The sequence below is a fragment of the Salmo salar genome, chromosome 07 (genome assembly GCF_965601325.2).
Source record: "Salmo salar chromosome 07, fSalSal1, whole genome shotgun sequence".
Lineage (NCBI taxonomy): Eukaryota > Metazoa > Chordata > Actinopteri > Salmoniformes > Salmonidae > Salmo > Salmo salar.
In genome coordinates this window covers 63,360,048-63,432,136 of record NC_138297.1, presented here as the reverse complement: position 1 = coordinate 63,432,136, position 72,089 = coordinate 63,360,048, and the positions used below count along the sequence as shown (strand labels likewise).

General features: G+C 45.2%; 2 protein-coding genes across 18 annotated transcripts in view; both read left to right on the top strand.

The window, feature by feature from the left end:
• Positions 1-18,390, top strand: part of LOC106598423 (neuronal cell adhesion molecule) — a 168,462-nt gene extending 150,072 nt beyond the window's left edge. For 5 of the 17 annotated variants that reach the window (XM_082977868.1, XM_082977866.1, XM_082977867.1 and 2 more), the window contains 13 exons: positions 41-111; positions 265-490; positions 1,062-1,177; positions 1,421-1,625; positions 2,080-2,202; positions 2,388-2,564; positions 3,193-3,228; positions 5,955-6,020; positions 6,402-6,527; positions 6,865-7,029; positions 7,805-7,939; positions 8,019-8,097; positions 14,581-18,390. In XM_082977868.1, the coding sequence (XP_082833994.1) occupies positions 41-111; positions 265-490; positions 1,062-1,177; positions 1,421-1,625; positions 2,080-2,202; positions 2,388-2,564; positions 3,193-3,228; positions 5,955-6,020; positions 6,402-6,527; positions 6,865-7,029; positions 7,805-7,939; positions 8,019-8,097; positions 14,581-14,815 (1,760 nt within the window). In that variant the 3' untranslated portion in view covers positions 14,816-18,390. Of the gene's footprint in view, positions 1-40; positions 112-264; positions 491-1,061; positions 1,178-1,420; positions 1,626-2,079; positions 2,203-2,387; positions 2,565-3,192; positions 3,229-5,954; positions 6,021-6,401; positions 6,528-6,864; positions 7,030-7,804; positions 7,940-8,018; positions 8,102-14,580 lie in introns of those variants that run through there. The other 12 variants (XM_082977879.1, XM_082977873.1, XM_082977878.1 and 9 more) reach the window with 8 other exon arrangements.
• A 7,392-nt stretch (positions 18,391-25,782) lies between these two features.
• On the top strand, positions 25,783-58,489 carry LOC106609732 (contactin-1). Its single transcript, XM_082977862.1, has 23 exons — positions 25,783-25,930; positions 35,920-36,031; positions 37,644-37,679; positions 37,892-38,018; positions 38,360-38,541; positions 38,846-38,941; positions 40,421-40,627; positions 41,264-41,363; positions 41,624-41,808; positions 41,999-42,123; positions 47,228-47,345; positions 47,745-47,895; positions 48,756-48,883; positions 49,140-49,312; positions 49,467-49,758; positions 49,990-50,139; positions 50,247-50,317; positions 50,715-50,967; positions 55,032-55,153; positions 56,314-56,503; positions 56,603-56,724; positions 56,954-57,110; positions 57,379-58,489. Exons 2-23 carry the CDS (start codon positions 35,977-35,979, stop codon positions 57,459-57,461), a joined length of 3,123 nt encoding a protein of 1,040 aa, XP_082833988.1. The 5' UTR covers positions 25,783-25,930; positions 35,920-35,976; the 3' UTR covers positions 57,462-58,489.
• The last annotated feature ends 13,600 nt before the right edge of the window (positions 58,490-72,089 follow it).

Sequence of the window (72,089 nt, the reverse complement as noted above, 5' to 3'; positions counted from 1 at the left end):
AGGTTTGGTCTGATCTGTGATCTGTTTGTGATTCTGTTAGCTCCAGATGTGAATCCAACAGATGTCCAAGGTGTTGGAACTGAACATAATAACTTAGTCATCTCATGGAAGGTAAGATCTGCTCCATCTAAAGTATAATCAGTATCATTAGTCTCTATTCAGCAGCCTACAGTGAGCATTCCTGACCCTATTCATGGTGTCACCATCTCACTATTATCCCAGTGATTCCAAGACCCCTCTTCCCCTGTAATATCTCTGCCATAGGAGCTGACAGGCCTCCAGTCCAACGGGCCAGGACTACAGTACAAGGTGAACTGGAGACAGAAGGATGTGGAGGAGGACTGGTCGTCTGAGACCGTGGCTAACGCCTCCAAGTATGTGGTGTCAGGCACGCCCACTTTCGTACCCTACGAGGTCAAAGTTCAGGCGGTGAACGACTACGGAAACGGACCAGCGCCTGAGGCGGTGGTGGGATACTCTGGAGAGGACGGTGAGTATTGTAGTATGTGTCTCTCTCTCTGTGTGTGTGTGTGTGTGTGTGTGTGTGTGTGTGTGTGTGTGTGTGTGTGTGTGTGTGTGTGTGTGTGTGTGTGTGTGTGTGTGTGTGTGTGTGTGTGTGTGTGTGTGTGTGTGTGTGTGTGTGTGTGTGTGTGTGTGTGTGTGTGTTTGTGTAGTCCCGTGTGGCTCAGTTGGTAGAGCATGGTGTTTAACGCCAGGGTTGTGGGTTCGATTCCCATGAAATGAAATGTATGCATTCACTACTGTAAGTCGCTCTGGATAAGAGCGTCTGCTAAATGACTAAAATGTAAAAAAAAATGTGTGTGTGTGTGTGTAGAGAGGACTGTGAGTACTACTACTGTACATGGGTAGGTCTATGTAACTGAGGAGGTTGTGAATGGACAGAGGAATGGTCATTTTCTAACTGAAAACTGTCACCATAAGTTCCAGTAACTTCTAGCTCCAATCATTTCTAGTTAGAATACAAATTAGAAGGTTGTTGTCAGGAAATATTTCATGCCAGTATGGAGTATAGTCTGTTGAAATCTTTGTCTGTCACTCAGTGCCCATGTCAGCCCCAGAGAGTGTCCAGGTGCTGGTTCAGAACGGGACACTAGCAGAGGTTCACTGGGAGCCTGTCCTCACCTCCATGGTCAGGGGACGACTCCAGGGCTACAAGGTACTGTATACAGCAACCAGAGATCCCTCACAATGTGGAGAAAGATTTATTATCACCACAATATATTGATACTTAAATACATACATCAGTTAGTTCGGGGGCAACATTCTGGTATGTTTGCCAAAATGCCCAGATCTTCCTGCAATCAGGAGGGAATAAGTAGGAAATCTGCCGATCATGGAACCAGGAAGAACCTGGTAATTTAGACCAGAATGTTTGTCTGATGTGTGTGTGGTCCTGCAGGTGTCCTACTGGCGTGAGCGTAGCCTCCACCAGGCAGAGGCACAGCAGGAGGAGCAGCAGGTGTTGGCCTTCAGTGGGAACAGGACTGACGGCAGACTACCAGGCCTCAAACCCTACAGCCTCTATACACTGAACATCAGGGTGGTCAACGGCAAGGGAGAGGGGCCCCTCAGCCCCAACCACAACTTTGAGACCCCAGAGGGAGGTAAGGGGCATCATTCAGACTCCTACTGTTGTTGGATAGATTCTCTGTGTTTAATCCATATACCAAAGGAGGCTGGTGAGGGGAGGATGGCTCATAATAATGAATGGAATGGATTAAATGGAATGGTAGACATGGAAACTAGATGTTTAATGTATTTGAGACCCTTCCATCCATTCCGCTCCAGCCATTACTATGAGCCCGTCCTCCCCATTTAAAGTTCCACCAGCCACCACTACCGTATACATATAGTCATGCATTGTGCTGTACTGTAGGAAGGGGCTGACTATGGGCTGGAAACAATGCTGACCATATCAGGTTAGAATGGTTTTGTCTGTACGTTACTGTATGGTTGTGTGCCTATGAATGATGGTTTTCTTTAGTTAATAAGTCATTTTGCATAATTGCATCCACACGTTATGACATTGTATTCATGTGTTTATCTGTGTGTGTTTAGTACCCGGTCCTCCTTCCTTCTTGCGTATAAAGAACACCAACATGGACTCTCTGACGCTGGAGTGGGGTCCTCCACAGGACAACAATGGTCGCCTCACCGGCTACACACTCAAATACCAGCCAGGTAAGTCTGCTGGGCAATTTGCTGCATTTTTATTGTTGCATCTGTGGCTGACCCTGGCTTCCAACCCTTCTGGGTGTGTATGTGTGTGTGCCTCACTGGATTGGTTTGAAATCAAAGGAAGCATTTCAATATCTTTATCCTTATGCATCTCTCTCTTGCTCTCTCCCCCCCTCCTCCTCTCTCAGTCAACAACTCCAATGAGCTTGGTCCCGTTGAGGAGATGACGTTCCCAGCCAATGAGACCACCATAACCCTGGCCGACCTCAAATACAGCACCCGCTATAAGTTCTACTTCAACGCTAAGACCATCAAGGGCTCCGGCCCAACCATCACAGAGGAGGCCATCACTATCATGGATGAAGGTGAGCTTTACGTAGAATGACATGTTATTGATTTATTTATTTAACCTTTCTTTAACTAAGCAAGTCAGTTAAGAACAAATTCTTATTTAGAATGACGGCCTACCCCGGCCAAACCAACGGGCAACACTAGAATGAAATACAACACTGAATGGCCATTGGCATGCCGGCAAGGTGATTGCACGACGGCCATCTTGGTCAAGGAATCTAATGTATCTCTATAGAGCTTTAGGTACTGTGAAAGCAAATTGTACAAAGTATTATGGGTGTGTTGAAGTTATTATTTGTCTCCACTCAACACTCTAAAGCTGCTGTCTATGAATTTGAGAGTGGTTTCTCTCAGATTGAGAGTCATTGTTTTCTCAGAGGTTAACACACTTTTCAGGTTGCATGGACTCTTTGACGTGTTCAAGTGTGGTAAAACTGTCACCCGTGTTGTTCGACCTGTATTGAATCATTCTGTTTTGCGTGAACTTGGTGAAATAAGACTTTGTCTTTAAAATGGGAACACGGTGGGATCTAGTTGACCTTTTTCCTTGCTCATCTACTTACATCACCTCTGCCTGTTTGTCTTCTCTTCTCTCTATCTCTCTTTATTCCTCTCTTTCTCTTTCTCCTCTTCTCTCTGAAGCCTTTATTCAGCAACCCATAGTAGATGTGGTCAAAGGTAAAATAAGTCTCTCAGCGGAAGCACCTGCATGTTCTACCAGTTACTAGACCCTGATAGACAGCTACTGTAGATCTGTCTGCATGTTCTACTGGTTACTAGACTCTGATAGATAGCTACTGTAGATCTGTCTGCATGTTCTACTGGTTACTAGACCCTGATAGATAGCTACTGTAGATCTGTCTGCATGTTCTACTGGTTACTAGACTCTGATAGATAGCTACTGTAGATCTGTCTGCATGTTCTACTGGTTACTAGACCCTGATAGATAGCTACTGTAGATCTGTCTGCATGTTCTACTAGGTAGAGAAACTAGACCCTGATAGATAGCTACTGTAGATCTGTCTGCATGTTCTACCATTCAGAGAAACTAGACCCTGATAGATAGCTACTGTAGATCTGTCTGCATGTTCTACCAGTTACTAGACCCTGATAGATAGCTACTGTATATCTGTCTGCATGTTCTACCAGTTACTAGACCCTGATAGATAGCTACTGAGGATCTGTCTGCATGTTCTACCAGTCAGAGAAACTAGACTCTGATAGATAGCTACTGTAATCTGTCTGCATGTGCCTTCCTCCATCATCAGTGAGCTGTAGCATGATGTACTACAGTACCCATAATGCTCTATGTTAGCTACTGTGGGAGTAGATGTTAACTCTAATGCTGCGTTCCAATAGCCAGTCTAGAATACTGCTTAGAATGCATGCCCCCAATGCATTTCCTCATTCTAAGTGGTAAAGTAAAGAAATCAGCCTGTTACTGCGTTCATTGCATCCGCAAGCACCAACCCTTATGTCCAATTCACCTTAAAAGACCTAAATGGATGAATAGCAATGTTGTAGGCTACTCATCTCTTTCATTCGCTCAGTCTTTCCCCTTCTTTTCTTGCCCTCGCTCATGAATTCATTCCATCACTGTACCATGTGTTTTATTAAGCCATCCTACATGATGTTAACTACTATAACTTCTATAACTACCTGTCCTATATGATGTTAACTACTATAACTACTATAACTACCTGTACTATATGATGTTAACTACTATAACTACCTGTCCTGTATGATGTTAACTACTATAACTATTATAACTACCTGTCCTGTATGACGTTAACTACTATAACTACCTGTCCTGTACGATGTTAACTACTATAACTACTATAACTGCCTGTCCTGTATGATGTTAACTACTATAACTACCTGTCCTGTACGATGTCAACTACTATAACTACTATAACTGCCTGTCCTGTATGATGTTAACTACTATAACTACAATAACTACTATAACTACCTGTCCTATATGATGTTAACTACTATAACTGCCTGTCCTGTATGATGTTAACTACTATAACTTCTATAACTACCTGTCCTGTATGATGTTAACTACTATAACTTCTATAACTACCTGTCCTGTATGATGTTAACTACTATAACTACTATAACTACCTGTCCTGTATGATGTTAACTACTATAACTACCTGTCCTGTATGATGTTAACTACTATAACTACTATAACTACCTGTCCTATATGATGTTAACTACTATAACTACTATAACTACCTGTCCTGTATGATAACTACTATAACTACCTGTCCTGTATGATGTTAACTACTATAACTACCTGTCCTGTATGATGTTAACTATTATAACTACTATAACTTCTATAACTACCTGCCCTATATGATGTGAACTACTATAACTACCTGTCCTGTATGATGTTAACTACTATAACTACCTGTCCTGTATGATGTTAACTACTATATCTACCTGTCCTATATGATGTTAACTACTATAACTCTATAACTGCCTGTCCTATATGATGTTAACTACTATAACTACTATAACTACTATAACTACCTGTCCTATATGATGTTAACTACTATAACTCTATAACTTCCTGTCCTATATGATGTTAACTACTATAACTTCTATAACTACCTGTCCTGTATGATGTTAACTACTATAACTTCTATAACTACCTGTCCTATATGATGTCAACTACTATAACTACTATAACTACCTGTCCTGTATGATGTTAACTACTATAACTACCTGTCCTGTATGATGTTAACTACTATAACTACTATAACTATCTGTCCTGTATGATGTTAACTACTATAACTACCTGTCCTGTATGATGTTAACTACTATAACTATTATAACTATCTGTCCTGTATGATGTTAACTACTATAACTACCTGTCCTGTATGATGTTAACTACTATAACTACTATAACTACCTGTCCTATATGATGTTAACTACTATAACTACTATAACTACTATAACTACCTGTCCTGTATGATGTTAACTACTATAACTACTATAACTACCTGTCCTGTATGATGTTAACTACTCTACCTCTAACTACTATAACTACTATAACTACCTGTCCTGTATGATGTTAACTACTATAACTACTATAACTACTATAACTACCTGTCCTGTATGATGTTAACTACTATAACTATTATAACTACCTGTCCTGTATGATGTTAACTACTATAACTACTATAACTACTATAACTACCTGTCCTGTATGATGTTAACTACTATAACTACTATAACTACTATAACTACCTGTCCTGTATGATGTTAACTACTATAACTACTATAACTACTCTATAGTATTGTGTTACTATTTGTTTGTCTGTCCTTGTGGTTGTGGTGTCTGTGGTGTCTGTGGTGTCTGTGGTGTCTTACTCTTCTCTGTGGTGTTGTTGTTTCAGGCTACACAGAACCCCATCTTCCAATCTCTCCCATCACTCAGTCTCTGCGCCCCCAGTTTTACAAGGGTACTACAGCCATTCCCGGAGTCCCTTACCTCTCTCTCCATAAAATCTCTAAAGAGGAACATGTTAACTCATTGTTTAGGGCAGTTGTGTGTCCTGTGTCTAGCTTGCATGTGACAAATGATTAGTTCTCAGGGAAATATGGTGGAAAATGCAGGAAAGGCAGAATATCTGTAGATATTTAGTTATAGGTGTGACTCATTTTCTGGAGAAAAAAACTACTTTATTAGATTACAAAGTCTACAGTTTGTATTTGAGTCTAAGTACCTTCCTCCGTGAGCGTCTGTAACATCCTACCTCTGAGACTTGTATTTTACTGGCAACGATTCCAACTTGTGTAGCTCAACAACTGTCCTGTATGTATGTTCTTCCCTGTGTGATCAGTGCATCCGATAGGCTCGGCGTTCACCAATGTAAACTCATCTGTGGTGGGAGAGGAGGGAGCAGTGATAAGTTGGGAATACTTTGGACCAGATAAGAATGTGTATGTGGAGTATATTGTAGAAAACAGTAAGCTATTCCTGCTTCTATACAATATCGTCTCATCGCATCACAAAGCAAATTGCATGCATATAAACACACAGTTAAGCATATAAACTGCCTGTCAAACATATAAACTTAATACGGTTAAAGTATCATTGTTAATTTATTTCAAAACCTGGATCATCAATTCCCATAAAAACATAGCTCATAGAATGAGGAAGTGGCATGCTCAACTCAAAAGTTTTCACTAATAAAATGTTTTTCAGTACATCTGTCATATCATCACCCAAATACTTGGCTTTTTCAATACATACCTTCCTTCTCTCTATGTTGACTTTCTCCCCAACGCCTGCATTCCCTCCAGGTAAAGAAGACTGGACTAAAGAGTTTGTAAACGGCAGTAGCGGGTCTCAGACCTATCTGATAAAGGGCTTAAAGCCGGGGACGTCCTATAGGGTTCGGGTGGTAGTTAAAGATCACTCTGAGGCTACCATACACAGTACAGAGGAGCTAGTGATAACGCTGCCAGGTGAGGCAGCATGTCCAGAGCGCTCTGCCTCAGTGTACTGCAGGGTTGGGGACAATTCCATTTCAAAATTAGTCAATTCAGGAAGTTAACTGTTCCAGTTACAATTGTATTTCCTCATTGCTTTTCAATTAATTGGAAGTGACTGAATTGAACTGGAATTGACCCCAACCCTGATGTACGGTAGATGATTGTTCCTTGTAGTTGCCTGCGTCCTCCTTCCATACCCTCTTCCCATGATAAGAGCTCCATCAGTCTGACCTGTAATAATCTGTGGTGTAGCTAGTGTAACAGCATGGTAAGAGCAAGGTTTAAAGCATGCCTCATGATGTCCCTACTTCACTTTAGGTATCCTGTCTCTTTTCAGTTTGTGTGCAGTGAAAGCTGGGTGAAACACACTGTATGTTCAGTAGAGGGTCATTGTCGTTGCATGTCTTCATTTAGAAAACAAGAATACATTTTTTTCATCCTGATTTTTTTGGGGGGGAAATTCCCTCCCGCTTCTTAATTTAATTTAACTGTGGTTTATACAGGTCCTTGCCTGCACCACTCCCCCTTCAGATGTTCACCTGTTAACAGAACTCTGACAACCTTTTCCATGTTTCTTCTTCCTGTGTGTGTGTGTGTGTGTGTGTGTGTGTGTGTGTGTGTGTGTGTGTGTGTGTGTGTGTGTGTGTGTGTGTGTGTGTGTGTGTGTGTGTGTGTGTGTGTGTGTGTGTGTGTGTGTGTGTGTGTGTGTGTGTGTGTGTGTGTGTGTGTGTGTGTGTGTGTGTGTCAGAAGCAATGAAAAGCAACCAGGTAGACCTAGCCACTCAGGGTTGGTTCATAGGGCTGATGTGTGCCATCGCTCTCCTCATCCTCGTCCTCCTCATCATCTGCTTCATCAAGAGGAACAAGGGAGGGAAATACCCAGGTACACACACACACACACACACACACACACACACACAACCCTAGACATTCAGCAACAATGATATGTATTCTATCCACAGTGAAAGAAAAAGAGGACGCTCATCAAGACCCAGAGATCCAGCCGATGAAGGATGATGATGGGACGTTTGGAGAGTACAGGTGAGAGAGAGACTCTGGAACACAACACACACACACACACATTCCCCTTGAAGACTACTGTACTTGTTCCATGTTGTTCTGATTGACATGTTGTTCTGATTGACATGTTGTTCTGATTGACATGTTTGGATGTGTAGAACATTTTACCAAGGAACAAGGAAACTCTCCCTTCCTGACTCGCTCGAGGCAAGACAGAATCTACACCTCTCTGTGTTTAATTAACAAGACAGAATCTACACCTCTCTGTGTTTAATTAACAAGACAGAATCTACACCTCTCTGTGTATAATTAACAAGACAGAATCTACACCAGTCTGTGTTTAATTAACAAGACAGAATCTACACCTCTCTGTGTTTAATTAACAAGACAGAATCTACACCTCTCTGTGTATAATTAACAAGACAGAATCTACACCTCTCTGTGTATAATTAACAAGACAGAATCTACACCAGTCTGTGTTTAATTAACAAGACAGAATCTACACCTGTCTGTGTATAATTAACAAGACAGAATCTACACCTCTCTGTGTTTAATTAACAAGACAGAATCTACACCTGTCTGTGTATAATTAACAAGACAGAATCTACACCTGTCTGTGTTTAATTAACAAGACATAATCTACACCTGTCTGTGTATAATTAACAAGACAGAATCTACACCTCTCTGTGCTTAATTAACAAGACAGAATCTACACCTTTCTGTGTTTAATTAACAAGACAGAATCTACACTTCTCTGTGTTTAATTAACAAGACAGAATCTACACTTCTCTGTGTTTAATTAACAAGACAGAATCTACACCTCTCTGTGTATAATTAACAAGACATAATCTACACCTGTCTGTGTTTAATTAACAAGACATAATCTACACTTGTCTGTGTATAATTAACAAGACATAATCTACACCTGTCTGTGTTTAATTAACACTGTAAATACTGTACTTACTTACAAATATGATTTCATAATATATCAAAGCAACTTGTATACATTAGTGTGTGTGTGTATGCAAATAGCGTATGTATTTTAATGTAACATTAAAAACAGCTGTCATGCTATCATTGTTGAGAAGTTGTATCAGACTTTACTGCTGAACGTGTCTCAATCTGCACTAACTTGTGATATCATCATCATACTTTGTGTGCCAAATCTTTTTGGGGGGGTTTTGTTTTTAGTTAGTATAGTAATAATAATAATTGTGGCGCTTCAAACGTGTTGACTGTTTGATATCAGGCTGCTACTGTAATACATGGGTTGACTGTTTGATATCAGGCTGCTACTGTAATACATGGGTTGACTGTTTGATATCAGGCTGCTACTGTAATACATGGGTTGACTGTTTGATAGCAGGCTGCTACTGTAATACATGGGTTGACTGTTTGATATCAGGCTGCTACTGTAATACATGGGTTGACTGTTTGATATCAGGCTGCTACTGTAATACATGGGTTGACTGTTTGATAGCAGGCTGCTACTGTAATACATGGGTTGACTGTTTGATATCAGGCTGCTTCTGTAATACATGGGTTGACTGTTTGATAGCAGGCTGCTACTGTAATACATGGGTTGACTGTTTGATATCAGGCTGCTACTGTAATACATGGGTTGACTGTTTGATATCAGGCTGCTACTGTAATACATGGGTTGACTGTTTGATATCAGGCTGCTACTGTAATACATGGATTGACTGTTTGATATCAGGCTGCTACTGTAATACATGGGTTGACTGTTTGATATCAGGCTGCTACTGTAATACATGGGTTGACTGTTTGATATCAGGCTGCTACTGTAATACATGGGTTGACTGTTTGATATCAGGCTGCTACTGTAATACATGGGTTGACTGTTTGATAGCAGGCTGCTACTGTAATACATGGGTTGACTGTTTGATATCAGGCTGCTACTGTAATACATGGGTTGACTGTTTGATATCAGGCTGCTACTGTAATACATGTGTTGACTGTTTGATATCAGGCTGCTACTGTAATAAATGGGTTGACTGTTTGATATCAGGCTGCTACTGTAATACATGGGTTGACTGTTTGATATCAGGCTGCTACTGTAATACATGGGTTGACTGTTTGATATCAGGCTGCTACTGTAATACATGGGTTGACTGTTTGATAGCAGGCTGCTACTGTAATACATGGGTTGACTGTTTGATATCAGGCTGCTACTGTAATACATGGGTTGACTGTTTGATATCAGGCTGCTACTGTAATACATGGGTTGACTTTTTGATATCAGGCTGCTACTGTAATAAAGCACATAGCAGAATGTATTTTCTCATCCACCACTCTTCATGTGTTCCTCCATTGTTCTCTGTCTTTGGGGTGTAGGTCCCTGGAAAGGTAAGGGGGTTAGCATTATGCTATTAGCATACAGCAAGCCTGGCATGCAACACATACCGTCTGATACAGGTCTGTGTGTGTGTCTAAACTGATGCTAAAGGAGACAGCTGGGCCTTGTCAAACCCAGCACAGATTATACTATGTCAGTTTAACTCACCTGTTTGTTGGCTAGCACCTGATTGTAATCCGGTTGTATTTATTTAACACTAACAGTCACTAAAATCAGAAGCTACTATTTGACTGCATATCCTGTTTGGCTTCATTTTCAGTTGCTTTCAATGTTTCCTTTTGGGTAGAAAAATGTCAAAATTCGGTTGTATTTATGAGTTGTGCCATTGTAATGTCAATCTAATATAATACACAGTGTACAAAACATTAACGACACCTTCCTAATATTGAGTTGCACCTTGTTTTGCCCTCAGAACAAGGTGCAATTCGTCGGGGCATGGACTCTACAAGGTGTCGAAAGTGTTCCACAGGGATGCTGGCCCATGTTGACTCCAATGCTTCCCACAGTTCTGTCAAGTTGGCTGGATGTCCTTTGGGTGGTCGACCAATATTGATATACACAGGGAACTGTTGAGTGTGAAAAACCCAGCAGCGTTGCAGTTCTTGACACAAACCAGTGTGCCTGGTACCTACTACCAGACCCTGTTCAAAGGCACTTCAATATTTTGTCTTGTCCATTCACCCTCTGAATGACACACATACACAATCCATGTCTCAATTGTCAAAACGCTTAAAAATCATTATTTAACCTGTCTTCCCCCCTTCATCAAGTCTGATTAAAGTGGATTTAACCAGTGACAAGGTTACCATGGGTTTCACCTGGATTCATCTGGTCATTCTGTCATGACAAGATAAAAGATAATACTTCACCTTATATAAACTTAAATGGGGTGCTATGTCATGGAAAGAGTAGGTGTCCTTAATGTTTTGTACACTCAGTGTTGTTATTTCTATACAGTATAAATGTATGCCATATTCTGGCATAGATGGAATACGAGCGGCGAGGAAACACTAAGGACAGCATTACTAAGTCCTATATACCTGTGTATTGTCACCGTGGTGTTAATGTTGAACAGGATATAGTGTCACCGTGGTGTTAATGTTGAACAGGATATAGTGTCACCGTGGTGTTAATGTTGAACAGGATATAGTGTCACCGTGGTGTTAATGTTGAACAGGATATAGTGTCACCGTGGTGTTAATGTTGAACAGGATATATTGTCACCGTGGTGTTAATGTTGAACAGGATATAGTGTCACCGTGGTGTTAATGTTGAACAGGATATAGTGTCACCGTGGTGTTAATGTTGAACAGGATATAGTGTCACCGTGGTGTTAATGTTGAACAGGATATATTGTCACCGTGGTGTTAATGTTGAACAGGATATATTGTCACCGTGGTGTTAATGTTGAACAGGATATAGTGTCACCGTGGTGTTAATGTTGAACAGGATATATTGTCACCGTAGTGTTAATGTTGAACAGGATATAGTGTCACCGTGGTGTTAATGTTGAACAGGATATAGTGTCACCGTGGTGTTAATGTTGAACAGGATATAGTGTCACCGTGGTGTTAATGTTGAACAGGATATAGTGTCACCGTAGTGTTAATGTTGAACAGGATATAGTGTCACCGTGGTGTTAATGTTGAACAGGATATAGTGTCACCGTGGTGTTAATGTTGAACAGGATATATTGTCACCGTGGTGTTAATGTTGAACAGGATATAGTGTCACCGTGGTGTTAATGTTGAACAGGATATATTGTCACCGTGGTGTTAATGTTGAACAGGATATATTGTCACCGTGGTGTTAATGTTGAACAGGATATAGTGTCACCGTGGTGTTAATGTTGAACAGGATATAGTGTCACCGTGGTGTTAATGTTGAACAGGATATATTGTCACCGTGGTGTTAATGTTGAACAGGATATAGTGTCACCGTGGTGTTAATGTTGAACAGGATATAGTGTCACCGTGGTGTTAATGTTGAACAGGATATAGTGTCACCGTGGTGTTAATGTTGAACAGGATATAGTGTCACCGTGGTGTTAATGTTGAACAGGATATAGTGTCACCGTGGTGTTAATGTTGAACAGGATATAGTGTCACCGTGGTGTTAATGTTGAACAGGATATAGTGTCACCGTGGTGTTAATGTTGAACAGGATATATTGTCACCGTGGTGTTAATGTTGAACAGGATATAGTGTCACCGTGGTGTTAATGTTGAACAGGATATAGTGTCACCGTGGTGTTAATGTTGAACAGGATATAGTGTCACCGTGGTGTTAATGTTGAACAGGATATAGTGTCACCGTGGTGTTAATGTTGAACAGGATATAGTGTCACCGTGGTGTTAATGTTGAACAGGATATATTGTCACCGTGGTGTTAATGTTGAACAGGATATAGTGTCACCGTGGTGTTAATGTTGAACAGGATATAGTGTCACCGTGGTGTTAATGTTGAACAGGATATAGTGTCACCGTGGTGTTAATGTTGAACAGGATATAGTGTCACCGTGGTGTTAATGTTGAACAGGATATAGTGTCACCGTGGTGTTAATGTTGAACAGGATATAGTGTCACCGTGGTGTTAATGTTGAACAGGATATAGTGTCACCGTGGTGTTAATGTTGAACAGGATATAGTGTCACCGTGGTGTTAATGTTGAACAGGATATATTGTCACCGTGGTGTTAATGTTGAACAGGATATAGTGTCACCGTGGTGTTAATGTTGAACAGGATATAGTGTCACCGTGGTGTTAATGTTGAACAGGATATAGTGTCACCGTGGTGTTAATGTTGAACAGGATATAGTGTCACCGTGGTGTTAATGTTGAACAGGATATATTGTCACCGTGGTGTTAATGTTGAACAGGATATAGTGTCACCGTGGTGTTAATGTTGAACAGGATATAGTGTCACCGTGGTGTTAATGTTGAACAGGATATAGTGTCACCGTGGTGTTAATGTTGAACAGGATATAGTGTCACCGTGGTGTTAATGTTGAACAGGATATAGTGTCACCGTGGTGTTAATGTTGAACAGGATATAGTGTCACCGTGGTGTTAATGTTGAACAGGATATAGTGTCACCGTGGTGTTAATGTTGAACAGGATATAGTGTCACCGTGGTGTTAATGTTGAACAGGATATATTGTCACCGTGGTGTTAATGTTGAACAGGATATAGTGTCACCGTGGTGTTAATGTTGAACAGGATATAGTGTCACCGTGGTGTTAATGTTGAACAGGATATAGTGTCACCGTGGTGTTAATGTTGAACAGGATATAGTGTCACCGTGGTGTTAATGTTGAACAGGATATAGTGTCACCGTGGTGTTAATGTTGAACAGGATATAGTGTCACCGTGGTGTTAATGTTGAACAGGATATAGTGTCACCGTGGTGTTAATGTTGAACAGGATATAGTGTCACCGTGGTGTTAATGTTGAACAGGATATAGTGTCACCGTGGTGTTAATGTTGAACAGGATATAGTGTCACCGTGGTGTTAATGTTGAACAGGATATAGTGTCACCGTGGTGTTAATGTTGAACAGGATATAGTGTCACCGTGGTGTTAATGTTGAACAGGATATAGTGTCACCGTGGTGTTAATGTTGAACAGGATATAGTGTGCTGCACTTCTACTGGTAGATTGATCCACCAGAATCAGTTCAGTTTGTAATTTCAATAAAAGGGTTTTTGTACGAATCAGCCCCTCGACCCCAAGACCATTAAGACCCCTATGCATTTTGGACAGATCTGTTATTTGAATCCCTCTGAGTCTTTAATGCATGTAGATTTAATGGATAGCACATGGTCTGATGTCTGATGTCTGCCTAGTATGTGCGTTATGTTGAGAAGCACGCCTTATTGATTGAAATGGAATCATGTAAAAGTTTTCGTCACCAAGTCCAGTCCCACAGAACTAGGTGTTCCAGGCTTTTGCTCCAGCCAAGCTTGAACACATCCTAAACAAGACCTTGGTCAGGTGAATTAGGTGCATCAATGCCAGGCTGGAACAAAACCCTGCACCCCCTATATCTCTCCAGGACCAAACTTAGCCACCACTATCTGACCTAAAGTAAACCGTTTCTCTGCCTCTCCCTCTCCCTCCTAACCCTTAGTGACACGGAGGACCACAAGCCTCTGAAGGGCAGCCGGACGCCGTCCAACGGAACGGTGAAGAGGGACGACAGTGATGACAGCCTGGTGGACTACGGCGAGGGAGGGGATGGCCAGTTCAACGAGGATGGATCCTTCATCGGCCAGTACAGCGGCAAGAAGGAGAAAGACACGCACGAGGGCAACGAGAGCTCCGAGGCCCCGTCGCCGGTCAACGCTATGAACTCCTTCGTCTAGTTAGATAGACAGTCACCGCTAGCCGATGGCGATGCCATGACGACTGGCTGCCATGGGAACCGTCGCTATGGTGACCTGACCTGTCACCATGGAGATCTGCCACCATAAGGACGTGTCACCATGGAGACTCATCACCGTGGTGACCTGTCACCATGGCCACCCATCACCATGACTACTTCTGTCACACCCTGTCATCTCTCCACAGCCTGCCCCTCCTGCCTGCCAACTCCCCACCCCCCCATCACACTGTGACTACTCTCACCACCCTCACTATCACACGATGGGACAAACAACTAACCAACCAGAAGAGACATGAGAAGAAGAACCGTAGAACCATTTGAAAAAGTAGAAGGAGGGATGTAGGAGCCCAGAAACAGACAGAGAGAGATGGAGAGCTGGAGGAGAAGGCAACACTGACAAGCAGGAAGTGGAGGAATGTATTCCAGGAGTAGACTGGGTTGGTTCTCATCACCCAGACTGCTCCACAAAGTGCTGGAGAGGGCATGTGTGTGTTAGGGCCATTTTAGCTTTCACAAACGTATATATGATGACATATATAGATCATTGTCTTTTTGCAAACAATGATATCCATTAGAATATATATTTTCTCAACATCACCCAACATGGCAGTCAACAGTATACATACATTTCACCATTCTATACATTCATCTGCTTCTGATTAATATAGTGCATGGAATGAATGATATTCTAAACCATTACACACGGATTCATACTGGTGTCCAGCGTGGGAGCAGAGATGACGCGGTGCACACCTTAAACTACTGCTTATGCCTTTCATCATCTTACCTTTCTACTGTCAACAGTCTTATATTGGTATTATAATACGGGGAAAAACTATGGCGTCATCAATGTCTTTGTGGACATTGCTGTGAAAAGTGTGACTCAGTTTAATGCTATTGTGACATGTTATTTTTGCAAGACAGAAGGTGTTTGTATGTATACTGTAACAGCAGAACAAATCTATGTACTGGATGGTCAGGAATAACACATTTATAGTTTGTAGCCCTGAAGAGAAAACTAGTGATAATCAATACAGAATCACAGCGACACTCCACACCTCTCTCCAACCATCCCACACTCACACACAGACGTTGCTGTTTGTCTTGCTTTGGTTTTTCAAGGGATGTTGTTGTTTAGTTGTCTTCCTTTCCACCAGACACATGGTCTTGTTGCAGTGGCACTACTATCTAATATGGAGATTGGAACAGACCCATTGTTCATACAGCTTCACAGCTCCTGCCTTGGAGGGAGGGAGGGAGAGAGGGAGAGAGGGAAGTCAAGCGGTGCTATGTTGCAGTTCCCGGAGCAGACCTGTGTCAAAATAGTAAAATATTTGTTTTCTTGCAAACACTTTAGGTGTACTCTATTCTGCTTGTGGAACCAATATAATAGTACCATGACGAGAGATCCCCACCCACCTGGGTGAACTCTGCACAGCAGACAAGCTAAATCAAGCGCATCCTAAAGTAATGAAATCAAACTATTCTGAGCCAGGTCTGGAACCCGATACAGACTGCAGGCGGTGCAAAACCAGAGAACCCTTCAGCATGGTTAATAGTGCCTTTGTAGAGAACAGCCTGTGTTCTAGATTCATACCCATAAACATCCCCTCATCCACACAGAGAAGAACCTGGTTCTAATACTCAGAGCAGAACCGGTTCCAATAGACAGAGCAGAACCTGGTTTCAATAGACAGAGCAGAACCTGGTTCCAATAGACAGAGCAGAACCGGTTCCAATAGACAGAGCAGAACCTGGTTCCAATACACAGAGCAGAACCTGGTTCTAAAACACAAAGCAGGACCTGGTTCCAATACACAGAGCAGAACCTGGTTCTAAAACACAAAGCAGGACCTGGTTCCAATACGCAGAAATAGAATGACATTCATTCCATCATTCTGTTTCTATGGTTCCAATCCGGTACAGTTGTCATGGGTCCATGTATAGACCAAGCCATGAGAGATTATTTACTAACCTAAAGAAATTCATCACTAACCAACACCACAGGAGAATAGACTATCATCATCCATGGTCTCATCTCTCCTCTCAGCATCACACCTAGAGGAAGGGCTCTGGACCAGACCAGCAGCACTAAACTACTGCCAACCTATGGTGCACCTGACATAGCACCCTTTCCCCCTATATAGTGCACTACTTTTGACCAGGGCGCATACGGCTCTGGGAATAGGGTCCCATTTCAGATGCAGCCTATTGTTTAACTCTCTGGTTAACTGCTATTAAGGATGAGGTGAGCTACTGCTACGACGTAAAACAGCTGATATGAACTGAGGGGTTTGAAAGCTATGGAAGATATTGAATGTGTTTTGCCTATTCATCATAAGGAATGAAATGTTGCTTGTTTGATTGGAAAATGTCAATAGTAATATGTGCTGGTGATTTGTTTTCTGCATTTAAACGTTTCTATCTGTATGTTGTCACGTTTTGCTGTAACTCAGAGCGCAACCTTGAAGTTTAGTGTGTAGCCTCCACCCAGTAGTCAGTGGAGTTGGATAATCTACAAGAATGAAGTGTGTGTGTGTGTGTGTGTGTGTGTGTGTGTGTGTGTGTGTGTGTGTGTGTGTGTGTGTGTGTGTGTGTGTGTGTGTGTGTGTGTGTGTGTGTGTGTGTGTGTGTGCGTGTGCATCTGTCTGTCTGTGTGCGTGCGTGCGTGCGTGTGTGCGTGCGTGCGTGCGTGCGTGTGTGTGTGTGTGTGTGTGCGTGCGTGCGTGCGTGTGTGTGTGTGTGTGTGAGACATATTCTATAGCTCCTCTTCTAGGTGATGACAGTCTGTTGTGTGAAGTGGTCGGCCATCTTGGCAGAGACAGATCAACTGCTCCATATGTCACCTGGAAGACCAAGGGAGAATTTCAAGAGATTTACATGATCTACATTTTCACAACTTGCATCAAGTTTTTAGTTTCCAAATGTGTCTGCTTTCTGTGTGTAGATATTTTGTTGTAATATGTAAATAGAGCTTGACCTGACTGTAGATGTTTTGGTTGGATGGGGTACAGAGACGCCAGACGGGAGCTTGACCTGATCAACGAGCATCATGGGGGTTTGAAGCAAGGTGTGTTGGGTGCAAGAGAGACCTTTTACAGTTTTCACTCTTTCATTTGCTGTGCAACTTTGTTTTTCAAATCTGTCAGGTTACTACTTTTGCTAGCTCAAGGCTTTATGGGGCGAGGAGGAGGAGGAGGAGAGGAGGAGGAGAGGAGTAGGAGGGGAGGAGGGGAGGAGGAGGAGGAGCAGGAGAGGAGAGGAGCAGGAGGAGGAGGAGGAGGGGAGGAGGGGAGGAGGAGAAAATAATACAATTAAACAAATGACATGCTCATCCATTAAGTCTCACAAATAGACTAGATGATAGCAGGACGCAGTGTGAAAACCCTGGTGACTATAGGAAATAATATATGAAATGATAGAAGAACATTCTGGTAAATGTTGAAGCTACTCGAAGAGCATGAAAGGCTGTCAAATGGTTTACTATAATATAATATTGCTAAATATTTTGTATTTTAAAATGGAAAAAAAATAAATGTTGGTTTCAGAATTTCACTTCAGACTGATTTATTCCGCCTTTTAATTTCAGCTATTATTATTTTAATGGTTCATTTGTATTCTATATCAAACATGAATACCTGTGTATTGTTTCAATAGATTCGTTATGTATACCTGGAGATATTCAAGGTTCTTTGTAACAAGTTACTGTATATTATGCAATAACAAGGCCTTGTCCAATGTACATTGTTTGGACACTGAACGGTAGGGCTGTTTATCCAGTGAAGTAGTAGACTACTATGCAACCTACTGACTCAAATATATAGAGGGAGATTTGTTTTGATCTAATCCTGCTGTATAGAAGTGCTATTTCTCTCTGTTTCTCCCCCTCATTACCCACACTGGGGATTATAGATTATACAATCTGGATTTGGGGTGTGTGTGTGTGTGTGTGTGTGTGTGTGTGTGTGTGTGTGTGTGTGTGGTGTGTGTGTGTGTGTGTGTGTGTGTGGCGTGTGTGTGGTGTGTGTGTGTGTGTGTGTGCGTGTGTGTGTGTGTGGGAGAGAATCAAAAGCTCAACAGAACTCCCATCACCCTCCACTCACCTCTACCACCTCTCTCATCCCATCACCCCTCCACACACCTCTACCACCTCTCTCATCCCATCACCCCTCCACTCACCTCTACCACCTCTCTCATCCCATCACCCCTCCACACACCTCTACCACCTCTCTCATCCCATCACCCCTCCACTCACCTCTACCACCTCTCTCATCCCATCACCCCTCCACTCACCTCTACCACCTCTCTCATCCCATCACCCCTCCACCCACCTCTACCACCTCTCTCATCCCATCACCCCTCCACTCACCTCTACCACCTCTCTCATCCCATCACCCCTCCACACACCTCTACCACCTCTCTCATCCCATCACCCCTCCACTCACCTCTACCACCTCTCTCATCCCATCACCCCTCCACCCACCTCTACCACCTCTCTCATCCCATCACCCCTCCACTCACCTCTACCACTCTCTCATCCCATCACCCCTCCACTCACCTCTACCACCTCTCTCATCCCATCACCCCTCCACTCACCTCTACCACCTCTCTCATCCCATCACCCCTCCACCCACCTCTACCACCTCTCATCCCATCACCCCTCCACACCTCTACCACCTCTCTCATCCCATCACCCCTCCACTCACCTCTACCACCTCTCTCATCCCATCACCCCTCCACTCACCTCTACCACCTCTCTCATCCCATCACCCCTCCACCCACCTCTACCACCTCTCTCATCCCATCACCCCTCCACTCACCTCTACCACCTCTCTCATCCCATCACCCCTCCACACACCTCTACCACCTCTCTCATCCCATCACCCCTCCACACACCTCTACCACCTCTCTCATCCCATCACCCCTCCACCCACCTCTACCACCTCTCATCCCATCACCCCTCCACACTCCTCTACCACCTCTCATCCCATCACCCCTCCACACACCTCTACCACCTCTCATCCCATCACCCCTCCACACACCTCTACCACCTCTCTCATCCATCACCCCTCCACTCACCTCTACCACCTCTCTCATCCCATCACCCCTCCACTCACCTCTACCACCTCTCTCATCCCATCACCCCTCCACTCACCTCTACCACCTCTCTCATCCCATCACCCCTCCACTCACCTCTACCACCTCTCTCATCCCATCACCCCTCCACTCACCTCTACCACCTCTCTCATCCCATCACCCCTCCACTCACCTCTACCACCTCTCTCATCCCATCACCCCTCCACTCACCTCTACCACCTCTCTCATCCCATCACCCCTCCACTCACCTCTACCACCTCTCATCCCATCACCCCTCCACACCTCTACCACCTCTCTCATCCCATCACCCCTCCACACCTCTACCACCTCTCTCATCCCATCACCCCTCCACTCACCTCTACCACCTCTCTCATCCCATCACCCCTCCACTCACCTCTACCACCTCTCTCATCCCATCACCCCTCCACCCACCTCTACCACCTCTCTCATCCCATCACCCCTCCACTCACCTCTACCACCTCTCTCATCCCATCACCCCTCCACACACCTCTACCACCTCTCTCATCCCATCACCCCTCCACACACCTCTACCACCTCTCTCATCCCATCACCCCTCCACCCACCTCTACCACCTCTCCATCCCATCACCCCTCCACACACCTCTACCACCTCTCATCCCATCACCCCTCCACACACCTCTACCACCTCTCCATCCCATCACCCCTCCACACACCTCTACCACCTCTCTCATCCATCACCCCTCCACTCACCTCTACCACCTCTCTCATCCCATCACCCCTCCACTCACCTCTACCACCTCTCTCATCCCATCACCCCTCCACACACCTCTACCACCTCTCTCATCCATCACCCCTCCACTCACCTCTACCACCTCTCTCATCCCATCACCCCTCCACTCACCTCTACCACCTCTCTCATCCCATCACCCCTCCACTCACCTCTACCACCTCTCTCATCCCATCACCCCTCCACTCACCTCTACCACCTCTCTCATCCCATCACCCCTCCACTCACCTCTACCACCTCTCTCATCCCATCACCCCTCCACCCACCTCTACCACCTCTCTCATCCCATCACCCCTCCACACACCTCTACCACCTCTCTCATCCCATCACCCCTCCACACACCTCTACCACCTCTCTCATCCCATCACCCCTCCACTCACCTCTACCACCTCTCTCATCCCATCACCCCTCCACCCACCTCTACCACCTCTCTCATCCCATCACCCCTCCACACACCTCTACCACCTCTCTCATCCCATCACCCCTCCACACACCTCTACCACCTCTCTCATCCCATCACCCCTCCACTCACCTCTACCACCTCTCTCATCCCATCACCCCTCCACTCACCTCTACCACCTCTCTCATCCCATCACCCCTCCACCCACCTCTACCACCTCTCTCATCCCATCACCCCTCCACCCACCTCTACCACCTCTCTCATCCCATCACCCCTCCACTCACCTCTACCACCTCTCTCATCCCATCACCCCTCCACCCACCTCTACCACCTCTCTCATCCCATCACCCCTCCACTCACCTCTACCACCTCTCTCATCCCATCACCCCTCCACCCACCTCTACCACCTCTCTCATCCCATCACCCCTCCACTCACCTCTACCACCTCTCCATCCCATCACCCCTCCACACACCTCTACCACCTCTCTCATCCCATCACCCCTCCACTCACCTCTACCACCTCTCATCCCATCACCCCTCCACCCACCTCTACCACCTCTCTCATCCCATCACCCCTCCACCCACCTCTACCACCTCTCATCCCATCACCCCTCCACACACCTCTACCACCTCTCATCCCATCACCCCTCCACACACCTCTACCACCTCTCATCCCATCACCCCTCCACACACCTCTACCACCTCTCTCATCCCATCACCCCTCCACACACCTCTACCACCTCTCTCATCCCATCACCCCTCCACACACCTCTACCATCTCTCTCATCCCATCACCCCTCCACTCACCTCTACCACCTCTCTCATCCCATCACCCCTCCACTCACCTCTACCACCTCTCTCATCCCATCACCCCTCCACACACCTCTACCACCTCTCTCATCCCATCACCCCTCCACTCACCTCTACCACCTCTCTCATCCCATCACCCCTCCACACACCTCTACCACCTCTCTCATCCCATCACCCCTCCACTCACCTCTACCACCTCTCTCATCCCATCACCCCTCCACTCACCTCTACCACCTCTCTCATCCCATCACCCCTCCACCCACCTCTACCACCTCTCATCCCATCACCCCTCCACACACCTCTACCACCTCTCATCCCATCACCCCTCCACACACCTCTACCCCTTCTCTCATCCATCACCCCTCCACTCACCTCTACCACCTCTCTCATCCCATCACCCCTCCACTCACCTCTACCACCTCTCTCATCCCATCACCCCTCCACACACCTCTACCACCTCTCTCATCCCATCACCCCTCCACACACCTCTACCACCTCTCTCATCCCATCACCCCTCCACTCACCTCTACCACCTCTCTCATCCCATCACCCCTCTACCACCTCTCTCATCCCATCACCCCTCCACTCACCTCTACCACCTCTCTCATCCCATCACCCCTCCACACACCTCTACCACCTCTCTCATCCCATCACCCCTCCACTCACCTCTACCACCTCTCTCATCCCATCACCCCTCCACACACCTCTACCACCTCTCTCATCCCATCACCCCTCCACTCACCTCTACCACCTCTCTCATCCCATCACCCTCCACTCACCTCTACCACCTCTCTCATCCCATCACCCCTCCACACCTCTACCACCTCTCTCATCCATCACCCCTCCACACACCTCTACCACCTCTCTCATCCCATCACCCCTCCACCCAGCTCTACCACCTCTCTCATCCCATCACCCCTCCACACACCTCTACCACCTCTCTCATCCATCACCCCTCCACTCACCTCTACCACCTCTCTCATCCCATCACCCCTCCACACACCTCTACCACCTCTCTCATCCCATCACCCCTCCACCCACCTCTACCACCTCTCATCCCATCACCCCTCCACTCACCTCTACCACCTCTCTCATCCCATCACCCCTCCACTCACCTCTACCACCTCTCTCATCCCATCACCCCTCCACTCACCTCTACCCTCTCTCATCCATCACCCCTCCACACACCTCTACCACCTCTCTCATCCCATCACCCCTCCACACACCTCTACCACCTCTCTCATCCCATCACCCCTCCACCCACCTCTACCGTTTCTCTCATCCCATCACCCCTCCACCCACCTCTACCATCTCTCATCCCATCACCCCTCCACACACCTCTACCATCTCTCTCATCCCATCACCCCTCCACCCAGCTCTACCACCTCTCTCATCCCATCACCCCACCACCCACCTCTACCACCTCTCTCATCCCATCACCCCTCCACACACCTCTACCACCTCTCTCATCCCATCACCCCTCCACTCACCTCTACCATCTCTCTCATCCCATCACCCCTCCACTCACCTCTACCACCTCTCTCATCCCATCACCCCTCCACTCACCTCTACCACCTCTCTCATCCCATCACCCCTCCACACACCTCTACCACCTCTCTCATCCCATCACCCCTCCACACACCTCTACCACCTCTCTCATCCCATCACCCCTCCACTCACCTCTACCACCTCTCTCATCCCATCACCCCTCCACACACCTCTACCACCTCTCTCATCCCATCACCCCTCCACACACCTCTACCACCTCTCTCATCCCATCACCCCTCCACACACCTCTACCACCTCTCTCATCCCATCACCCCTCCACTCACCTCTACCACCTCTCTCATCCCATCACCCCTCCACACACCTCTACCACCTCTCTCATCCCATCACCCCTCCACCCACCTCTACCACCTCTCATCCCATCACCCCTCCACTCACCTCTACCACCTCTCTCATCCCATCACCCCTCCACCCACCTCTACCACCTCTCATCCCATCACCCCTCCACACCTCTACCACCTCTCTCATCCCATCACCCCTCCACCCACCTCTACCACCTCTCTCATCCCATCACCCCTCCACCCACCTCTACCACCTCTCTCATCCCATCACCCCTCCACTCACCTCTACCACCTCTCTCATCCCATCACCCCTCCACTCACCTCTACCACCTCTCTCATCCCATCACCCCTCCACTCACCTCTACCACCTCTCTCATCCCATCACCCCTCCACACACCTCTACCACCTCTCTCATCCCATCACCCCTCCACACACCTCTACCACCTCTCTCATCCCATCACCCCTCCACACACCTCTACCACCTCTCTCATCCCATCACCCCTCCACACACCTCTACCACCTCTCTCATCCCATCACCCCTCCACACACCTCTACCACCTCTCTCATCCCATCACCCCTCCACACACCTCTACCACCTCTCATCCCATCACCCCTCCACACACCTCTACCACCTCTCATCCCATCACCCCTCCACACACCTCTACCACCTCTCTCATCCCATCACCCCTCCACCCACCTCTACCACCTCTCTCATCCCATCACCCCTCCACACACTTCTACCACCTCTCTCATCCCATCACCCCTCCACTCACCTCTACCACCTCTCTCATCCCATCACCCCTCCACTCACCTCTACCACCTCTCATCCCATCACCCCTCCACACACCTCTACCACCTCTCTCATCCCATCACCCCTCCACCCACCTCTACCACCTCTCTCATCCCATCAACCCTCCACACACCTCTACCACCTCTCTCATCCCATCACCCCTCCACACACCTCTACCACCTCTCTCATCCCATCACCCCTCCACTCACCTCTACCACCTCTCTCATCCCATCACCCCTCCACTCACCTCTACCACCTCTCTCATCCCATCCCCCCTCCACCCACCTCTGCCACCTCTCTCATCCCATCCCCCCTCCACCCACCTCTACCACCTCTCTCATCCCATCACCCCTCCACTCACCTCTACCACCTCTCTCATCCCATCACCCCTCCACTCACCTCTACCACCTCTCTCATCCCATCCCCCCTCCACCCACCTCTACCACCTCTCTCATCCCATCACCCCTCCACTCACCTCTACCACCTCTCATCCCATCACCCCTCCACACCCCTCTACCACCTCTCTCATCCCATCACCCCTCCACTCACCTCTACCACCTCTCATCCCATCCCCCCTCCACCCACCTCTACCACCTCTCTCATCCCATCACCCCTCCACCCACCTCTACCACCTCTCATCCCATCACCCCTCCACACACCTCTACCACCTCTCATCCCATCACCCCTCCACACCCCTCTACCACCTCTCATCCCATCACCCCTCCACACACCTCTACCACCTCTCTCATCCCATCACCCCTCCACACACCTCTACCACCTCTCTCATCCCATCACCCCTCCACACACCTTCCACATATGTTTCTGGACTTCCTCTTTGTTCAATTAAAGGCCCTGCTGTTGTTGTTTTGGAAAATGGGTTTCATGCTCTGTTTCAAAAAGTTAACCATTTGTTATTAATGCATCATTTAAAATGCATGGCACATGGCAGCACATTGAGACAATAAATGTCCATAATATATCAACATATCTGTTATTATTACAATGTGGCCAGAGAACATGTTTAAGATCTTTACAAATATAAATATTTTCCCGAAATTGTAGGCTGCTGATCATGTAGGCTACTGCTCGTGTAGGCCTACAGTAGAATGCTGATGTGATTACTTTGTCGGTTTGCTTTGCGGGGACAGATACCGCCGCCGGTGCGCAATGCTGGCTTCCTCCCTGCATCCTCCTCTACCAATAGCGATCAGATATGCGCTTCCTCGTCCTTCCGACGACCACCGCCAGTCATAGGCTCTCCTCCAATAGAAAAGTTGAAACGCACGCGCTGCTCCTCGCGCTTGGTTGTGGGACAATGCGGTTTTGATCCAGGTGTTCATGCTATGCGGATAATTTGAAATACCGTTTCATTCTATTTCACAGGTAAGGCTGAAACGGCATGAGCATAATGCATGTAGAATAGGGACTGTAGATTTAGTCGGTTTTAGGGGATTGCAATGAGGGATTTTAAGACGGACCAGGACAGGGATAATTCTGCAATGCTTCGGAGTATGCTACCGCAATGCAGAATAGTCAGTACTGCAGGTCCGTCCGTACTCATCATAGTCGAAGGGAGGTGCGTGTGAGGGTAATGTGCAGTCACTTTTCGACCGATGAACGCCTTCATTTTTTTTCAGGATATTTACACATCTGCACTTTGCTAAATTGAATAGGCTTCTGAAAAATGAATGTGGGCAAGTTACTCGTCTAAGTTGTTTGTGAAAGTCTCATTTTGGGAGGGCACCCTGCAGCTCAGCATTGAGGAGAGGCAAGGTGAAATTGAAGGAGGATGCGTCAAGGGCTCATTGGGCAGGGCTGTCCTGTAACCCGGTATTTAACCAGACTCCTGCAGTATGTAATAATCATATATGTAACTGTCCTACGGTGGGCTGGCTTGGGGCGTACCTTCTAGGCTGTCCTTCATTGATGTAGCACAGCCTAATTAGAGGCAATGACAGTGAACATACCACTAAACTCTGGCCATATTGGTTGTTGTCAATTCAGTTGCACATAAGCAGATGGGAAAACAATCAGCAAACTGCCATGCACAATATTATTACCACAGGTATTATAGGATGTTTATAGCTTTCATTTAATATTGTCGGTGTTTGAGAAACAAACATGTCATTATTGAAGATATTTTATATCAGTGGAAAGGACATTGTGGTGATTACTTTTCATACACTCCAGGACTATATATTTCTCTGGATAATTCAGAAGTCAGAATACAAATCTGAAAAGAAATGAAGCAGACATATTAAGGTCAGTATTATTACTGTGGTGTTTCTCTGCATTCAGCCAGGAAAAACAGACACCCACTCAGTCAGTGGGCCAGGCAGGCAGTTTAATACTAGGCTGACCTAAATACGGGTGTCCTGTTGATCAGATTACAGAATGACAGAGAAAACCAACTCTCAGGACTTGATCAGAGATAGTAGACGAGAGTAGAAGATGCTTACAGTCTTGTCTTCATCATATTCACTATGCCTCTGGATCCACTAGAACAATATCAGTGGTGCTCTGAGGAAGATTTACATTCCATTCTATTCCATTCTCTTCTATAGCATTCCATTCTATTCTATTCTATTGCATTGCATTCTATTCTATTCTATTCCATTCTCTTCTATAGCATTCCATTCTATTATATTGCATTGCATTCTATTCTATTCTATTCTATTCTATTCTATTACATTCTCTTCTATAGCATTCCATTCTATTCTATTCTATTGCATTGCATTCTATTCTATTCTATTCCATTCTCTTCTATAGCATTCCATTCTATTCTATTCTATTGCATTGCATTCCATTCTATTCTATTCTATTGCATTCCAATGTATTCTATTGCATTCTATTCTGTGTGGATTATAGAGGAGGGACTTCATGACACATTAGGTTAGGAAGATAATACAGCCTCCAAGCAGCCTCATAAATTGGACCACTTACATTTGCAAAGTACAGTAGCTGTTGATAAGTGAGATTATGCAGTGGTCAAGTGCCAGGGCTGGGTCTGACATACTGCTAGGCTACAGTACAAAAGCTGTTGTCTAAGTCTTTATGAATCACTGAGTCGTTCCTAGAGCTCCTGCTAGCCTAACAGGCAGAACATGCTAATATTGTCAGCCAGCCAGAAGAGAGTGTGAGGAGGACTGCAGCAGCAGCAGGGTATCAGATGATATATGCTGGAAGCTGCTCAGCTGGAGAATCCTGAGTTATTCCTCATTTATACTGAAATGCACCCTCCTCTGTTAGTCATCACTCATCCCCTATTTCAGCTTCCAGGAGTCGTGTACAGATCCTTGCGACATGGGGCCGTGCATTATCATGCTGAATCATGAGGAGATGGAGGCAGATGAATGGCACGGCAATGGGCCTCAGGATCTCATCACTATATGTCTGTGCATTGAAATCGCCATTGTGTTTGTTGTCTGTAGCTTATGCCTGCCCATACCATAACCCACCATGGGGCACTCAGTTCACAATGTTGACCTCAGCAAACTGCTCACCCACACAACACAAGGTCTGCAGTTATTTTTTTATTTTTTTTAGTCATTTAGCAGACGCTATTATCCAGAGCAACTTACAGTAGTGAATGCATACATTTCATACATTTTTTCCCCCCGTACTGGTTCCCTGTGGGAATCGAACCCACAACCCTGGCGTTGCAAACACCATGCTCTACCAACTGAGCCACACGGGTTATGAGGATGGTTGGACGTATTGCCAAATTCTCTCAAATTAAGTTGAAGGCAGCTTATGGTAGAGAAATGAACATACAATTCTCTGGCAACAGCTCTGGTGGACATTCCTGCAGCCAGCATGCTAATTACATACTCCCTCAAAACTTGAGACGTCTGTGGCATTGTGTTGTGTGACAAAACAGCACATTTTAAAGTGGCCTTTTATTGTCCCCAGCACAAGGTGCACCTGTATAATGATCATGCTGTTTAATCAGCTTCTGGATATGCCACACTTGTCAGATGGATGGATTATCTTGGCAAAGGAGAAATGCTCACTCAGAGGGATGCAAACAAATTTGTGCACAAAAATTGAGAGAAATAAGCTTTTTGTGCGTATGGAACATTTTGTGATCTTTTATTTCAACTCATGGAACATGGGATCAACACTTTACATGTTGCGTTTCTATTTTTGTCCAGTGTAGATAGTACCTCTCTCTTCTCTCTCTGTGGGCTCAGACAGAGGGCGGATACAGGCACATCAGAAGTACGTGGATGGGCACTGTGTCTCCTGCTCTCTGCCTTCTCTCTGCCTCCTCTCAATTTTCATTTCAATTCAAGGGGCTTTATTGGCATGGGAAACATATGATTACATTGCCAAAGCAAGTGAAATAGATAATAAACAAAAGTGAAATAAACAATAAAAACATTTACATTAAACATTACACTCACAAAAGTTTCAAAAGAATAAAGACATTTCAAATGTCATTATGTGCAAATAGTTAAAGTGCAAAAGGGAAAATAAATCAACATAAATATGGGTTGTATTTACAATGGTGTTTGTTCTTCACTGGTTGACCTTTTCTTGTGGCAACAGGTCACAAATCTTTCTGCTGTGATGTCACACTGTGGTATTTCACCCAGTAGATATGGGAGTTTATCAAAATTGGATTTGTTTTCAAATTCTTTGTGGATCTGTGTAATCTGAGGGAAATATGTGTCTCTAATACAATACATTTGGCAGAAGGTTAGGAAGTGCAGCTCAGTTTCCACCTCCTTTTGTGGGCAGTGTGCACACAGCCTGTCTTCTCTTGAGATCCAGGTCTGCCTACGGCGGCCTTTCTCAATAGCAAGGCTATGCTCACTGAGTCTGTACATAGTCAAAGCTTTCCTTAAGTTTGGGTCAGTCACAGTGGTCAGGTATTCTGCCACTGTGTACTCTCTGTTTAGGGCCAAATAGCATTCTAGTTTGCTCAGTTTTTTGGTAATTCTTTCCAATGTGTCAAGTAATTATTTTTTTGTTTTCTCATGATTTGGTTGGGTCTAATTGTGTTAATGTCCTGAGGCTCTGTGGGGTCTGTTTGTGTTTGTGAACAGAGCCCCAGGACCAGCTTGCTTAGGGGACTCTTCACATCAAATTAAATTGTATTGGTCACATACACATGGTTAGCAGATGTTACTGTGAGTGTAGCAAAATTCTTGTGATTCTAGTTCCGAAAGTGCAGTAATATCTAACAAGTAATCTAACAGTTCCACAACAAATACCTAATACACACAAATCTAAGTAAAGGAATGGAATAGGAATATATAACTATATGGATGAGCAATGACAGAGCGGCATAGGCTAAGATAGAATAGATAGTATAGAATACAGTATATACATATGAGATGAGTAATGCAAGATATGTAAACATTATTAAAGTGGCATTATTAAAGTGACTAGTGATCCATTTATTAAGTGGCCGATGATTTCAAGTCTGTATGTAGGCAGCAGCCTCACTGTGTTAGTGATGGCTGTTTAACAGTCTGATGGCCTTGAGATAGAAGCTGTTTTTCAGTCTCTCGGTCCCAGCTTTGATGCACCTGTACTGACCTCGCCTTCTGGATGATAGCGGGGTGAACAGGCAGTGGCTCGGGTGGTTGTTGTCCTTGATGATCTTTTTGGCCTTCTCCAGGTTCATCTCTCTGTAGGTGATGGCTTTGTTATGGAAGGTTTGGGAATCGCTTCCTTTTAGGTGGTTGTAGAATTTAACGGGTATTGGCCTAATTCTGCTCTGCAGTATTTGGTGTTTTACGTTGTACGCAGATAATATTTTTGCCAAATTCTGCATGCAGAGTCTCAATCTGGTGTTTGTCCCATTTTGTGAATTCTTGGTTGGTGAGCGGACCCCAGACCTCACAACCATAAAGGGCAATGGGTTGTATAACTGATTCAAGTATTTTTAGCCAGATCCTAATTGGTATGTCAAATTTTATGTTCCTTTTGATGGCATAGAAGGCCCTTCTTGCCTTGTCTCTCAGATCATTCACAGCTTTGTTGAAGATACCTGTGGCGCTGATGTTTAGGCCAAGGTACATATAGTTTTTTGTGTGTTCTAGGGCAACGGTGTCTAGATGGAATTTGTATTTGTGGTCCTGGCAACTGGACCTTTTTTGGAACACCATTATTTTTGTCTTACTGAGATTTACTGTCAGGCCCCATGTCTGACAGAATGTGTGCAGAAGATCTAGGTGCTGCTGTAGGCCATCCTTGGTTGGGAACAGAAGCACCTCCCTCTCTCTCCTCTCTCTCTGTCTCTTAGGTCACAATCTGACTCTGAAGGGCTCTGGGACTGCATAGTGACTTTAGGACAAACAGGGTTCAGTATAGTAGCTGGACAGACAGGTTTCAGTATAGTAGCTGGACAGACAGGGTTCAGTATAGTAGCTGGACAGACAGGGTTCAGTATAGTAGCTGGACAGACAGGGTTCAGTATAGTAGTTGGACAGACAGGGTTCAGTATAGTAGCTGGACAGACAGGGTTGGGTATAGTAGCTGGAATAGACAGGGTTCAGTATAGTAGCTGGACAGACAGGGTTCAGTATAGTAGTTGGACAGACAGGGTTCAGTATAGTAGTTGGACAGACAGGGTTCGGTATAGTAGTTGGACAGACAGGGTTCAGTATAGTAGCTGAACAGACAGGGTTCAGTATAGTAGCTGAACAGACAGGGTTCAGTAGATTAGCTGGACAGACAGGGTTCAGTATAGTAGCTGAACAGACAAGGTTCAGTATAGTAGCTGGACAAACAGGGTTCAGTATAGTAGCTGGACAGACAGGGTTCAGTATAGTAGCTGGACAGACAGGGTTCAGTATAGTAGCTGAACAGACAGGGTTCAGTATAATAGCTGGACAGACAGGGTTCAGTAGAGTAGCTGAACAGACAGGGTTCAGTAGAGTAGCTGAACAGACAGGGTTCAGTATAGTAGCTGAACAGACAGGGTTCAGTATAGTAGCTGGGACAGACAGGGTTCAGTAGAGTAGCTGGACAGACAGGGTTCAGTATAGTAGCTGGGACAGACAAGGTTCAGTAGAGTAGCTGGACAGACAGGGTTCAGTATAGTAGCTGGACAGACAGGGTTCAGTATAGTAGCTGGACAGACAGGGTTCAGTATAGTAGCTGAACAGACAGGGTTCAGTATAGTAGCTGAACAGACAGGGTTCAGTATAGTAGCTGGACAGACAGGGTTCAATAGAGTAGCTGAACAGACAGGGTTCAGTAGAGTAGCTGAACAGACAGGGTTCAGTATAGTAGCTGAACAGACAGGGTTCAGTATAGTAGCTGGGACAGACAGGGTTCAGTAGAGTAGCTGGACAGACAGGGTTCAGTATAGTAGCTGGGACAGACAAGGTTCAGTAGAGTAGCTGGACTGACAGGGTTCAGTATAGTAGCTGGGACAGACAGGGTTCAGTATAGTAGCTGGACAGACAGGGTTCAGTAGAGTAGCTGAACAGACAGGGTTCAGTATAGTAGCTAGACAGACAGGGTTCAGTAGGGTAGCTGGGACTGACAAGGTTCAGTATAGTAGCTGGACAGACAGGGTTCAGTATAGTAGCTGAACGGACAGGGTTCAGTAGATTAGCTGGGACTGACAGTGTTCAGTATAGTAGCTGGACAGACAGGGTTCAGTATAGTAGCTGAACAGACAGGGTTCAGTATAGTAGCTGGACAGACAGGGTTCAGTATAGTAGCTGGACAGACAGGGTTCAGTATAGTAGCTGGACAGACAGGGTTCAGTATAGTAGCTGGACAGACAGGGTTCAGTATAGTAGCTGAACAGACAGGGTTCAGTAGAGTAGCTGGACAGACAGGGTTCAGTATAGTAGCTGGACAGACAGGGTTCAGTATAGTAGCCGGACAGACAGGGTTCAGTATAGTAGCTGGGCCAGACAGGGTTCAGTAAAGTAGCTGGACAGACAAGGTTCAGTATAGTAGCTGGACAGACAGGGTTCAGTATAGTAGCTGAACAGACAGGGTTCAGTATAGTAGCTGAACAGACAGGGTTCAGTATAGTAGCTGGATAGACAGGGTTCAGTAGAGTAGCTGGACAGACAGGGTTCAGAAGAGTAGCTGGACAGACAGGGTTTAGTATAGTAGCTGGACAGACAGGGTTCAGTATAGTAGCTGGACAGACAGGGTTCAGTATAGTAGCTGGACAGACAGGGTTCAGTATAGTAGCTGGACAGACAGGGTTAAGTATAGTAGCTGAACAGACAGGGTTCAGTATAGTAGCTGGACAGACAGGGTTCAGTAGAGTAGCTGGACAGACAGGGTTCAGAAGAGTAGCTGGACAGACAGGGTTTAGTATAGTAGCTGGACAGACAGGGTTCAGTATAGTAGCTGGACAGACAGGGTTCAGTATAATAGCTGGACAGACAGGGTTCAGTATAGTAGCTGGACAGACAGGGTTCAGTAGAGTAGCTGAACAGACAGGGTTCAGTAGAGTAGCTGGACAGACAGGGTTCAGTAGAGTAGCTGGACAGACAGGGTTCAGTAGAGTAGCTGAACAGACAGGGTTCAGTAGAGTAGCTGAACAGACAGGGTTCAGTAGAGTAGCTGGGACAGACAGGGTTCAGTATAGTAGCTGAACAGACAGGGTTCAGTAGAGTAGCTGGACAGACAGGGTTCAGTAGAGTAGCTGGACAGACAGGGTTCAGTATAGTAGCTGAACAGACAGGGTTCCGTAGAGTAGCTGAACAGACAGGGTTCAGTATAGTAGCTGAACAGACAGGGTTCAGTAGAGTAGCTGGACAGACAGGGTTTAGTATAGTAGCTGGACAGACAGGGTTCAGTAGAGTAGCTGGACAGACAGGGTTCAGTATAGTAGCTGGACAGACAGGGTTCAGTATAGTAGCTGGACAGACAGGGTTCAGTATAGTAGCTGGACAGACAGGGTTCAGTAGAGTAGCTGGACAGACAGGGTTCAGTATAGTAGCTGGACAGACAGGGTTCAGTATAGTAGCTGGACAGACAGGGTTCAGTATAGTAGCTGGACAGACAGGGTTCAGTAGAGTAGCTCGACAGACAGGGTTCAGTATAGTAGCTGGACAGACAGGGATGCTGGGGCCAGTACCGTGGAAAGGTGGGGGTATCTCTAGGATTCTCTACAGATATAGGGTATCAGAGGTGTGTTAAGGACACTAAACACGACTACGGTATGCACTACATCCTGTGTTCAATCAGGAGTGTATTATGCATGCAGCATGACTGCACTTTTTCATAATGGTGAGGTGAGGGGCGGAGCTATAGCGTGACTGGCTGCAGCCGATTGAGACTGGTGTTGTGTTGTCCTCTGAGAGAGCTGAGAGTACTGCAGACTCAGAGCAGCTCTCTCTCTCTCTCTCTCCCCCCCTCTCTCTCTCTCTCTCTCTCTCTCTCCCCCCCCCCCTCTCTCTCTCTCTCTCTCTCTCTCCTCTCTCTCTCTCTCTCTCTCGCTCTCTCTCTCTGTCTCACCATCGCACCCTTTCTCTCTCTCTCTCTCTCTCTCTCTCTCTCTCTCTTTCTATTTATCTCTCTGTCTCTCCCATACTCACTCTCTCACCCTCTCTCGCTCTGTGCCTCTTTCGCTCTCCCTATCGCTCTATCCTCACTCTCCCACTCTCTCTCTCCCTCCCTCCCTCTCAGTATTCAGAAGGTGTGTCTTGCTGCAGGATGACTCTCATATGCTGCTGCAGAACTGATGTGTGAGCATGTGTGACGCCAGACAGGACCCGTCTGAGCGCTGCAGTGTGTGTGTGTGTGTGTGTGTGTGTGTGTGAATGCATATATTAGGGAAAAGCCCTTCACAGAGAAAAGCCTGCATGACTACAGTATATGTGGAGAATATTGTTGACTCATGAGTGTTATAAATCATTTAAACATCCAAAGTGAATTGATATGGAGATTGCACACTGGGGGGTCTATCTAATAGAATCCAGTTTTATTTATACAGCTAAAAGCTGAATTGTGTATATACCAGAATATTCAACAATAAAACAAACCAAATGAATACATGAATTCAGATCTGTGGCTGCTGCCACACTGAGGGTACTGTCAAACTGATAAGGATAGTGGACGGAGCGTATGAATAGAATCCATAGATCTGTGGCTGCTGCCACACTGAGGGTACTGTCAAACTGATAAGGATAGTGGACGGAGCGTATGAATAGAATCCATAGATCTGTGGCTGCTGCCACACTGAGGGTACTGTCAAACTGATAAGGATAGTGGATGGGAGCGTATGAATAGAATCCATAGATCTGTGGCTGCTGCCACACTGAGGGTACTGTCAAACTGATAAGGATAGTGGATGGGAGCGTATGAATAGAATCCATAGATCTGTGTGTGTGACATTGTGGTTGTTGTGGATATGAGGAAACACAATCAGCAATGATGAGCACAAGATCAAGCCATCTTGTTATCTGAGTGGCTTTTTAATTTTATTAGATACAACTCAGGTTCAAGTTTATTTCATTCAGCAAAGAAGATAAACAATAATTGTATTTCCTCTCTAGGTGATGTCATTTCTCTCTCTCCTCTCTAGCTGATGTCATTTCCTCTCTCCTCTCTAGCTGATGTCATTTCTCTCTCTCCTCTCTAGCTGATGTCATTTCTCTCTCTCCTCTCTAGCTGATGTCATTTCTCTCTCTCCTCTCTAGCTGATGTCATTTCTCTCTCTATTCTCTCCAGCTGTTGTAATTTCTCTCTCTATTCTCTCTAGCTGATGTCATTTCTCTTTCTATCCTCTCTAGCTGTTGTAATTTCTCTCTCTATTCTCTCTAGCTGATGTCATTTCCTCTCTATCCTCTCTAGCTGATGTCATTTCCTCTCTATCCTCTCTAGCTGATGAGATTTCCTCTCTCTCCTCTCTAGCTGATGTCATTTCTCTCTCTCCTCTCTAGCTGATGTCATTTCTCTCTCTCCTCTCTAGCTGATGTCATTTCTCTCTCTCCTCTCTAGCTGATGTCATTTCCTCTCTCTCCTCTCTAGCTGATGTCATTTCTCTCTCTCCTCTCTAGCTGATGTCATTTCTCTCTCTCCTCTCTAGCTGTTGTAATTTCTCTCTCTCCTCTCTAGCTGATGTCATTTCCTCTCTCTCCTCTCTAGCTGATGTCATTTCCTCTCTCTCCTCTCTAGCTGATGTCATTTCTCTCTCTCCTCTCTAGCTGATGTAATTTCCTCTCTCTCCTCTCTAGCTGATGTCATTTCCTCTCTATCCTCTCTAGCTGATGTCATTTCTCTCTCTCCTCTCTAGCTGTTGTAATTTCTCTCTCTCCTCTCTAGCTGATGTCATTTCTCTCTCTCCTCTCTAGCTGATGTCATTTCTCTCTCTCCTCTCTAGCTGATGTCATTTCTCTCTCTCCTCTCTAGCTGATGTCATTTCTCTCTCTCTTCTCTAGCTCATGTCCTGTCCGTTACAGACCTCTGTCGGTCTGTGTGTCAGTCAGTAGACAGTCATGGCAGTCACAGCCCTGGTCCTGCTCGTTCTCTCCTCCTCACTGTCACACACTGGTGAGTAGCTCTCAACAGACTGCTTCTGTCTTCTATACATGTCTTAGAATGAACTACATTAGACATCATATGAGAAGGACTACTGTTTTTACTAAGTCCAAGTTGCTCTGTTCCACCTCATGTGTGACTGGAACATTGTGATACAGTTTAATCCAAGTTGCTCTGTTCCTCCTCATGTGTGACTGGAACATTGTGATACAGTTTAATCCATGTTGCTCTGTTCCTCCTCATGTGTGACTGGAACATTGTGATAGAGTTTAATCCATATTGCTCTGTTCCTCCTCATGTGTGACTGGAACATTGTGATAGAGTTTAATCCAAGTTGCTCTGTTCCACCTCATGTGTGACTGGAACATTGTGATACAGTTTAATCCATGTTGCTCTGTTCCTCCTCATGTGTGACTGGAACATTGTGATAGAGTTTAATCCATGTTGCTCTGTTCCTCCTCATGTGTGACTGGAACATTGTGATAGAGTTTAATCCATGTTGCTCTGTTCCACCTCATGTGTGACTGGAACATTGTGATACAGTTTAATCCAAGTTGCTCTGTTCCACCTCATGTGTGACTGGAACATTGTGATACAGTTTAATCCATGTTGCTCTGTTCCTCCTCATGTGTGACTGGAACATTGTGATAGAGTTTAATCCATGTTGCTCTGTTCCTCCTCATGTGTGACTGGAACATTGTGATAGAGTTTAATCCATGTTGCTCTGTTCCACCTCATGTGTGACTGGAACATTGTGATACAGTTTAATCCAAGTTGCTCTGTTCCACCTCATGTGTGACTGGAACATTGTGATACAGTTTAATCCATGTTGCTCTGTTCCTCCTCATGTGTGACTGGAACATTGTGATAGAGTTTAATCCATGTTGCTCTGTTCCACCTCATGTGTGACTGGAACATTGTGATACAGTTTAATCCAAGTTGCTCTGTTCCACCTCATGTGTGACTGGAACATTGTGATACAGTTTAATCCATGTTGCTCTGTTCCTCCTCATGTGTGACTGGAACATTGTGATAGAGTTTAATCCATGTTGCTCTGTTCCACCTCATGTGTGACTGGAACATTGTGATACAGTTTAATCCAAGTTGCTCTGTTCCACCTCATGTGTGACTGGAACATTGTGATACAGTTTAATCCATGTTGCTCTGTTCCTCCTCATGTGTGACTGGAACATTGTGATAGAGTTTAATCCATGTTGCTCTGTTCCACCTCATGTGTGACTGGAACATTGTGATACAGTTTAATCCAAGTTGCTCTGTTCCACCTCATGTGTGACTGGAACATTGTGATACAGTTTAATCCAAGTTGCTCTGTTCCACCTCATGTGTGACTGGAACATTGTGATACAGTTTAATCCATGTTGCTCTGTTCCTCCTCATGTGTGACTGGAACATTGTGATAGAGTTTAATCCATGTTGCTCTGTTCCACCTCATGTGTGACTGGAACATTGTGATACAGTTTAATCCAAGTTGCTCTGTTCCTCCTCATGTGTGACTGGAACATTGTGATAGAGTTTAATCCATGTTGCTCTGTTTAAGTTTAAGCCATGTTCTAGCCATGAGAAACTAAACAAAGTGTCCTTTATTTCTCCCGTCATTTTGCAGTGGCAGTCTTGTTTGGTGAGCCCAGGATCTTTGGAGGTAAGTGGAGTCTGGTTTTGATTGTCATGACCATTTACTCTGTAAAAGCTTGTAATGCACTGACGTACAGCATTAACTCCTAAACGCTGAATCGCAGTAAAATGGGTCTGGTTTCATGTGTGTTTATCGACCATTCACAGTCATTAAAGTTATATTGACATAATGTTGCTGTAATGTTGTTGTAACATCACTGTGATGTTGTGTCCTGTCAGATGATGCTACGGGCTACGGTCCAATATTTGAAGAGGAGCCTCTGGATATCGTCTACACAAAGGAGTCACCTGACAGACATATCTCCATGAACTGTAGAGCACGGGCCAACCCTGCACCCACATACAGGTAACCCCACACACACACACACACACACACGCGTGCACACGCACACACACACGCACACACACACACACACACACACACACACACCCAAATCAACCCGTACAATACATTAAGGTAACACACATTACGTCACATATCATTGGAAAACCAAAGTTAACAGGAATTTAAGAACATTTTAAAGATCTACTGCCATGTAGTCACAGACATTCACAAGGTGTTTTGAATGACTTTGATTGGTTCTAGAGTCGTACAACTTTCAGAGGACATGGAGAGGAATGACTCATTCCAATTTATACAAAAACATCAATTTCTGGGTAAAAAGGGAGATCCATATTTCCCCCCAGATGGAGGCGTGATAACTGGGAGATCAAGCTGATGGAGCTGCCTAATGAACACTACAGTCTGGTGGGAGGGAACCTCATCATAAACAACCCTGAAGAGAAGAAACATGCAGGGACCTACGTCTGTGTTGCCAAGAACATTTACGGCACCGTCATCAGCAAGGAGGCCAAGGTCAAGTTTGGATGTGAGTATTGTCGCGAGCCATGACCAAATTTCATGTTGAGAGAGACTAGTACTGGATGTGAGTTAAACTGGTTGACTCTGGTCAACAGGTTCTATTTCTCTCTCACAGTAGATGTGCTTATTCACATCCCCATGGTTTCTGAAACTGAATTGACTAACAAACACAGGAAGTATTATGTCGTGTGTGTAGTCCCTATGTCATTGTTTCTGTCTGTGGTATACAGCTGTGTTGTCTGTGGACACCTGGAATCATAACTATATGCTAGAGTTAAACTGACCATTGCATTATCTTTCTCTGTCTCCAGACCTGGAGGAGTTCCCAGATGAAGAGAGGGACCCTGTGACCGTGAAGGAGGGCCAGGGGGCCGTGCTGCTCTGTGCTCCTCCCAAGCGATGGCCAAGTTAGTGCCTCAGACTTACTAGAATACACATGATGGCCAAGTTAGTACCTCAGACATACTAGAATACACATGATGGCCAAGTTAGTACCTCAGACTTACTAGAGTACACATGATGGCCAAGTTAGTACCTCAGACTTACTAGAGTACACATGATGGCCAAGTTAGTACCTCAGACTTACTAGAGTACACATGATGGCCAAGTTAGTACCTCAGACTTACTAGAATACACATGATGGCCAAGTTAGTACCTCAGACTTACTAGAATACACATGATGGCCAAGTTAGTGCCTCAGACTTACTAGAATACACATGATGGCCAAGTTAGTACCTCAGACTTACTAGAATACACATGATGGCCAAGTTAGTACCTCAGACTTACTAGAATACACATGATGGCCAAGTTAGTGCCTCAGACTTACTAGAATACACATGATGGCCAAGTTAGTACCTCAGACTTACTAGAATACACATGATGGCCAAGTTAGTACCTCAGACTTACTAGAATACACATGATGGCCAAGTTAGTACCTCAGACTTACTAGAATACACATGATGGCCAAGTTAGTGCCTCAGACTTACTAGAATACACATGATGGCCAAGTTAGTACCTCAGACTTACTAGATCACTCAAACTAACAGTCATACTTGTCTTTTCCTACTAGCCCTGACTCTGCTGATTGCTACTTTATTGAAGAAAAATGTACTTACTATGACTGTGATATGTGGTTGACCCACCTAGCTATCTTAAAGGCCCAGTGCATTCAAAAACATGATTTTGCTGTGTTTTATACATGTTTCCACACTATGAGGTTGGAATAATACTGTGAAATGTTCTGCCAATAACAGCAAATTTTCAGTTTTCATCTCCCCGCTCAGACCACTCCCAGACAGTCCTAGAAAAAGTATTGCTTGAGAAATTGCTTTTTGCTAAAACATATTTTAATTGAAAACAATCACAGTAAGGTACTTAATTGTTATCCAGAAATGATTTGATAGTGAGATAAAAATGGCTACATTGGACCTTTAAGATCAATGCACTATCTTCAAGTGGCTCTGGATAATAGCATCTGTTAAAGGACTCAAATTTAAAGGTAAACATTCGGACTTGTAATCTATTCAGTGCTGAATCATAGAACTTCATGAAGAAAGAGCTGTTCAGAACACCGTTGTTCACAGTACCTCAGAGTTACACAGTACACAAAAATAAACCAATTGATTGGTTGATTGATTGACATCTGAGTTTGATATTCATCCCAGCAACTGTAGGAAAATCTTGTCAGACCTTTGAAAGAAATCCAATACTGTATGGTTGTGAATGACGTGTTTGAAGAAAGAGCTGTTCAGAACACCGTTGTTCACAGTACCTCAGAATTACACAATACACAAACTAAACCCCCATAGAGACTCAGAGGTGATTCCGGTGAAACCGACCACCACATTCTTACTATTTGTGTTTTTTGTTCTTCCCATGTATCCCAGCTGAGGTGACGTTCCGTTGGATATACAACGAGTTTCCGGTCTTCCTCCACCCGGATAAGCGTCACTTCGTCTCTCAGAGCACCGGGAATCTGTACATCTCTAAGGTGGAGGCGTCAGACGCAGGGAACTACTCCTGCTATGTGTTCAACCCACAGATTGGCAAGGGAGTCTACTCCAAGTTCATCACTCTTATATCTACAGAAGAGAGTGAGTAGCCTATAGCTGTGATACCTATATAGTACACTAGTTTATAGCTGTGTTACCTATATAGTGCCTTATAGCTGTGTTACCTATATAGTACACTAGTTTATAGCTGTGTTACCTATAGTATATAGTACTAGTTTATAGCTGTGTTACCTACAGTATATAGTACACTAGTTTATAGCTGTGTTACCTACAGTATATATGCTAGTTTATAGCTGTGTTACCTATACAGTGTACTAGTTTATAGCTGTGTTACCTATATTGTACACTAGTTTATAGCTGTGTTACCTACAGTATATAGTACACTCGTTTATAGCTGTGTTACCTATATAATGCACTACTTTTGACCATTGTCTTTGCTTTGTCTTCAGCTCCGGGTAGATGTTACGCCTAGGCTCAGATCTAGGATCAGTGTAAACCCTCCCCAAAATCTAAGATGTTTCTTTAGATGGAAAGACAAAACTGACCTTAGATCAGTGTCTAGGTAGAAGTGCATCCTAGCCACAGATCTGGGATCATGTTACACTGCGAAATCTATCCCAAGACATTAGGCTGGGAAAAAAACACAAAAACTGACCATAGATCAATGTCTTTTGGGCAACTCCATAGTGTTGACCTATGACCCTTTCATCCCCACAGCCCCAGAGAAGAGGTACAAGGCCGACCTCGTAGTGAAGTTCCCTGACACCACAGCTATGCTCAACTACAACGTCACACTGGAGTGCTTCGCTCTGGGAAAGTGAGTCAGAATATGGAAATGACAGATATTTAGCTACTGATCAAACAAACACCAAGACTTTGGGGACTTTTGTTCACTTGTCAAACTGTAACTAGAGAAGATGGCATCCATTTGCTTATACATATTTTGTGAAACAGTTATGTATGCCTTATAAAGGGCTTATGGAGGATTCATTAAGCCTTCATAAGACACAAGGCCTGCCATTTGGGACATAACCGTGCTTAGATAGTTCCTTCTTCTCTTGTTGTCTTTGCATCCAGTCCGGCCCCTCATATCGTCTGGAGGAAGATAGGTGCTACCGACCTGCCTGCTAGCGCTCAGGTCAGCATGTCTGGAGCGCTGCTCCACCTCTACAACGTCCAGTATGAAGACTCAGCAGGGTACGAGTGTGAGGCCATCAACCAGAAATGGCAGGACTGGCATCAGGCATGGCTCTATGTAGAGGGTAAGATACCAAACTCCATCTCTACAATAACAGATCTGATATACAGTACATAGCACTGGCTTATAGCACTTTACATTACAATGTTAGTACCACTAACACTAAGATATGATTTACTGTAAACCACAACATATACATGCTTTCATTGTAGTATGTATGTGTTTCAACATTTAAATGATGTTTTGATTGACAGCTGCTCCTGAGTGGGCTGTGACCATCAACAACACCCAGAAGGACATAGGGTCAGAACACACCATGTCCTGTGTAGCTAACGGGAAGCCTGTCCCATACATCCGATGGCTCAAGGATGGATACTCGGTAAAGATGCCTGTCCTCTCCCTGCTGGCTGTCATTCTTTAACCTCTCTGGGGTATGTGGGACGTGACCGTCCCACCTGCGGGACACACTATTCAACAGCCAGTGAAATAGCAGGGCACCAAATTCAAAACAACAAAAATCTCATAATTCAAATTTCTCAAACATACAACTATTATATCCCATTTTAAAGATACACTCCTCCTTAATCCAACCACATTGTCCGATTTCAAAAAGGCTTTACGGCGAAAGCATAGCATTAGATTATGTTAGCACATCACCTTGACAAGAAAAACCACACAGCCATTTTCCAAGCAAGGAGAGGTGTCATAAAAAACAGAAATACAGCTAAAATGAAGCACTAACCTTTGATGATCTTCATCAGATGGCACTCATTGTCACAGTTGTCGTCGGTGAAGGAGGACCAAAACGCAGCAGGTAAGTGCAGGCTCATCTTGACGTTTATTTATTTTCAAAATGAATACCAAAATAACAAAACACTAGAACGAACGAACAACAACAACAACAACAACAACAACAACAACAACAACAACAACAACAACAACAAACAGTCTGGCAAAGCATAAGGCTCAACACAGAACAATCCAAAGACAATCTCCCACCATTAGACAAACAAACACACCCAACTAATATAGGACTTCCAATCAAAGGCAACACCACACAGCTGCCTTCAATTGGAAGTCCACCCCAATTAACCAAACATAGACATACAACTAACTAGATAACACATAGAAATACATAAACACAGACCATAAACCAAAAACCCGGAAATACTAAATCAAACACCCTATTTTCCAAAACACCACCCCGAACCACATAAAACAAATACCCTCTGCCACGTCCTGACCAAACTACAATACCAATTGACCTTATACTGGCCAGGACGTGACAGTACCCCCCCTTAAAGGTGCTAACCCCGGAAGCACCTTAACAAAAATAACCCCAAGCAACACCAAAAAAGAAAAATTCCCCCCTACTAAAGGGAGGGAAGGGAGGGTGGCTGCCGTCAACGACGGCACTGTGCTACACCCCCCCTCCCCAACCCACCTATCTCTGGAGGTGGCTCCGGCTCTGGCCGTTCCAGGCTGTCGGGGCAGTCTGGCGGCTCGGGACAGTCTGGGCAGTCTGGCGGCTCGGGACAGTCTGGGCAGTCTGGCGGCTCGGGACAGTCTGGGCAGTCTGGCGGCTCGGGACAGTCTGGGCAGTCTGGCGGCTCGGGACAGTCTGGGCAGTCTGGCGGCTCGGGGCAGTCTGGGCAGTCTGGCGGCTCGGGGCAGTCTGGGCAGTCTGGCGGCTCGGGGCAGTCTGGGCAGTCTGGCGGTTCGGGGCAGTCTGGGCAGTCTGGTGGTTCGGGGCAGTCTGGGCAGTCTGGCGGTTCAGGGCAGTCTGGCGGTTCAGGGCAGTCTGGCGGTTCAGGGCAGTCTGGCGGTTCAGGGCAGTCTGGCCACTCCGGCAGTTCAGGGCAGTCTGGCCACTCTGGCAGTTCAGGGCAGTCTGGCCACTCCGGCAGTTCAGGGCAGTTTTGCCACTCCGGCAGTTCAGGGCAGTCTGGCCACTCCGGCAGTTCAGCGCAGTCTGGCCACTCCGGCAGTTCAGGGCAGTCTGGCCACTCCGGCAGTTCAGCGCAGTCTGGACACTCCGGCAGTTCAGCGCAGTCTGGCCACTCCGGCAGTTCAGGGCAGTCTGGCCACTCCGGCAGTTCAGCGCAGTCTGGCCACTCCGGCGACTGTTGACTGGCGGGCAGCTCTGACGACTGTTGACTGGCGGGCAGCTCTGACGACTGTTGACTGGCGGGCAGCTCTGATGACGACTGTTGACTGGCGGGCAGCTCTGATGACGACTGTTGACTGGCGGGCAGCTCTGATGACGACTGTTTACTGGCGAGGCTGGGTTTACGCACTTGAAGCCTGGTGCGTGGTGCTGGTACTGGGCTTACCAGATTTTGAACACGCACCTCCAGGCTAGTGCGGGGAGCGGGAACAGGACGAGTCGGACTGGGTTGACGCACTTCCGGGTTCGCACGAGAGACAGGAGCTGGAAACCCAGGGCTATGGAGGCGCACAGTCGGTCTTGATCTTACCTCCTGCACAACCCGTCTTGGCTGGATGGAACTAGTAGCCCTGTACGAGCGGGGTGCTGGTACAGGGCAGACTGGGCTGTGCAGGGGCCTGATGGTAGCCGTGCGTAGAGTGGGAGTTGGGTAGCCTGGTCCTCGGAGGCGTACCGGCGACCAGATGTGCTGCGCAGGCATCCTCCTACCAGGCTGGATGCCCGCTCTAGCACGGCACCTGCGAGGGGCTGGAACAACGCGTGCGTATGGGTGAGATGGGTGAGATGTTTCGCTGAGGAGCGCACTATGGCGCACTCCACCCCACACGCTCCTCCATATAACCACGGGTAGCTGGCTTCCGGCTCTTCCTATGCCTAGCCAAACTACCCGTGTGCCCCCCCCAAAAAAATTCTTGGGGGTGCCTCTCGTGCTTCACCCTCAGCGCGTCCAAGGCCTCGTACCTCCGCCTCTCTGCCTTGGCTGCCTCAATTTCCCACTGCGGGCGGCGATAATCCCCAGCCTGGTGCCAAGGTCCGGCCCCGTCCAGCACTTCCTCCCAGGTCCACTTCTCCCACCAGTCCAACTCGAAATTCCTCTGCTCCTTCCTCTGCTGCTTGGTCCTGGAATGGTGGGTGATTCTGTCACAGTTGTCGTCGGTGAAGGAGGACCAAAACGCAGCAGGTAAGTGCAGGCTCATCTTGACGTTTATTTATTTTCAAAATGAATACCAAAATAACAAAACACTAGAACGAACGAACAACAACAACAACAACAACAACAACAACAACAACAACAACAACAACAACAACAAACAGTCTGGCAAAGCATAAGGCTCAACACAGAACAATCCAAAGACAATCTCCCACCATTAGACAAACAAACACACCCAACTAATATAGGACTTCCAATCAAAGGCAACACCACACAGCTGCCTTCAATTGGAAGTTCACCCCAATTAACCAAACATAGACATACAACTAACTAGATAACACATAGAAATACATAAACACAGACCATAAACCAAAAACCCGGAAATACTAAATCAAACACCCTATTTTCCAAAACACCACCCCGAACCACATAAAACAAATACCCTCTGCCACGTCCTGACCAAACTACAATACCAATTGACCTTATACTGGCCAGGACGTGACACTCACTTCATGTTACACAATACATTTATGTTTTGCTCGATAAAGTTCATATTTATATCCAAAAACCCATTTTACATTGGCCCGTAATGTTCAGAAATGTTTTTCCTCCAAAAACTTCCGGTGAATGAGCACATCAATTTATAGAAATACTCATCATAAACGTTGATAAAATATTAAACTGTTATTCAAAGAATTATAGATAAATATCTCCTTAATGCAACCGCTGTGACAGATTTCATGAAAGCTTCACAGGGAAAGCACACTTTGCAATAATCTGAGTACAGCGCTCAGAAAACAACATCAGGCAATACAGATACCCGCCATTTTGGAGTCATCTAAAATCATAAATAGCATTATAAATATTCACTTACCTTTGATGATCTTCATCAGAATGCACTCCCAGGAATCCCAGGTCTACAATAAATGTTGTTTTGTTCAATAAAGTCCATCATTTATGTCCAAATACTTCCTTTTTGTTAGAGCGTTCAGTAAGCTACCTCAAATGTAGGAAGCGCGACGAAGATTTCACGATGAAAAGTCAAAAAAAGTTATATTTACATTTGTAGAAACATGTCAAACGATGTATAGCATCAATCTTTAGGGCCTTTTTAACATAAATCTTCCATAATATTCCAACCGGACGATTCCAATGTCTTCAAAAATGTAATGGAACACAGCTACCTCTCAAGTCAGTGCGCGCCACTGAACTCATGTCATTCTCTCAGTCATCTGACTCTTGTTCTCTCTCTGTTCACTGTAGAAGCCTGAAACAACGTTCTAAAGACTGTTGACATTAGGAAGTGCAAAATGAACCCTAAGTCACTACAACTCTCAGATTTCCAACTTCCTGGTTGGATTTTTCTCAGGTTTTTGCCTGCCATATGTGTTCTGTTATACTCACAGACATCATTCAAACAGTTTTAGAAACTTCAGAGTGTTTTCCATCCAAATCTACTAATAATATGCATATCCTACCTTCTGAGCCTGAGTAGCAGGCAGTTTAATTTGGGCACGCCTTTCATCCGGACGTCAAAATACCGCCCCCTACCCTAGAGAAGTTAAAGGGATACTTCATGTTGGACAGATGATCACAACATTTTTAAAGGGATACATGTATCTACTTCCCCACAGTCAGATGAACTTGTGGATACCATTTGTATGTCTCTGTGTTCAGTATGAAGGAAGCTAGAGGTAGTTTTGCGAGCCAATTCTAACTAGCGTTAGCGCAATGACTGGACGTCTATGGGTCTCTGCTGGCATGCTTTTGTGGTAGGTGTTTTAATTAACACCTACCACAATTAATTTACATCTGTTGTGTAGATCCACTGTATAAGGATAGTGAAATAAGATGGACCTGATCTCAATTCAATAGGAAAGATTGGCACCATCTTATCTAGTACTAATTCAATAGGAAAGATGGGCACCATCTTATCTAGTACTAATTCAATAGGAAAGATGGGCACCATCTTATCTAGTACTAATTCAATAGGAAAGATGGGCACCATCTTATCTAGTACTAATTCAATAGGAAAGATTGGCACCATCTTATCTAGTACTAATTCAATAGGAAAGATTGGCACCATCTTATCTAGTACTAATTCAATAGGAAAGATGGGCACCATCTTATCTAGTACTAATTCAATAGGAAAGATGGGCACCATCTTATCTAGTACTAATTCAATAGGAAAGATGGGCACCATCTTATCTAGTACTAATTCAATAGGAAAGATTGGCACCATCTTATCTAGTACTAATTCAATAGGAAAGATTGGCACCATCTTATCTAGTACTAATTCAATAGGAAAGATTGGCACCATCTTATCTAGTACTAATTCAATAGGAAAGATGGGCACCATCTTATCTAGTACTAATTCTTTCCCAGTATGGTAAAGGTGAGCTGAAGTTCTCCAGTCTGACGTTTGAAGACTCTGGGATGTACCAGTGTATCGCTGAGAACTACTGGGGTATCATCTACGCCAGCGCTGAGCTACGTGTCATTGGTGAGTGTATAACACAAACTACCTGTGATTGGTTAGTCCGTAACACAAACTACGTGTGATTGGTTAGTCCGTAACACAAACTACGTGTGATTGGTTAGTCCGTAACACAAACTACGTGTGATTGGTTAGTCCATAACACAAATTACGTGTGATTGGTTAGTCCGTAACACAAACTACATGTGATTGGTTAGTCTGTGCCCTGAACTGCACCTGATTGGTTCGTCTTTGAAAACCAATATGTATCATTAACGAGCACACCACTACCGTGTTTCTCGTTTTGATTCTGGGAATATAAAAAACGACATAGTCATCAACTATAGCAACTACAAAGTTGTCAGTTATACACACAGTCTTCAATGATAGATAATTACATCCAATCACTTCCCTACCCCATCCCAGCTTGTGCCCCGACATTTGAGTTGAACCCAGTGAAGAAGTATCTTCTAGGAGCTAACAACGGCCGTGTGGTCATAGAGTGTAAACCCAGAGCTGCCCCCAGACCCAGGTTCACCTGGACCAAGGGAAAAGAAGTGCTCTTCAACAACTCACGGTAAATAAGGACATCTTTGTGGGATTTTTTTTTTTTTTATGTAAAAGCACTACAAATACAAATGGTTGGTTGGTTGGTTGGTTGATTGATTGATTGAGTGATTTATTGATTGGTTGGTTGATTGATTGATTGATTGATTTGTTGGTTGGTTGGTTGGTTGGTTGGTTGATTGAGTGATTGATTGATTGGTTGGCTGATTGATTGATTGATTGATTGGTTGGCTGATTGATTGATTGATTTGTTGGTTGGTTGGTTGGTTGGTGATTGATTGATTGATTGATTTGTTGGTTGGTTGGTTGATTGATTGATTGATTGAGTGATTTATTGATTGGTTGGTTGATTGATTGATTGAGTGATTTATTGATTGGTTGGTTGATTGATTGATTGATTTGTTGGTTGGTTGGTTGGTTGGTTGGTTGATTGAGTGATTGATTGATTGGTTGGCTGATTGATTGATTGATTTGTTGGTTGGTTGGTGATTGATTGATTGATTGATTTGTTGGTTGGTTGGTTGGTTGGTTGGTGATTGATTGATTGATTTGTTGGTTGGTTGGTGATTGATTGATTGATTGATTTGTTGGTTGGTTGGTTGGTTGGTGATTGATTGATTGATTTGTTGGTTGGTTGGTGATTGATTGATTAATTTGTTGGTTGGTTGGTTGGTTGGTGATTGATTGATTGATTTGTTGGTTGGTTGGTTGGTTGGTGATTGATTGATTGATTGATTTGTTGGTTGGTTGGTTGATTGGTTGGTTGACATCTGAGTTTGTTATTCATCCCGGCAACTGTAGGAGAATCTTGTCAAACCTAAAAATCCAATACTGTATGGTTGTGAATGACGTGTTTCCTTCCCTCCATAGTATCTCCATAATGTTTGATGGGAGTCTGGAGATCCTGAACGCCACCAGGAATGATGAGGGGGTGTACACCTGCTTAGCTGAGAATGACAGAGGGAAGGCCAACAGCACAGGGACTCTCACCATCACAGGTATAACTCTCCATACAGCTTTACACAGCTGTCTAAAATGTGCCCTAATATTGATCTACCTTGAATGTTCATGTGTAGTTATTGGGTACGTTGGGGACAGTCAACCATATGTTTTTTGATCCCATTCTGATTCTGTATTGACATGAGTACTGTCCTTTAAAGCTGGGTCTGTGTACAGCCAGCATAATGTTGCACAGTGTGAGTCAACAGTCTTCTCCACTGTGTGTGTGTGTGTGTTGGTGTGTGTGTGACACAGAGGCGACACAGATCACAGTAGCCCCAGAGGACACTCAGGTGATGGTAGGAGAGGAGGTGCATCTGCAGTGCCAGGCCTCCTTTGACCCCAGTCTGGACATCACCTTCATCTGGTCTCTGGATTTCAGGGTCATCAACTTCTACCTAGAGTGGAAGCACTATGAACGCATCATGGTAGGAGGGATAGCACAAACCAGCAGGGTTGGGGGTCAATCCCATATCAATTCAATATATTCAGGAAGTACACTGAAATTCCAATTCTCTCACCTGTTTCTCAGGTGATGTGCCAATGTGTGAAGTGTTTAACCCTGTCTCTCTGTCCATCCAGGATCGTGAGGACAGTGGAGAGCTGAAGATAATGAATGTCCAGTTAAGACACGAGGGACGCTACACCTGTACAGCCCAGACTGTCGTGGACAACGTCACCGCGTCAGCGGACCTCAAGGTCAAAGGTCTTCCTGCTCCTCCCGGTGGGGTGAGGGTTGAGGAGATCAGGGACACCTCGGTGAAGTTGGTGTGGAACCGAGGGGCCGACCATGGCAGCCCCATCCTTGGGTACACCATCCAGACCAGGGACTTCTACGCACTAACTGAAGTGGACTGGAAGGACGCATCCACCTGTAAGTACAGGAGTATACCACCAGAGGGCGGAATTACTCTACCGCTGACAGCAACAACATGAAAACAGTTGCCTTTAATGCTGAACATACTTCTCTCTCTCTCTCTCTCTCTCTCTCTCTCTCTTTATCTTTCCTGTGCCTCCCTTTCTCTCTCTCTATCCCTCCTTTCCTTCCCCCTCTCGCTCTCTGTCTTTCTCTCTCTCTCTTTCTCTCTCTCTATCTCTCTCTCAGCCCCTACGGCCCTGGATGGCATGTCAGTGATGGCTGATGTTGTGGACCTGTACCCCTGGATGGAGTATGAGTTCAGGGTCTATGCTACTAATGAGTTTGGAGACGGGGAGGCCAGCATCCCTTCATTGAAGATCAAAACCTGGGACGCAGGTAGGGACCAGCCTGGGGCACTAACATGTTGTTGCAAAGAAATGTGTGCGTTTGTGTATGAGTGTCTAATAACACCTGTTGGAAACCCACTCCACTGTGTCTCTCAGTGCCTGTGGTGGCCCCGACCAACGTTGGAGGCTACGGGGGTAAAGATGGAGAGTTGGTCATCACATGGACAGTAGGTGTCTGAGTTTCTCTCTTCCCTCTGACACATTTCAAACCTTCTAACCATATTCTGATCCAGTGTTCTTCAGTCCTGGTTGTGCAGAACTACACGGTCCGCAGGCTTTTGCTCCAGTTAGTAACCCACCCGATCCAATTAATCAATATTTTTTTATTTGTTTTAGTACAACTCTTGTTTTAGTTTCTGTTCTGATGTGCAATGTGCTTTTTGTCTAAATACACTCACCTGTATTTTGCCATAATGTTTCATACAAAATCTACCTAAAGTTACTAATGTGGTTTTTCTTTGAGCAGCTTTTAATCAAAATGTTGGTCAGTTTGGTATGTTGTGGGTCTTGATGATTAGGTAAATAACAAGGATGTGATCTTCCTCTGTCATCTTCCATCCATAGCCCGTACAGCCACAGTACTTCTACGGTAAGAAGTTTGGCTACGTTGTGGCCTTCAAACCTCATGATGATGTTGACTGGTGGTATGAGACCATATCAGACCCAGAGACACGACGCTACGTCCATCGAGACGCCTCTTTCAGGGTCAAGTCGAACGACTTCCAGGTCAGGGAGTTCCAGGTGAAGGTGAAGACGTTTAACTCCAAAGGAGATGGACCCTACAGCCTGTCGACCACTATCTACTACCCACGAGATGGTGAGGATCATACTAACCCCTAACCCCACGAGATGGTGAGGGTCATATTAACCCCTAACCCCATGAGATGGTGAGGATCATATTAACCCCTAACCCCACGAGATGGTGAGGGTCATATTAACCCCTAACCCCATGAGATGGTGAGGATCATATTAACCCCTAACCCCACGAGATGGTGAGGGTCATATTAACCCCTAACCCCATGAGATGGTGAGGGTCATACTAACCCCTAACCCCATGAGATGGTGAGGGTCATATTAACCCCTAACCCCATGAGATGGTGAGGGTCATACTAACCCCTAACCCCATGAGATGGTGAGGGTCATATTAACCCCTAACCCCATGAGATGGTGAGGGTCATACTAACCCCTAACCCCACGAGATGGTGAGGGTCATATTAACCCCTAACCCCATGAGATGGTGAGGGTCATACTAACCCCTAACCCCATGAGATGGTGAGGGTCATACCAACCCCTAACCCCATGAGATGGTGAGGGTCATATTAACCCCTAACCCCATGAGATGGTGAGGGTCATATTAACCCCTAACCCCATGAGATGGTGAGGATCATACTAACCCCTAACCCCATGAGATGGTGAGGGTCATATTAACCCCTAACCCCATGGGATGGTGAGGGTCATACCAACCCCTAACCCCATGAGATGGTGAGGGTCATATTAACCCCTAACCCTACGAGATGGTGAGGGTCATATTAACCCCTAACCCCATGAGATGGTGAGGATCATACTAACCCCTAACCCCATGAGATGGTGAGGATCATACTAACCCCTAACCCCATGAGATGGTGAGGGTCATATTAACCCCTAACCCCATGAGATGGTGAGGATCATACTAACCCCTAACCCCATGAGATGGTGAGGGTCATACTAACCCCTAACCCCAGGAGATGGTGAGGGTCATATTAACCCCTAACCCCATGAGATGGTGAGGGTCATATTAACCCCTAACCCCATGAGATAGTGAGGGTCATACCAACCCCTAACCCCATGAGATGGTGAGGGTCATATTAACCCCTAACCCCATGAGATGGTGAGGGTCATACCAACCCCTAACCCCATGAGATGGTGAGGGTCATATTAACCCCTAACCCCATGAGATGGTGAGGGTCATACTAACCCCTAACCCCATGAGATGGTGAGGATCATACTAACCCCTAACCACATGAGATGGTGAGGGTCATATTAACCCCTAACCCCATGAGATGGTGAGGGTCATATTAACCCCTAACCCCACGAGATGGTGAGGGTCATATTAACCCCTAACCCCTAACCCCACAAGACAGTGAGGATCATACCAACCCCTAACCCCACGAGATGGTGAGGGTCATATTAACCCCTAACCCCATGAGATGGTGAGGGTCATATTAACCCCTAACCCCACGAGATTGTGAGGGTCATATTAACCCCTAACCCCTAACCCCACAAGACAGTGAGGATCATACCAACCCCTAACCCCACGAGATGGTGAGGGTCATATTAACCCCTAACCCCTAACCCCACGAGATGGTGAGGGTCATACTAACCCCTAACCCCATGAGATGGTGAGGGTCATACTAACCCCTAACCCCATGAGATGGTGAGGGTCATACTAACCCCTAACCCCATGAGATGGTGAGGGTCATATTAACCCCTAACCCCACGAGATGGTGAGGGTCATATTAACCCCTAACCCCATGAGATGGTGAGGGTCATATTAACCCCTAACCCCATGAGATGGTGAGGGTCATACTAACCCCTAACCCCATGAGATGGTGAGGGTCATATTAACCCCTAACCCCATGAGATGGTGAGGGTCATATTAACCCCTAACCCCATGAGATGGTGAGGGTCATATTAACCCCTAACCCCATGAGATGGTGAGGGTCATATTAACCCCTAACCCCATGAGATGGTGAGGGTCATATTAACCCCTAACCCTACGAGATGGTGAGGGTCATATTAACCCCTAACCCCATGAGATGGTGAGGGTCATATTAACCCCTAACCCCACGAGATGGTGAGGGTCATATTAACCCCTAACCCCATGAGATGGTGAGGGTCATACTAACCCCTAACCCCATGAGATGGTGAGGGTCATACTAACCCCTATCCCCATGAGATGGTGAGGGTCATATTAACCCCTAACCCCATGAGATGGTGAGGGTCATATTAACCCCTAACCCCACAATATTTTGAGGTTCGTACTAGCTGTATGACCACATCCCGGTTTAACCCTAACCCTAACCTCAACCACAACCCTAACCCTAGCCTCAAACCAGAGAAGAACAGCTGAATCCAGGTGGATAGCCTAACTGAAGACCTTGGCTCCACTTGGTGTGAATGGTAAGGAGTAGTATATAGCCTTGATCATGGGAGTCAGTGAGGCCCAATCAGGAGAGCAGGAGGGGATACCACCACCAGGAGGAAGTAGAATAAAAAACAATGGATTTATTGTCCTGCTTGTCTTTCTTATTTAACGTTCTTATATGAAGCACTTTAACACAGCACGTATTTATGCAGCACTGAATTCCTTAATCCCTTCATCCCTTGGTGTGATTTTTAATTGTGTACTATATTATTTACTTATTTCATTATTTATCTATTAATTTATTGATCCAGTTTGCATGTTTTATTATTTTTAAATTCAACTTGTTCACTCTCAGCACTTAATCAACCCTTCCTCCTGTTGTTGAAGTGTCGTGGGTGACCCCTCTGAGCTCTCGGCCTTTCATGTTCTCTCACCCTCTCCAGATCGGACTGACGTACAACATAGAAACAGGGCAGAAAGTTGCAATAGGCCCTTGCAACCCAAGGTTTCATACCAGCATAAACAGAAACTCTCTTAAATCTAAACACAACCCTAGCCTCAACCCTAAACCTAACCCTCAACCCTAAACCTAACCCTCAACCCTAACCCTAGCCTCAAGCCTAAACCTAACCCTCAACCCTAAACCAAACCCTCAACCCTAGCCTCAACCTCAACCCTAAACCTAACCCTAGCCTCAACCCTAACCCTAGCCTCAACCCTAACCCTAGCCTCAAACCTAACCCTAAACCTAACCCTCAACCCTATACCTAACCCTCAACCCTACACCTAACCCTAGCCTCAACTCTAACCCTAGACTCAAACCTAACCTTAAACCTAACCCTCAACCCTAAACCTAACCCTCAACCCTAAACCTAACCCTCAACCCTATACCTAACCCTCAAACCTACACCTAACCCTAGCCTTAACTCTAACCCTAGACTCAAACCTAACCCTAAACCTAACCCTCAACCCTAAACCTAACCCTAACCCTATCCTCAACTCTAACCCTAGCCTCAAACCTAACCCTAAATCTAACCCTAGCCTCAACCCTAATCCTTGCCTCAAACCTAACCCTAAACCTAATCCTAGCCTCAACCCTAAACCTAACCCTCAACCCTAAACCTAACCCTAGACTCAACCCTAACCCTAGCCTCAAACCTAACCCTAAACCTAACCCTAACCCTAACCCTAGCCTCAACCCTAACCCCAGCCTCAACCCTAACCCCAGCCTCAACCCTAACCCTAGCCTCAAACCTAACCCTAAATCTAACCCTAGCCTCAACCCTAGCCTCAAACCTAACCCTAAACCTAACCCTAGCCTCAATCCTAAACATCACCGGTCTGGAGATGAAAGCCTCCTGGACCATAGGCCAGAGAAGAGCAACTGAATCCAGGTGGATAGCAAAACTTAAGCTCCACTTGGTATGAATGGTAAAGAGTAGGATAAAGCATTGACAGTGGGAGTTAGTGAGGGCCTAATTTAGAGAGCAGGAGGGACCACCGATACGAGGAGGAAGTTCAATAAAAAAGAATGTATTTATTTAATCTGGTTTTGACTTTTTTATATTTAAGTTTATTATATCAAGCACTTTAACTTATCACTTATCTTTGGAGCACTTAAACCTAACCCTAGCCTCAACCCTAACCATGGTAAACATGTTCTTTAACCTCTTCTACATGATAGGCAGCCTTTACAAGTTTCTCTCAATCTGATCTACCCCAATCCCCTCTCTCTCTCTCTCTCTCTCTTTTACTAGTCCCCTCTGAGTCTCCTACAGATGTTTACTCCAGGCCTGTCTCGTCCCATGAAGCTCTGGTCTGGTGGATACCAGTCATGGACACTGGTACCGGCCTTCAGCAGTACATAGATGGATACCAGGTCTGTAGCTCTGTAAATCTCCTTCAGCAGTACATAGATGGATACCAGGTCTGTAGCTCTGTAAATCTCCTTCAGCAGTACATAGATGGATACCAGGTCTGTAGCTCTGTAAATCTCCTTCAGCAGTACATAGATGGATACCAGGTCTGTAGCTCTGTAAATCTCCTTCAGCAGTACATAGATGGATACCAGGTCTGTAGCTCTGTAAATCTCCTTCAGCAGTACATAGATGGATACCAGGTCTGTAGCTCTGTAAATCTCCTTCAGCAGTACATAGATGGATACCAGGTCTGTAGCTCTGTAAATCTCCTTCAGCAGTACATAGATGGATACCAGGTCTGTAGCTCTGTAAATCTCCTTCAGCAGTACATAGATGGATACCAGGTCTGTAGCTCTGTAAATCTCCTTCAGCAGTACATAGATGGATACCAGGTCTGTAGCTCTGTAAATCTCCTTCAGCAGAGTACATAGATGGATACCAGGTCTGTAGCTCTGTAAATCTCCTTCAGCAGTACATAGATGGATACCAGGTCTGTAGCTCTGTAAATCTCCTTCAGCAGTACATAGATGGATACCAGGTCTGTAGCTCTGTAAATCTCCTTCAGCAGTACATAGATGGATACCAGGTCTGTAGCTCTGTAAATCTCCTGGATGTCTAGCGATGTCCATGATTTATGGGGAAGGACACATTTTCCTGGTCAGATTACGAATGATGGTCTGGTTAAGTGATCAGGAAAAACACATCTCACTGGGCACAGACGTCAGTTCAACATCTAGTTTTGATTTACATTTGGTTGAGTTGTCAACTAACGTGAATTCAATGTGAAATCAACAACAACAAAAGTATCATGTCATTGGATTTATGTTTAAAGTTGGGTGAGAAAAATACGAAATTCCCTTGATGATATACAATCAGTTGTTTTTGCGTGAAATGACATGGAAACGATATTGATTCAACTGGTTTTTGCCCAGTGGGATGGCCCTTCTCATGAGACTATAACAAATAAAATACCTTGTGTTCAACTGTGGCTTCCTTGCCAGCCTGACGTGAAAGAAGTATAGGTCTCTGTGTGAGGAACTGGTGAACATTTTGATTGGATCACCAGTTTTGGTTCAAATTGATTGACACCTGCTCTGACCAATCCCGGCTTTCTGACCAGGTGAAGTACTGGAGGAAGTATGACGATACAGAGCCGGGAGCCAATCGTATCTTTGTGCCCGCCTCCATGAACCAGACCAGGCTGGAGAACATGCTGCCAGACTCCCACTACCTCATCGAGGTCAGAGCCTACAACGGAGCCGGTGTCGGCCCTCCCAGCGAACACTGCGAGATGTTCACCAAGAGAGCACGTAAGACCAGATGCCAAAACCACACTGACATTCCATATACAGTACATGTCTATTGTAGGTGATCCCATTGAGATTAATATTCTATTCTATTCTTTGCAGCTCCAAGTGTGGCTCCCCAAATGTGGCGTTACATCAGCTACTCTGGCAAGTGGCTCTACGTGTGGTGGCACCACATCCCCTACGACTGGTTTGGCAATGAGTCCTTCCCACTATATTATAAGGTATTTATAGGCATTTTACTTTGTTTCATTTGAATCTTGCAGCAACTGGTGTGATCCAGTTTGAGCCTGTGGAAATAAGTGTCCTCAGAAGATAAGAAATCCTCTATTTTCCTCTCCTCTCCTCTCCTCTCCTCTCCTCTCCTCTCCTCTCCTCTCCTCTCCTCTCCTCTCCTCTCCTCTCCTCTCCTCTGCTCTGCTCTGCTCTGCTCTGCTCTGCTCTACTCTACAGGTGATGTTCAGGAAGACGGGCTATATCACAGGGCCGATCTACATGACGGGCTGGCACTTCATTGACTTCCCCATGCCCCAGGTAGGGGACTACGAGCTGGAGGTCAGAGGTCGCTATGAGGGTGGAGACGGCCCCATCAGGAAGATCAGGCTTCAGGGTAAGTAAGGGATAGATGGGTCTACTGGTTAGTGTCTGGTTGGGGAATTGAAGGACCGTGTCAATTTGTGGGTGAGTCTCAAAAGTATTTTCCTCGATTCATTATTTATTAGATTCCTCTCTCCTCACCTTCTTCTCAAAACGTCAGAGGGAAGGGAGGAGAGCATCAGAGGAAAAGATCTGAGGAGGAAAATACTTTTGAGTGTGTTTGATGTCCAGACAGTGTCTTACACAGTATGCCTTTTACTGTGTTCCCTCCCCTCCTCCAGGTAAGGCGTCTTTCCTGAGACCCACTCTCAGTCTGGCCACCATGCTACTGCTGGCCCTGTGCATCGTGGGATTGGGGATATAGAGACCCAGGACATGTCTGGGTGGACTGTGGGAGGTTTGACAGAATCAACTCTCACATCAACTTCCTATATCTCCTTATGGACTTCCAATCTTTCCTCAACCTCTTACTGTCTGTCTGTCTTCTCACAACAAAACAGAGCACCGTGCCACCATTCAGAAATGACCTGCCTAGCTGTAGAATCTACGAAAGTTACTGTACTGTAAGACATCCAAGAAATCCTTTCTGATTTATTTATTGAACAGGTACTGAAGGAATTGAACGGGTACAAAAGAGGAATAGATTTTCAATATGCCTTATGATGAATCATATTGTACAATCTTCCCAACATATTCTAGACTGAAATGTACAAGACAATGACTGACTGTAATCAACACTATACTGTATGACGTTTGTAATGAGTAAACTGTAAAGGAATGATCAGAATAAGATTGTATGTAGCTCAGACACCAACTACACAGCCCCTTCCTCCCCTTGACTCACCCAGCTGTTTGGATATTTAGTTTCCACACGTTTGCCATTTCAAGACGACACTAGATTAGAAGTAATGTGTGTTTATGTTTGATTGGTATGTTGGAGAATCCTTTTCATTTTTCTGTAATGGTGCTGCTGTGAAAATAGATATTTAGTTTTTGTTCCTTTTCTGTGTCTTTATCTCTTCAGATTCGTACACACACCCTCGGCTCACATGGATATCGCTATAACCGACTCTGCAGAGATTTCTAGCTTTGAATGCTAGTCTTTCTTACACTGTCCTATACCACAGCGTTAATTAGCTTCGTATTCATAAAGAATTGTGTCTTCTAGATGCGCAAGCTAAAGCCATATCGCTTCGACAATGCCCTGGTATTTAGGCTTGTCCCGATTCTTGCACTGACGATGGCAGAATGTTTTAACAGAATAACAACAAGAAATCAGGGTTGAAGAATATTGATGTGCTGCTGTTTATTTTATTATAGTATTTGTTTTCCCTTGCTATGTATACGAGGATCATGCTGTAAACTCATTAAATAGAAGACACATGAACGCTCCAGGATTGTCAGTATCATGTCAGCGTCACTAAATCTGGAGAGGTTTATTTGTTGTATTACTTTCATGATGCCGACAGGGGGCAGCATTCCTTCATTTTACTTTACAGGTTACAGCCACTCATCTATGAAGACCTACTGCCAATCAATGTGAAATCTGCGTCAGTACCTCTCGAGTGGACCTTTAGCAGTCCTTACGGAGCAGTACCTGTGGAGTGGACCTTTAGCAGTCCTTACAGAGCAGTACCTGTGGAGTGGACCTGTAGCAGTCCTTACAGAGCAGTACCTGTGGAGTGGACCTGTAGCAGTCCTTACAGAGCAGTACCTGTGGAGTGGACCTGTAGCAGTCCTTATAGAGCAGTACCTGTGGAGTGGACCTTTAACAGTCCTTATAGAGCAGTACCTGTGGAGTGGACCTGTAGCAGTCCTTACAGAGCAGTACCTGTGGAGTGGACCTGTAGCAGTCCTTATAGAGCAGTACCTGTGGAGTGGACCTTTAGCAGTCCTTACAGAGCAGTACCTGTGGAGTGGACCTTTAACAGTCCTTACAGAGCAGTACCTGTGGAGTGGACCTTTAGCAGTCCTTACAGAGCAGTACCTGTGGAGTGGACCTTTAGCAGTCCTTACAGAGCAGTACCTGTGGAGTGGACCTGTAGCAGTCCTTACAGAGCAGTACCTGTGGAGTGGACCTTTATCAGTCCTTATAGAGCAGTACCTGTGGAGTGGACCTTTAGCAGTCCTTACAGAGCAGTACCTGTGGAGTGGACCTGTAGCAGTCCTTATAGAGCAGTACCTGTGGAGTGGACCTTTATCAGTCCTTATAGAGCAGTACCTGTGGAGTGGACCTTTAGCAGTCCTTACAGAGCAGTACCTGTGGAGTGGACCTGTAGCAGTCCTTATAGAGCAGTACCTGTGGAGTGGACCTGTAGCAGTCCTTACAGAGCAGTACCTGTGGAGTGGACCTTTATCAGTCCTTATAGAGCAGTACCTGTGGAGTGGACCTTTAGCAGTCCTTACAGAGCAGTACCTGTGGAGTGGACCTTTAGCAGTCCTTACAGAGCAGTACCTGTGGAGTGGACCTGTAGCAGTCCTTATAGAGCAGTACCTGTTGAGTGGACCTGTAGCAGTCCTTACAGAGCAGTACCTGTGGAGTGGACCTTTAGCAGTCCTTATAGAGCAGTACCTGTGGAGTGGACCTTTAACAGTCCTTACAGAGCAGTACCTGTGGAGTGGACCTTTAGCAGTCCTTACGGAGCAGTACCTGTGGAGTGGATCTTTAGCAGTCCTTACAGAGCAGTACCTGTGGAGTGGACCTTTAGCAGTCCTTACGGAGCAGTACCTGTGGAGTGGATCTTTAGCAGTCCTTATAGAGCAGTACCTGTGGAGTGGACCTTTAGCAGGCCTTATAGAGCAGTACCTGTGGAGTGGACCTGTAGCAGTCCTTACGGAGCAGTACCTGTGGAGTGGACCTGTAGCAGTCCTTACAGAGCAGTACCTGTGGAGTGGACCTTTAGCAGTCCTTACAGAGCAGTACCTGTGGAGTGGACCTGTAGCAGTCCTTACAGAGCAGTACCTGTGGAGTGGACCTGTAGCAGTCCTTACGGAGCAGTACCTGTGGAGTGGACCTTTAGCAGTCCTTACAGAGCAGTACCTGTGGAGTGGACCTTTAACAGTCCTTACAGAGCAGTACCTGTGGAGTGGACCTTTAGCAGTCCTTATAGAGCAGTACCTGTGGAGTGGACCTGTAGCAGTCCTTACAGAGCAGTACCTGTGGAGTGGACCTTTAACAGTCCTTACAGAGCAGTACCTGTGGAGTGGACCTTTAGCAGTCCTTATAGAGCAGTACCTGTGGAGTGGACCTTTAACAGTCCTTACGGAGCAGTACCTGTGGAGTGGACCTTTAACAGTCCTTACAGAGCAGTACCTGTGGAGTGGACCTTTAGCAGTCCTTACGGAGCAGTACCTGTGGAGTGGACCTTTAACAGTCCTTACAGAGCAGTACCTGTGGAGTGGACCTTTAGCAGTCCTTACAGAGCAGTACCTGTGGAGTGGACCTTTAGCAGTCCTTACAGAGCAGTACCTGTGGAGTGGACCTGTAGCAGTCCTTACAGAGCAGTACCTGTGGAGTGGACCTGTAGCAGTCCTTACAGAGCAGTACCTGTGGAGTGGATCAATCTTACTCTGACTGCTGAGGTAGAGACCTGATTAATATGGTTCTGTTGTTGAGGATAATAACTTGTTCCTCTGAGGTAGAGACCTGATTAATATGGTTCTGTTGTTGAGGACAATAACTTGTTCCTCTGAGGTAGAGACCTGATTAATATGGTTCTGTTGTTGAGGACAATAACTTGTTCCTCTGAGGTAGAGACCTGATTAATATGGTTCTGTTGTTGAGGACAATAACTTGTTCCTCTGAGGTAGAGACCTGATTAATATGGTTCTGTTGTTGAGGACAATAACTTGTTCCTCTGAGGTAGAGACCTGATTAATATGGTTCTGTTGTTGAGGATAATAACTTGTTCCTCTGAGGTAGAGACCTGATTAATATGGTTCTGTTGTTGAGGACAATAACTTGTTCCTCTCTCTGAGGTAGAGACCTGATTAATATTTTTCTGTTGTTGAGGACAATAACTTGTTCCTCTCTCTGAGGTAGAGACCTGATTAATATGGTTCTGTTGTCTAGTTCAATCACTTGAGGTGGCGACCCGTCGCCTGCTGCTCATCTCTCTCTCTCCTTTCTTCCGACGGAGGTAGAGAGAAAGAGACAGCGAGGTTGTTACCGTGGTGAAATCAGCAGATGAGTAGAACAGGGAGCCCACAGATTACTGATGAGTCTGTGTGTCTGTGTGTCTGTGTGTCTGTCTGTCTTTGTGGGTGTGTGTCTGTCTTTGTGGGTGTGTCTGTCTTGCGTACAGTATGTGTGTGCACATGTATCTGTGGCCTTTTCTCTCTCTCTTCTACCTCCATTATCAGCGTGTTTCCCCTCTACATTCTCCCCTTAAACAAATTACAGGAATGGAGCAAAGTAGAAATCAATGTGGCTATTATGTGTAAACAGTGTTACTGGTAGACAGAGGTGATGCTCTTACTGCTGGAGGCTGATTGGACCTATGATGAAGCACAGAGAATAGTCTATTCTACCTACATTTACATGAGAGAGAGAGAGAGAGAGAGAGAGAGAGAGAGAGAGAGAGAGAGAGAGAGAGAGAGAGAGAGAGAGAGAGAGAGAGAGAGAGAGAGAGAGAGAGAGAGAGAGAGAGAGAGAGTCAGTCAGTCAGTCAGTGGAAGCCTATGTAACAGGTTATGGTGGCCCGTCAGTAATATGTAACAGGTTATGGTGGGCCCATCAGTGATATGTAACAGGTTATGGGGCCCTTCAGTGATATGTAACAGGTTATGATGGGCCCGTCAGTGATATGTAACAGGTTATGGGGCCCTTCAGTGATATGTAACAGGTTATGATGGGCCCGTCAGTGATATGTATGGGGGGCCCGTCAGGGATATGTAACAGGTTATGGTGGGCCCGTCAGTGATATGTAACAGGTTATGGGGGCCCGTCAGGGATATGTAACAGGTTATGGGGGCCCGTCAGGGATATGTAACAGGTTATGGTGGGCCCGTCAGGGATATGTAACAGGTTATGGGGGGCCCGTCAGGGATATGTAACAGGTTATGGGGGCCCGTCAGGGATATGTAACAGGTTATGGGGGCCCGTCAGGGATATGTAACAGGTTATGGTGGGCCCGTCAGGGATATGTAACAGGTTATGGGGGGCCCGTCAGGGATATGTAACAGGTTATGGTGGGCCCGTCAGGGATATGTAACAGGTTATGGGGGGCCCGTCAGGGATATGTAACAGGTTATGGGGGGCCCGTCAGGGATATGTAACAGGTTATGGGGGGCCCGTCAGGGATATGTAACAGGTTATGGGGGGCCCGTCAGGGATATGTAACAGGTTATGGTGGGCCCGTCAGTGATATGTAACAGGTTATGGGGGGCCCGTCAGGGATATGTAACCTTTAATGGTGGGCCCGTCAGGGATATGTAACAGGTTATGGGTGGCCCGTCAGGGATACGTAACAGGTTATGGGTGGCCCGTCAGGGATATGTAACCTTTAATGGTGGGCCCGTCAGTGATATGTAACAGGTTATGGGGGGCCCGTCAGGGATATGTAACAGGTTATGGGGGCCCGTCAGGGATATGTAACAGGTTATGGGGGCCCGTCAGGGATATGTAACAGGTTATGGTGGGCCCGTCAGGGATATGTAACAGGTTATGGGGGGCCCGTCAGGGATATGTAACAGGTTATGGTGGGCCCGTCAGGGATATGTAACAGGTTATGGGGGGCCCGTCAGGGATATGTAACAGGTTATGGTGGGCCCGTCAGGGATCAAATCAAATCAAATCAAATCAAATTTATTTTTATATAGCCCTTCGTACATCAGCTGATATTCTCAAAGTGCTGTACAGAAACCCAGCCTAAAACCCCAAACAGCAAGCAAAGCATGTGAAAGAAGCACGGTGGCTAGGAAAAACTCCCTAGGAAAAACTCCCTAGAAAGGCCAAAAACCTAGGAAGAAACCTAGAGAGGAACCAGGCTATGAGGGGTGGCCAGTCCTCTTCTGGCTGTGCAGGGTGGATATTAAAACAGAACATGGTCAAAATGTTAAAATGTTAAAATGTTCATAAATGACCAGCATGGTCAAATAATAATAATCATAGTAGTTGTCGAGGGTGCAACAAGCACGTCCGGTGAACAGGTCAGGGTTCCATAGCCGCAGGCAGAACAGTTGAAACTGGAGCAGCAGCACGGCCAGGTGGACTGGGGACAGCAAGGAGTCATCATACCAGGTAGTCCTGAGGCATGGTCCTAGGGCTCAGGTCCTCCGAGAGAAAGACAGAAAGAGAGAAAGAGAATTAGAGAGAGCATATTTAAATACACACAGGACACCGGATAAGACAAGAGAAATACTCCAGATGTAACAGACTGACCCTAGCCCCCCGACACATAAACTACTGCAGCATAAATACTGGAGGCTGAGACAGGAGGGATCAGAAGACACTGTGGCCCCATCCGATGATACCCCCGGACAGGGCCAAACAGGCAGGATATAACCCCACCCACTTTGCCAAAGCACAGCCCCCACACCACTAGAGGGATGTCTCCAACCACCAACTTACCGTCCTAAGACAAGGCCGAGTATAGCCCACAACGATCTCCGCCATGGCACAACCCAAGGGGGGGGGGGGGGGGGGGGGGGGGGCGCCAACCCAGACAGGAAGACCACGTCAGTGACTCAACCCACTCAAGTGACGCACCCCTCCCATGGACGGCATGGAAGAACACCAGTAGGCCAGTGACTCAGCCTCTGTAAAAGGGTTAGAGGCAGAGAATCCCAGTGGAAAGAGGGGAACCGGCAAGGCAGAGACAGCAAGGGCGGTTCGTTGCTCCAGCCTTTCCGTTCACCTTCACACTCCTGGGCCAGACTATACTTAATCATAGGACCTACTGAAGAGATAAGTCTTCAGTAAAGACTTAAAGGTTGAGACTGAGTCTGCGTCTCTCACATTGGTAGGCAGACCATTCCATAAAAATGGAGCTCTATAGGAGAAAGCCCTACCTCCAGCCGTTTGCTTAGAAATTCTAGGGACAATTAGGAGGCCTGCGTCTTGTGACCGTAGCGTACGTGTAGGTATGTACGGCAGGACCAAATCGGAAAGATAGGTAGGAGCAAGCCCATGTAATGCTTTGTAGGTTAGCAGTAAAACCTTGAAATCAGCCCTTGCCTTAACAGGAAGCCAGTGTAGGGAGGCTAACACTGGAGTAATATGATCAAATTTTTTGGTTCTAGTCAGGATTCTAGCAGCCGTATTTAGCACTAACTGAAGTTTATTTAGTGCTTTATCCGGGTAGCCGGAAAGTAGAGCATTGCAGTAGTCCAGCCTAGAAGTAACAAAAGCATGGATTAATTTTTCTGCGTCATTTTTGGACAGAAAATTTCTGATTTTTGCAATGTTACGTAGATGGAAAAAAGCTGTCCTTGAAACAGTCTTGATATGTTCTTCAAAAGAGAGATCAGGGTCCAGAGTAACGCCGAGGTCCTTCACAGTTTTATTTGAGACGACTGTACAACCATCCAGATTAATTGTCAGATTCAACAGAAGATCTCTTTGTTTCTTGGGACCTAGAACAAGCATCTCTGTTTTGTCCGAGTTTAAAAGTAGAAAGTTTGCAGCCATCCACTTCTTTATGTCTGAAACACAGGCTTCTAGCGAGGGCAATTTTGGGGCTTCACCATGTTTCATTGAAATGTACAGCTGTGTGTCGTCTGCATAGCAGTGAAATTTAACATTATGTTTTCGAATGACATCCCCAAGAGGTAAAATATATAGTGAAAACAATAGTGGTCCTAAAACGGAACCTTGAGGAACACCGAAATTTACAATTGATTTGTCAGAGGACAAACCATTCACAGAGACAAACTGATATCTTTCCGACAGATAAGATCTAAACCAGGCCAGAACTTGTCCATGTAGACCAATTTGGGTTTCCAATCTCTCCAAAAGAATGTGGTGATCGATGGTATCAAAAGCGGCACTAAGATCTAGGAGCACGAGGACAGATGCAGAGCCTCGGTCTGACGTCATTAAAAGGTCATTTACCACCTTCACAAGTGCAGTCTCAGTGCTATGATGGGGTCTAAAACCAGACTGAAGCGTTTCGTATACATTGTTTGTCTTCAGGAAGGCAGTCAGTTGCTGTGCAACAGCTTTTTCTAAAATTTTGGAGAGGAATGGAAGATTCGATATAGGCCGATAGTTTTTTATAATTTCTGGATCAAGATTCGGCTTTTTCAAGAGAGGCTTTATTACTGCCACTTTTAGTGAGCTTGGTACACATCCGGTGGATAGAGAGCCGTTTATTATGTTCAACATAGGAGGGCCAAGCACAGGAAGCAGCTCTTTCAGTAGTTTAGTTGGAATAGGGTCCAGTATGCAGCTTGAGGGTTTGGAGGCCATGATTATTTTCATCATTGCGTCAAGAGATATAGTACTAAAACACTTTAGTATCTCCCTTGATCCTAGGTCCTGGCAGAGTTGTGCAGACTCAGGACAATGGAGCTTTGGAGGAATACCCAGATTTAAAGAGGAGTTTGTAATTTGCTTTCTAATGATCATGATCTTTTCCTCAAAGAAGTTCATAAATTTATTACTGCTGAAGTGAAAGCCATCCTCCATTTGCGAAGGCTGCTTTTTAGTTAGCTTTGCGACAGTATCAAAAAGAAATTTCGGATTGTTCTTATTTTCCTCAATTAAGTTGGAAAAATAGGATGATCGAGCAGCAGTAAGGGCTCTTCGATACTGCACGGTACTGTCTTTCCAAGCTAGTCGGAAGACTTCCAGTTTGGTGTGGCGCCATTTCCGTTCCAATTTTCTGGAAGCTTGCTTCAGAGCTCGTGTATTTTCTGTATACCAGGGAGCTAGTTTCTTATGACAGATGTTTTTAGTTTTTAGGGGTGCAACTGCATCTAGGGTATTGCGCAAGGTTAAATTGAGTTCCTCGGTTAGGTGGTTAACTGATTTTTGTCCTCTGACGTCCTTGGGTAGGCGGAGGCAGTCTGGAAGGGCATCAAGGAATCTTTGGGTTGTCTGAGAATTTATAGCACGACTTTTAATGCTCCTTGGTTGGGGTCTGAGCAGATTATTTGTTGCAATTGCAAACGTAATAAAATGGTGGTCCGATAGTCCAGGATTATGAGGAAAAACATTTAGATCCACAACATTTATTCCATGGGACAAAACTAGGTCCAGAGTATGACTGTGGCAGTGAGTAGGTCCAGAGACATGTTGGACAAAACCCACTGAGTCGATGATGGCTCCGAAAGCCTTTTGGAGTGGGTCTGTGGACTTTTCCATGTGAATGTTAAAGTCACCAAAAATTAGAATATTATCTGCTATGACTACAAGATCCGATAGGAATTCAGGGAACTCAGTGAGGAACACTGCATATGGCCCAGGAGGCCTATAAACAGTAGCTATAAAAAGTGAGTGAGTAGGCTGCATAGATTTCATGACTAGAAGCTCAAAAGACGAAAACGTCATTGTTGTTTTTTTTTTTGTAAATTGAAATTTGCTATCGTAAATGTTAGCAACACCTCCGCCTTTGCCGGATGCACGGGGGGTATGGTCACTAATGTAACCTGGGGGTGAGGCCTCATTTAACACAGTAAATTCATCAGGCTTAAGCCATGTTTCAGTCAGGCCAATCACATCAAGATTATTATCAGTGATTAGTTCATTGACTATAACTGCCTTGGAAGTGAGGGATCTAACATTAAGTAACCCAATTTTGAGATGTGAGGTATCACAATCTCTTTCAATAATGGCAGGAATGGAGGAGGTCTTTATACTAGTGAGATTGCTAAAGCGAACACCGCCATTTTTAATTTTGCCCAACCTAGATCGAGGCACAGACACGGTCTCAATGGGGGAAGCTGAGCTGACTACACTGACTGTGCTAGTGGCAGACTCCACTAAGCTGGCAGGGATATGTAACAGGTTATGGGGGGCCTGTCAGTGATATGTAACAGGTTATGGGGGGCCCGTCAGTGATATGTAACAGGTTATGGGGGGCCCTTCAGTGATATGTAAAACATTTTGGGGGGCCTGTCAGTGATATGTAACAGGTTATGGGGGGCCCTTCAGTGATATGTAAAACATTTTGGGGGGCCCGTCAGTGATATGTAACAGGTTATGGGGGGCCCTTCAGTGATATGTAAAACATTTTGGGGGGCCCGTCAGAGTAATGTAACAGGCTTTTGGGGCTTTTCCAGGATTATGGAATTATGACCATACATAGATACCACAGGAGGTTGGTGGCTCCGTGATTAGGGAGGACGGGCTCGTGGTAATGGCTGGACAGGAGTGAGTGGAATGTTATCAAATACAGTACCAGTCAAAAGTTTGGACACACCTACTCATTCAAGGGTTTTTCTTTATTTTTTACAATTTTCTACATTGTAGAATAATTGTGAAGACATCAAAACTATAAAATAACACATATGCAATCATGTAGTAACCAAAAAAGTGTCAAAGTAGCCACCCTTTGCCTTGATGACAGCTTTGCACACTCTTGCCATTCTCTCAACCAGCTTCATGAGGTAGTCACCTGGAATGCATTTCAGTTAACAGGTGTACCTTGTTAAAAGTACATTTGTGGAATTTATTTCCTTCTTAATGCATTTGAGCCAATCAGTTGTGTTGTGACAAGGTAGGGGTGGTATACAGATGATAGCCCTATTTGGTAAAAGACCAAGTCCATATTATGGCAAGAAGAGCTCAAATAAGCAAAGAGAAATGACAGTCCATCATTACATTAAGACATTAAGTCAATCCTGGTTTCTTCAAGTGCAGTTTCAAAAACCATCAAGCGCTCTCATGAGGACCGCCACAGGAAAGGAAGACCCAGAGTTACCTCTGCTGCAGAGGATAAGTTCATTAGATAACAGCCTCAGAAATTGCAACATCAACTGTTCAGAGGAGACTGCGTCAATTAGGTCTTTATGGTCAAATTGCTGCAAAGAAACCACTACTAAAGGATACCAATAATAAGAAGAGACCGTCTTTGTGAGACGCAGAGTAGGTGAACGGATGATCTCCACGTGTGTGGTTCACACCGTGAAGCATAGAGGAGGAGGTGTGATGGTGTTTTGCTGGTGACACCGTCAGTTATTTATTTAGAATTCAAGGCACACTTAACCAGCATTCTGCAGCAATACGCCATCCCATCTGGTTTGCGCTTAGTGGGACTATCATTTTTTTTTCAACAGGACAATGACCCAACACACCTCCAGGCTGTGTAAGGGCTATTTGACCAAGAAGGAGAGTGATGGAGTGTTGCATCATGACCTGGCCTCCACAATCACCCGACCTCAACCCAATTGAGAACTCCTTTAAGACTGTTTGAAAAGCATTCCAGGTGAAGCCGGTTAAGAGAATGCCAAGAGTGTGCAAAGCTGTCATCAAGGCAAAGGGTGGCTACTTTGAAGAATCTAAAATCTAAAATATATTTAGATTTGTTTAACACATGATTCCATATGTGTTATTTCATAGTTTTGATGTCTTCACTATTATTCTATAATATAGAAAATTGTAAAAATAAAGAAAAACCCTTAAATGAGTGTGTGTCCAAACTTTTGTCTGGTACTGTACATCAAACATATGGTTTGATGCCATTCCATTTGCTCCATTCCAGTCATTATTGTGAGCCGTCCTCCCCTTAGCAACCTTCACTGATAGATACTAGTTATTGTGGGAGTCAGGCTGACCCTTTCCCATTCTAAACAGGATAGAAAATGAGCCATCCTCTCATCAACAATCACGTTGATAAACAGAATAGACTTCCTTCATTTGTCTTTTGATGAAGCACTCTGAACAATGGTGTTTTTGTTTTCTGTGGTTGTTATGATTATAATGAGGAGCCTCGGAGACCTGATGAAGACCAATAGAAGGGCCTTCAAACATGGTCTGTCAATAGACCACTTCAGAGCATAAACAGATTGCAGCGTGTGGAATATCAGTTTCCCTTTCGCATGATTGTAATCAGGACCAGTGCTCTACAGAAACCAATATAGTTAAATCTGTAATCAGTCTGGGATGTATTCCACTGAAATCTAAATTCTGCCCTTTGAGAATGAAGAAGGAAGGCTACTTCCATGTAGGCATATTTAATATTGGCCAAATAATCAGCATGGTATTTCATGTTTTTGACACTGAGATGGTATGTATATGGAATGCTATTCATTTAGCTATTTGATATTCAGTTTGCCATGTTTCCAGATCAGAAGCTGTCATAATTTGATCCGATGCCGTGGGTGAAGAGAGATTGAAGTCACGGAGCTCAAAGCAGCCAGCCTACAGGGTGATTTCATACCTCTCTCATTACCTTTAAAAAACCTCTCTTCTCCTTTTTTTGCCTCTAAATGTATCCTACATCCTATGTAATACCCACATCTATATCCATATATCATTAATGCATTTTGTATTTGCGCACAACAAGGTGCTGTAAATTTGAATAGAAAACACATTTTCCATAATTTAGCAGCATCATTACAGCAGAAAAGGGGGATGCTATGAATAATATAGGGCTCTCAGCATCGGATAGGGAAGAGGCCGCAATAAAATAGTCCAACTCCATCCGCTATGGGTCAAAAGCAGGACATACTGTATGTAAAGCGCCATGTATTAGCCTAGCGCTAAGCCATAAATCACATGCTTTTGGCAGGGACCCCGGGCAAGGTAGCTATCTCGCTAACGCTACTTCACCTAGGCCCGTGGAGTCCTGTGATGTAATGTAGCCTAGCGTCTACTCTAAATCTAAGAGGGCCGTACAGAGTGGACTAGATCGAACACCCTCTAATCTAAATCTCCTGGGCCAATGTGATATGTCAGAGGCTATAGAGTATTAGCTGCAGCTAGCACTGTTAGTGAGGGAACCCGCTGTTCCAAATAGCACCCTATTCCTTATTTAGTGCACTACTTTTGACATAGGGAATGGGGTGCCATTTGGGACGCAACCCTGGTGTCAGACCAGGAAGTAATTGCCACTTCTATAGATACTTTATGGCCCTGTTTACTCTGTGAGCAATGGCTTTTTTAAGAAGTCCCTTCTGCTAGAAGGTGGTTCATATCCTGGCACTTTGTCAAACTGATGGTCGTCTATAGGGGTAGTCATTCAATGCTAATGACTAAGAGAAACACAACCTTGGGTCAGGACAGGGACACAGTGAGTAGAGCAAAGGAAACAATTATTCTTATTTTCCAATTATATAGCCTTCTATATTAGCCTGGCCCTAGATCTGTTTGTGCTGAATAATAACCATAGGAGTTAGCTGTATCCTTCTATATAAGCCTGGCCCCAGATCTGTTTGTGCTGAATAATAACCATAGGAGTTAGCTGTATCCTTCTATATAAGCCTGGCCTCAGAACTGTTTGTGCTGAATAACAACCATAGGAGTTAGCTGTATCCTTCTATATAAGCCTGGCCCCAGATCTGTTTGTGCTGAATAATAACCATAGGAGTTAGCTGTATCCTTCTATATAAGCCTGGCCCCAGATCTGTTTGTGCTGAATAACAACCATAGGAGTTAGCTGTATCCTTCGATATAAGCCTGGCCCCAGATCTGTTTGTGCTGAATAACAACCATAGGAGTTAGCTGTATCCTTCTATATAAGCCTGGCCCCAGATCTGTTTGTGCTGAATAACAACCATAGGAGTTAGCTGTATCCTTCTATATAAGCCTGGCCCCAGATCTGTTTGTGCTGAATAACAACCATAGGAGGTGTCTGTACACCACAAGCAGATGTGGGACCAAGCTAGCCTTCTATGGATTGCATTGTAGAATAATTCTATGCTTAGCATGTTCCAGCTGGCATTTAAATGATTCCCATTCCCAGCAGTTGTTGTGAATGTTTGAAATGACTACTGGGGTAAAGCAGTCTGTTTCTGCCTTTGTGACCATGATACCTCCTTATAAGCCTCTCTTGTTGCCTGTCAGCATTCTGCCAGATATTTCTACTCTGTCTGCAAAGGGACCCCCCAGACTGATTTGGGAATCGCACCAAACCGAATCCTTTCCCCTTCTCCTCCCCTAAATAACTAACCAGGGCTCTGGCTAGCAAAGCAACGACAGGAAGCAACCAAATCCTCTTTGAGTCCAATTAGAGATTAACACCAAAGTCTCGTCTTCATGTAGAGAATGTTTAATTCAAATCCCATGACAACTGTGGTTCATGAAATCAGGTTTTTGGTGTGTCAACTTTGAAATCGTCCAAAAATATCCTGCCTGAAATATAAATGTATTCTAAGCAGGAAAGTGTCCCTAAAAGGAGTTCTGTGAATCCATCCAGAAGGCAATGGAATCAGCAGCAGAGTGTAGTGGGTGTAGTGTTGTAGTAGTAGTGTGTTTTCTGTCAGAAGGTCTACAGAGAAATGATCCATACAACCCCTGACAGATAGAAATACTGTAATTTCCACTGTGATTGGTTGAAGCACTGTGGATAACCACTTCCTTTGTCACGACTACAACTACACTTTCCACCATCTCATACGTGATGAACCTGTCTGTGATTCTACACTGTCTACCATCTCATATGTGATGTACCTGTCTGTGATTCTACACTGTCTACCATCTCATATGTGATGTACCTGTCTGTGATTCTACACTGTCTACCATCTCATATGTGATAAACCTGTCTCTGATGGTTGAAGTGTGCACACTGAGTAGCCTATGTTTCCAATGATCAGAAGCAGCATTGGCAGTCCCCTGTGGTCTCCCATGTAAGAATCAAACTTCCATGTAAGAAGAGAGAGTGAAGGGAGCGTTCCCTGTCAGTGGTTCCCATCGTTCTTCATGTGTAGCGCTCAGCCTTGGAGTATAGTAGAGCAGAGTAAACTATCTCATTAAGGGCTAGCCTGACAACCTCTCACCTAGCAGGAGTGTACAGCAGAGTAAACTATCTCATTAAGGGCTAGCCTGACAACCTCTCACCTAGCAGGAGTGTAGAGCAGAGTAAACTATCTCATTAAGGGCTAGCCTGAC

Coding starts and splice junctions, on each gene's coding strand:
- LOC106609732 (XM_082977862.1), top strand. CDS start 35,977: ATGGCAGTCACAGCCCTGGTCCTGCTCGTTCTCTCCTCCTCACTGTCA. Junction 41,364..41,623: donor GAGTGCTTCGCTCTGGGAAA/GTGAGTCAGAAT, acceptor CTTTGCATCCAG/TCCGGCCCCTCATATCGTCT. Junction 57,111..57,378: donor CAGGAAGATCAGGCTTCAGG/GTAAGTAAGGGA, acceptor CCCCTCCTCCAG/GTAAGGCGTCTTTCCTGAGA.